The sequence below is a fragment of the Phlebotomus papatasi genome, chromosome 1 (genome assembly GCF_024763615.1).
Source record: "Phlebotomus papatasi isolate M1 chromosome 1, Ppap_2.1, whole genome shotgun sequence".
Classification (NCBI taxonomy): Eukaryota; Metazoa; Arthropoda; class Insecta; order Diptera; family Psychodidae; genus Phlebotomus; species Phlebotomus papatasi.
The window spans coordinates 50412122-50478460 of NC_077222.1; the positions used below are offsets into that span (position 1 = coordinate 50412122).

At 33.0% G+C, this 66339-nt stretch overlaps 3 protein-coding genes across 4 annotated transcripts; all 3 read right to left on the reverse strand.

Moving 5' to 3' along the window:
* Positions 1-33196: 33196 nt before the first annotated feature.
* Positions 33197-39809, reverse strand: LOC129805644 (apolipoprotein D-like). 2 transcript variants are annotated; one of them, XM_055853698.1, is made up of 4 exons: positions 39632-39809; positions 36656-36881; positions 36330-36546; positions 33197-33348 (listed from the first exon to the last, which is right to left on the reverse strand). In XM_055853698.1, exons 2-4 carry the CDS (start codon positions 36798-36800, stop codon positions 33270-33272), a joined length of 441 nt encoding a protein of 146 aa, XP_055709673.1. In that variant the 5' UTR covers positions 36801-36881; positions 39632-39809; the 3' UTR covers positions 33197-33269. The 2 variants fall into 2 exon arrangements, with proteins under 2 accessions (XP_055709673.1, XP_055709667.1); XM_055853692.1 differs by having other exon boundaries at positions 39423-39634.
* A 601-nt stretch (positions 39810-40410) lies between these two features.
* On the reverse strand, positions 40411-43236 carry LOC129805669 (lopap-like). The gene is made up of 4 exons (XM_055853717.1): positions 41883-43236; positions 41501-41822; positions 41322-41437; positions 40411-40517 (listed from the first exon to the last, which is right to left on the reverse strand). The coding sequence occupies exons 1-4, from the start codon at positions 41988-41990 to the stop codon at positions 40464-40466; spliced, it is 600 nt and encodes a 199-aa protein (XP_055709692.1). The 5' UTR covers positions 41991-43236; the 3' UTR covers positions 40411-40463.
* A 1847-nt stretch (positions 43237-45083) lies between these two features.
* LOC129805663 (apolipoprotein D-like) lies at positions 45084-46202 on the reverse strand. Its single transcript, XM_055853708.1, has 3 exons — positions 46005-46202; positions 45703-45928; positions 45084-45635 (listed from the first exon to the last, which is right to left on the reverse strand). Exons 1-3 carry the CDS (start codon positions 46137-46139, stop codon positions 45364-45366), a joined length of 633 nt encoding a protein of 210 aa, XP_055709683.1. The 5' UTR covers positions 46140-46202; the 3' UTR covers positions 45084-45363.
* Positions 46203-66339: the final 20137 nt, after the last annotated feature.

The window sequence follows — 66339 nt, forward strand, 5'->3', positions numbered from 1 at the left end:
CCACTTTATTACTCATTTATCCCACAATTGAAAATTCCATCAATGCAACATGCTCAATTGTGCTGAAAAAAATAGTGTTGAGAAATTAATTTTCGAGTTGTCGTCTTTCAATTAGTGTTGTGAAATGTGTGAGTGCAATTTGAGTGAAGGAAGGTTCCATCAAGGGACGGGATGTGGGCTGAAATTTCTATATAGTGTACTCGTAACAATTATGGACGGTAATTACGAGGGAAAATAAAATGGACTACATAAAAAGTGACTCTCCCGACGGGAAAAGCACTTATCGCTTATAATTGTTTCATAGCATCGAACCTATAACCTTTTATTGTTACCATCCTCTCTAGTTCGCACAGAAAATTTCTCGCTAAACCCACCCACCCGGCGTCTCCATCTGGCATTAAAGCGTAAAAGTCATACCACACCCATTTTTGCTAGCCCCTCCATTGAATACATTGCGATAAAAGCATTTCATAAGTTTCCACTATATGCTGTAGCTTGAAAGTAGTTAATAATGGCTTTCCATGGGTTATTTTACTTGGGACCTTTTTCCTTGTCTGATAAAAGTTCCAATTTCCCATACACGGGATCATCATGTGAAAATGCAATTATATGATGCACTTTGAAAATATATTAAAGTATTAACGGGTAGACTGAAAGATTATACATTCTTAATTGCAAGAACTCTTATTTGTAAATATTTTCAGTATCTCTTTAATATTTTTAGGGGGAATTGGAGCACCTTTGAATATGGGGCAGCCTTAAAATTTGACTTTTTCTCCTATTTTTAAATGGTACTGGACCTTTCCACGATATAATCTAGCACCTTAAACCAATTGTAAAGCTAAATTACATTATAATAAACCTCAATTCTTTTAAGAATAGGAGAAAAAAAGTATAATTTCAAAAGTAGCCCAATTAAACTGGCACAGTTCCCTCTAACTGGAACTATATTTTACCTAAGTAATAAGTATTTATTCAGATACAAGTTTAAGAATTATTTTATAAAGCCAATGATTTAAAAGTCGCTGCTCCAATTGAAGGGTGGTATGGATTAAGGCTCCTGGGATGAAATAAAATTATAATTTATCAGAAAAATGGATAAAAGTAACTTCAATTTTTTTTTACAACAACATCCTTTGGCAGTTTTCTACAAGATTTCTGTATTAAATTTACCATAAATTTTATTCCACATCTCCAAATATTTGCAAAAATGAGAATATTTCTACGAAATTGCGCAAAAACGTTTCCAAATAGATCTATCTTTACAAACCAAAAATTGGGGAAATTTCTAATAAAGAATTTTTTTAACGTGTTTTAAAATCAAATTTTAATTTAATATTGATAAACTTGGAGAATTTTGTACAAAAAGCGTGTTAAAAGAAAAACCGTTTAAAAACATGACGATTATACTGATAAATTAATGCTATGAAAAATTAGTTTTTCTAAAGTCTTGAAAGGTTTTCTTCAAAGTTTGTTTCAAAAAAAATTTTTTTTGTGTGATTATTTTAGACAGATTTAGAAACTTCGAGAAGTTTCTTAAGATTTCTTCTGATATTGTAAATGTTTTTGAATTAGAATTTAATTGAATTTATTGGTTAATGCCGAGGTTACATAATTAACATTTAGGACTATACAATTGCATGTTTTTAAAAGAAAAGTTGATCGAGAGCTTTCGAAAATTGTTCAGAAAAATAAATTTGAAGTTTTTGATATTATATTTTATGGGATCCTTTTTTTAATTAATTTTAAGGCAGATGAGACTATTTTGAGACGAGGGTTTACATTGACTTACGATTTTTTTCGTATTTGGGAGCTGTGTTGGAGGTTTCAACATTTTTTTAAATATAAATTTAAGCTAGTTATTGGAGAAGTAAGCTCTTCAAAACGATTTGATTGAAAAGTTTTTCGGATATACGTGTCTAATGGCCTTTACAGACTAAAATTGCCCAAAATATTTGAGTAGGTGGCGAGAAGTGGTTTTTTTGAATTTTTAATAAAAATATATTTTTTTAAATAATCCACCGCTAAATTGAGGGACCATTAGTTTGATATATCTATAGATAACATATCTTAGTAACTTTGTGTCAAGTTTAAATTACTTTATAATAAGGGTTTAAAAATTATAATTAAATTAATTTCAGTTTTTCCTAAAAGTGGTAATAAGTCCACTCCACCCTAATTTAGTATCACTCCTAATGTGGATCTACACCAAGCTTTATTTCCATCTAGAAATTCTTTCTTATCTTTCAAGGGGATTGAAGTTAGTATGTCGATGCGTTTTTCAAAAAGAAGAAACTTAACTTCGTGCAATGAATAAGTTCTTTAAAAATTTAAAATTTTAAAGGCAGTTAAAATTAATTCCAAAATGGTAAAAATACTAGGGACATCTCGTCTTTTAAAATCAATTGTTTGCAGTTGGTCATTTCAGTTCCAAGGTGGTCGGCAAGCCCTAAAAGTGATCTATGCAGTCAAAGTCCAAAATGCGCATCAACCCAATAATCATTGAAAAAATCCATGATATTGTCTCTGTAGACTCAATTATGACTACGCTTTAAATTGTTCATACTATAGACATCTCAAATCAATGAGTACGATACATTTTGCAAAAAAAATTGTAATGAAAAATCTGATTAAAAAAGTGGTGCCACTTACGTAAAAATTTTTACAAAAACTTGCTTCAACACTAATTCTAAATTCGAATATTGGATGTACGAATTGTTTGATCATCCGTCATTATTAACTGGATTTTACCTCCAACGACATCTACCTATCGGGAATCGGGAAACGTAAATAAATTTCTCTGTATGCAACACTTTAAGCCGAATAAAGAAGCAATAGCAGTCGTGGAAGCATATTTTGTTCAAGAAACACGCTTATGCTATGGTTTAGAATTATTGGAGGGCCATTAGGTTAAGTACGTCAAAGTTGTGGGAGATTATTGAGAAAAAAAGGTCTTGGAATTATGTATTCCCTTTTTCCTGTCCGCTCTCAGAATTTTTCACCCGACAAAGTGGAAATAAGGTGTTTCCAAATCAAATACAAATTGCATCTTCACTTGGATAATCTAGAATGTAACGTAAATAGTTTCAGAACATAAGAGACTTTTCTAAAATAGACGAATTTCGTATCACTATCACTAACACCAAAGTGTTTTGAGTCGAAAAATAAACAAAGTTTTGTATAACTATTTTCGGAACGAGAAAATTTGAGTCAAAATTTCGTCACGTTTTATTATATTAAATATCTACTCAAATTCTAAAATATTTTTATCTCTTTGTGAGAATTGTGTTTCAATCTTAACGCAATAATATTTCATGTACTAAATATCATATTTCTATCTGGCTAACACTTATTTAGAATGCTATATTCATAAGCAGATTTAGGTATGTAACATAGTGATATCGTTACAAAAATTTCCCTTGATAATTTCACGGCTTTCAATGTTCTATTGATACATTTATTCTGGTTATTGCTTTATAGTGATTAAATTTGATTTGCTATTGAACAAATTTAATCAAATGCGTACCATTTAGTTAGAGGCCATTTCAAAATACTTTGTAAAAAAATCAGTCAAATAAATTCGCATGAAATCGAATACAAATATTACAGTGCATAACTATACGTTGTTAATCGAGATGGATTCTATTAATTTGTGCAATTCAAATATCATTAGTCAGTTTGTTTATAGGGAAATACCCACAATTTGAAGTAATGGAATTTTCTGCAAGCCATACAAATATACAACCTGAAAGTCCATTGTTTATGAATATTAAGTAAATTGTAATTTTGCATAATTGATAATATATTTTCCAATTTGTGCAGTGAAATTTTGATTTACGTGCGTATGGTTATGGTGTCAGACCAGAAAAAATATTTGCTAAACCATATGCAAAATTCCAAATTAAATCATGTTTTTTCCTTGTTCATTTTTTTTAATATCTATTTGCAAATGAAATTGGAATATTTTTTTATATCACATCTATGTTACATATAATTTTGTTTTTTCCTATTCTGTCTTTTGAGTTCATAAAACGCTGCAATTTTTATTATTACCATGCTTTATGTTGAAATTGAAATTGAAATTTATAGTGGATATTCAAGTGTTATAGAGCTTTTGCTGGAAAAAAGCTTTCAGATTTTTATGTTTATATTTATTTTCTGTCTAAAAGCTCAGATTTTAACTTTCGTTTAAAGCGGCATAAAGTTAGTAAACGTAGGATCAGTTTTTTCCTCTTTTCGAAGCAATTATTTTGGTTCTCTACAGCATGCTATTTAATCTTTAAATACAAAAACTATTAAAATAGCTTTTTTTTTACTTCAAAAAATGAAAGTGTGGTGCTTCATGGAATGTTTTTGCTTTGCTAATTCCACTCAATGACATTTTGAGATATTTTTTCATTGGACGACATGTGAAAAACAATTTTTTTTGGTAGATTTGGTAAAAGTTTTTAACAGTAGCTCGTGTAAATAGAAAAATTCCCTTATATTTCTCAAGACTTTTTACCTTTAAGTTAAAAGATGACACAATCTGTGCTAAAAAAAACTTCTTCGACAGAGCCATATATAAAACTTTTGTCACTCTTCATAAATTACAATTTAAACTTTTGCAGAGGGTGAATTTTTATTATTTTTCTTCGTCCTTTTGGCTGGTGTTTCTGCCACCAAAAGGAGATTGTGCGAGAAAAGTGGAAATAAAATCAGAAAAATTCTCTTTCCACTTATATTGCCTTTCTATATGCAAAAAACTTTAAAAAAAAAACGGCAAAAACGCAAGAAATGTATTACGAAGAGCAAGTTTTCAGTTGTTGATTAGTACATGGAAGGATTTTGTGTGGATAGAGGGTAAATGTACATAGTGTTGTGAACTTTTTAGCATTCAACAGTCTTTTGCACTTTAACCAGTTCGATAAAAGAACAAATAAATAAATAAAATGGAAATATTTCATCAGCAAATATGATGGATGGTCATTTAATGAATGAGGGTGGAAGGGGATTTGTTTGCTATGGAATATAGGATATGCATAAAACTCTCTGGATGATAATTGGACGTGATGGATTTTACATTTTGCATATATTAATTGGCTTGATTAATGTGTTGTCCTGGAATTTAATCAAACTAGTTTGAGGTCATGTCAGAAAATGATGATAAATAGCCATTCCCATTCCTAAAACGGCTATCTTTCTCATATATCGCCACAAAATACGTGCTTATGGTAGTGCAATCAGGTCAATGAGATTCTATTGTCAAGGGTGCATGAATACATATCATGGAGAATTCCTGTTTAACCAACGTCCACTGGCCATCTCCTTCCCCTCTGCATGGTAGTCCCTTCATCGGGAAAGTTTCAAATTTAGGCATGGCTATAAATGTTTACTATTGGAATTTAATATGGAAATTCTGATGGTCATTAACACTGTCAAAGCCATTCCCTTTGATTAACTGCTTGATTTGATAACTTGAAAAAAGTTTCAATAAATACACCACGTTTTCTTTAAAGTCCGCCAATTAGTATTCTTAATGCAAATACAGAGAAATTCATGAACTTTGTTAAACTAAAAAAAAACTTTTTCGAAATATTTGCAAAAGCGAATAAAATTTTCTTTCTAATTTACTCTGAAGGTTTTATTTATTTTTTTCATTATAGGGGATACTGGGGCACCACTAAACATGGGGTAGCACCAACAACTAATTTTTATTTCTAAACTACTTGGACTATCTCGACCATTTCTCCAGTGGACAAGCATCTCTATAATGCCTATAAATTTCTGTAAGTCTTGTGCTCTGAAGTCGAATACCTGATTAAAAAATTGCAGTGTTTGGTGGTACCCCGTGTTTGATGGTGCCCCAGTTTCCCTTAAAAGTAATGTTTTGCAATAATTGTCAACCTTACATGGAATAAAATGGAACAATTAGAAAAATATTTTTGAATTCACATTTTCACATTGAATTCACAAATTTGGAATTCACAAAACTCCTGGTGCTTGCATCTCGAAATACGTAAAAAAAATCAAATGCAAATACAAAAAATGCTCGACAAGTGATCATGTTAAGAACAATGTTTGCGAAAAAAGTACAAACGAACATGTTTGTGGGTTATACGATTCACGAGCATTTTGTAATTCCCCCATAGGAATTCACAAACATTTACGAACATTTTTACAAAATATTTTTTTTCTGTGTATTCTTAAATAAAATTGAGTTTTATCGTGATATAATTTAGATGCACAAACAGATTAAGATTAAGGAGTTAAATTACATTATGATAAGGCTCAGTTTCACTTAAACATAAGAGAAATATCCCAATTTCAAAGGTTCCCCACTTCCAAACTCGCTACACTTCCCCTATATGGGAAAGGCTTATAGTTTTGTCCAGTTTCTTATTTTAGACACTTTGAGGATAAAATTGGACACTAAAAATAAATTGATTAAAATTATGGATTTTTATTCCAATATTTGATGAATAATGAATTCTATCTAAATATTTGTTCCTTTTGGAAGACTTTAACACTAAATACGTTAAATTTTGAATATGATTTGAGTTGAAATTGCTTTGAGGAAATTCAGTGTGAGCAATTGCTTACGAGAAATATGACAGAACTTTGTGTTTACTTCAGTCTTATTTAGCTGTGATGAAGTACTAACAATGTTTCTTCGCTCTTTGGAGTAATATTATTAAAAATATTCATTGAAAATTGTGTTGATTCACGTTAGTGGTGATTTGTACATTTGACCTGAAGTGATATTTGCCTTGTGAATTAGATTTTTCGTGTGAAAAATGGGAATTTTTTTAAGACATTTACAAGTGAGGTGATGGTTCTTATTTTGGACAGGTGTTTTTCTCCGAAAATTTCGTGAAGTTTTAGCTTTTGTGATGACTAGGTTGGACAAATGCCTGGAGAAACAAAGGAGCATCATCTCTACGAACGAGATGTAGTAAGAAAAGCTTTAAAAGGCTCCCGTAAAGGCCAGGGAATGAGCGAATCCGCACGTACTTGGAGTACCGAAGTCAACTCACTTTAATGAATGATATGGAAAGTTTCCGGGCTTCTTGTGACATTCTACGTTAACTTTACATGAACAGGAAGAGGACTTGGTAAGATTGGTTCATGAAATGAAGAACAATGGGCATTCTGTTGAAGCGGATTAGCTGTCCAAATTTACAGCCAAGTTGTTCAAATTAATAACCAAGATGTCCAAAATTAGAGTCAAATTCACCTCTATATATCAATTCATTTTTAAACGTATTAAAACTAATTTTAGTAAAAATAAGACGATAAATAGCTTGACAAGTTTCTAAACAACTCTTCTGAAAAGAGAGTAACAAAAAAAGTCAATTAGTATTGAAAGTATCGTACTTCAAACTTGGAACATCGATGTTTATAAGCAGACTGGACCAAATTATGAGCCCTTACCCTATTTACTAAAAGAATTAAAATCGGTTGCGACTTGTCACGGATTCCAGAAGCTTTTCAGCGGGTGCAAATTCTTGTTTTTTTTTCTTTTTAGAAAAATTTCTTTATTTAGAGTGTTGCCTAAAAAGAACAATAACATCACATAAATCATTTTACTTGTGTAAAATTGAACAATTTACTACAAAATGTTCTGCTTTGCATAATTGCCAAACAATTCTGCGTCGCTTCTACACGAAATACTGGAAAACTTTGGCAATTTTTCATAATATACCATCCCGTCTGGAATCACGTGAAATTGTGGCAAAGAACTTTTAGGGGTATTTTAATTGAAATGCGTACAAAATTTATAATATTGTGGTACTAAATGTGAAAAACCGAGCCCATTCAGTCAATTTATGACGATAGGTGACGGTAGCTACAAATCAAATGAAATGTCATGTTTTTCACCCGCTCCTTTTTTCCTGTAAACCTATGCCCGAAATCATGTTCCTCGTGTAGCATTTAATACCATCGCGGAGAATGTTGATTTCACAGGGAGTTACACACGTGAGTTGATGTATGACGACCTAATAAATGTCAACCCTCTTTTGTCATTAGTTTTCTTATGTGAACGGGGCACTGGGTAGATGGGTTTTGGGGTAGAGGGGGATGATTCAAACGCTGCACGGAGGGTTGTCTTTCACTAGGAGGCAGAGAGTCAGCACGCAAATGCTCAAAGGCGTGCTGCGGTGTGCCACTTTATAAGCTGAAGAGGTAGAATGTACCAGAGGGAGATCCACAAGAGCTCTTCATTTCCGTCGAAACACCGTGTTATTCCATTTGGCGCCAAGTTACACTAACCCAATGGTGCGGTAGATGCGAGGATGCCACAACCTCAATTCAATATGGGAGCCAAATATACTGGAATCAAGTGAATATTGTGTGAGGGTTGGTGGTGGAGGAATGTCAATGGCTCTGGGATATAAGGCGACTATTGAAATTTGCATTAAGGGGGATCATGGCAAATGTTGCCCGATGGGGATGGATGTAAACGGAGATTCCTCTTTGTTAGTCCTCCTTGTGACTTCCCGATGAGACACCATCACTCTTGACAGCCTCTAATCAGGTGACTCTTTCAATGAAAATTGTAGTGATACAACTCTTGTCTCATTTAACATAGTGTTGTGGCAGTATTGCAAACATCATGCTATACAAAGACGTATTCTCTAAAGTTTGTCTTATCGGATGGCAAAGACACATCCTCGATGATTGAAATGACTCATCCTTAGACAGTATGAGGGGACTTTAAAGTGAAAATTGAGGGATGAATGACATACAACAACTTTTAATTACTACATGTTGCAAATGATATTAGATACAGTTTCTCTACCACAATATCATCTTCTGCTATTGAGAATCATAAGGTCTTTGCACATTGCATCGTGAGAAAGCTTCGTACAAAATGTTAAATTTTGAAGTTGATTTTCGGAATAATGCAAGATAAAGCCTTCTCCAAGAAGGTTATTACTGTGTACATTTTGAACACTTTGAAGTACATAAGAGGCCATCCACGGAGTATCAGGCAGGGGGGAAATTCATAGTCTCAAATGTTTTTATACTTTACATATTTTAAAATACATGAAAAAATAATATACATGTTTTTTTGGTTAGAAAAAAATCCTAACCTGAGGTGCACAGCGTCAAAGATGGCCTGACGCCCTTCATTGCTCACTTTCACATTTTGACAAAAATTTCAAAGTGCTTTATCTCGGAAACGGGTTAAGATTTTTTCTTGATCTCTTTGTTATCCGAAAGGTAATTTTATTCTTTTTAAGACTTGATTTTCAATTATGTCTTGATTTTTTTTTCAAAACATCGTTTTGATTTTTTTGTTGTCTAAATGTTTTCTAAAGATTTTTGTAAATGATTTGTAGACCTGATGAAGAGGACATTCATCCTCGAAACGTCGTAAAGAATAAAATTGCGAAAGTCAAGAAAGGTCTAGTGTTTCCGTCAATACTTGCTACACCCCATCGGACCGAAATTCTTCACGTTTTGATTTTTTTATGAAATGAAAAATTTATTTCTCGAAATAGCCAATATGAAAAATTCGGATCTTTTGCTGATGATCAAAAAAAGAACTTCCACTTTTGAGTTTAATTACTTATTTTTTTATTTTTCAACTTTTTTTTTACCAAACAGTAAGATACAGCGACTTGGGACCTTCACGGGACCCCCCCCCCACCCTTGAGCAATAAAAAACTAATATCGAACTTTCTAATAACTACAATATCTGGAATAAGGATAATTGAAAAAAAAACAGTCATTTTCTCGGATGAATCTGCCGTTTTTCTATTGTTTTAATGAGCCTGAATGGCATCACTCATACCTATTCATGAATGATTCTCTGACATTTTCATTTTGCTGGTCAAACTCCACAGAAAGAGCAGTGTAATCCCTTAATTTTTTCACCTTCTAACTTTCATCTTTCACCCCCCAGGGATCACTTTTCTCAATAAATCTCAATTGCGTTTCAGCCGATCTCTGAAAAATGATTTCACATCGTCCGTCTGATCCTCCCGGCTGCCTGCAGCTCTAGAAGTCAAACGGTTAGAGATAGAGGCTTGGGAGCCTCGCGAACCCCCATAAGTCGACCCAAGAATCGTTAACATGCATCGCAATTTTTCAAACAGTAAATCGTTATTATAAATCGTTTCAAAAAAGAAACCGGTACTGAACCGGTTATGAATTGGTAAGTAATTTTCACCCGAAATTCAATTCTATTACTCTAAAGATTATTTTGGGATCTTTTGAGTGATTTATGTATCGGTTTAAATCGGTTGAGAACTGTTAAACAGTATAGATGATGCGAAAATACTTTTGAGGTGTAGCATCTAATGGTGTTCACACACTATAGTAGAAATTTCTTTAAAAAATGCCTTTTTTAAAAAATTCTGACGTTTCTGCCTACAAGAATAGAGGAAATTTTCTTTAAAAAGGTATTTTTTAAAGAAATTTCTACTAGTGTGTAGAGGCCATAAGTCACGAATTCGAGCACTTGACAAAGCCTGGGACGCTTTGCTATCTCTTCTTCTGTTGAAATTTTATTCAACAATTTTGAACGTTTCCATTTGACTTAGAATAATGGATAGATAGGGTTGATCGTAAAATTGTCGCTTATTAAGTTTGTGAACAAATCTATGGACCTTAAATTCATTTTAATAAATAAAAGAGAAATAATAATTGATGTTTTTCGAAAATGCATTTAATATTCCTTCATTACCCTTTATCAATGTACAGTGAGTGTCAATAGTTTGTTGCCTAATGGATGTTTGAGAAATCAAGTGAAAAAAATGATAGAAAAAAATACTTTTCCAAATTTTTATTTTTGCAGATGAGTTCCTTGTAATCCGTAGATATTATTTATAATTTTCAAAAAAAATAATTAATTTTATTTCATATCAAAAATAATTGTTTTCCAAAAGTTGGTCATTTTTGAAAAATCAAAAGTTTGTTGCCTCATTAAAAAAACTAATTCAAAATGGTGAAAACGTGCAACCAACTTTATGTAAACCGGTTACATTTTGAGCTTATGTCATTTGATAGGCAAATGGTGGATTTGTACATTTTTAAGGCTGTCAATGGTAAATATATAGGTGTAAAAGTGATGATAAATAACAAGAAATAATCAGTTTTTTGATAATTCATAATTTAGGTTATAATGGCAAATTACAAAATGTTGAAAGGTGGGATATTGTCCAGAGATACTGCTGGAAGGAATTGGTGTTGCTTAATTGCCAAATTTTATGGAAATTCATGAAAAGTTATACATAAAATGGTCAAATATTATAGTTATGAGGCACGAGTACATCTGAAAAACGCTACTGGTAGACCCAGGGTTTCGACTCAGAAAGTCGATAACCGCATTCTAGGTATCTCTGATAGTAACCCCATGATGTTTGCTTCAAAAATTCAAAGTCGGCTGCTTACAGAAGGAATGCAGGCTTCAAAACCAACCGCAATTTAATGAAAGTGGTAAGAATAATTACTTGGTTTGCTGGTTTCCATTGGTAAACAAAACCAATCTGGTTAAAAGGTCGTAAATTCACTTGGAGCATGCTAAAAACGTAAAAATACAACCTCTTACGCAGTTTGGTTTTGCTTACCAATGGAATCTTGCGAGCCAAGTACCTATTCTTATATTTTCTTTCATTTTGAGTTTGATTTTCGAAGCATTTGAAACCTGTATGCCTTCTGTAACCAGCCGACTTTGAATTTTTGAAGCAAACATCATGGGGTTACTATCAGAGATACCTAGAATGCGGTTATCGACTTTCTGAGTCGAAACCCTGGGTCTACCAGTAGCGTTTTTCAGATGTACTCGTGCCTCATAACTATAATATTTGACCATTTTATGTATAACTTTTCATGAATTTCCATAAAATTTGGCAATTAAGCGACGCCGATTCCTTCCAGCAGTATCTCTGGACAATATCCCACCTTTCAACTTTTTGTAATTTGCCATTATAACCTAAATTATGAATTATCAAAAAACTGATTATTTCTTGTTATTTATCATCACTCTTACACCTATATATTTAACATTGACAGCCTTAAAAATGTACAAATCCACCATTTGCCTATCAAATGACATAAGCTCAAAATGTAACCGGTTTACATAAAGTTGGTTGCACGTTTTCACCATTTTGAATTAGTTTTTTTAATGAGGCAACAAACTTTTGATTTTTCAAAAATGACCAACTTTTGGAAAACAATTATTTTTGATATGAAATAAAATTAATTATTTTTTTTGAAAACTATAAATAATATCTACGGATTACAAGGAACTCATCTGCAAAAAGAAAAATTTGGAAAAGTATTTTTTTCTATCATTTTTTTCACTTGATTTCTCAAACATCCATTAGGCAACAAACTATTGACACTCACTGTACGTCTACAATTATACAGATGTGGCAGTAATCCAGTACTAAGATGGAAGATTGAATTGTGCCAATTTATCCTCCTGTAATTTTACTACTCACAGATGATTGAAAGAACGGAAGCATAGGGGAGACTGGGTCATAATTTGTCATAACGAAAATTTCAATATTCAGTATTTTCTAAAATAAAAGAGACTGAGGCTTGAAATTTTTATTATAGATAGCCTTCATGAACCTTCTTAAATTTACAAAGTTTCAAGGAATTCGAGGAAGGATTATGTAAAATGAAAAATAATGAAATTTTGAGCTCTATTTTTGGAATATTTGGCTTACAGAAAATATCAATACTGATTAGCTCAATTTAAGCACATTTCTGGTTAATGGTGTCTACACACTAGAAGCAATTTTCGTCAAAAATGGCCTTTTTTTTAAAGAAAATTCCGACGTTTCTAACTACAAGGATACGGGAAATTTTCTTTAAAAAGCCATTTCTTAAAGAAATTTCTACTAGTGTGTAAAGGCCATAAGAGAGAGAAAAATTATCTTCGACAAAGTTGTAGAGGAATAAATTTCCTATAAAAATATGTCTATTTGATATATTTTACGTTTATACGTTTGCGGGAGTAAAACGACACAAATTATCCGAAGACTGACAAAATTTGCCCCAGCAATTTTGAGAATCTCCATAAAATCGACTTTTAGAAAATGATTCGAAAATCACATTTCTTTCGAGATAGAGGAAAATAGTCTTCTGCAATGTTGTAGAGCAGTAAATTTCCTGTAAGAATATGCTCATTATAAAACGTTTAAGTTGTCTCAGAGCTCGTGAAAGAATTTAATATGCGTTTTGACAAGTTTTGCCCCAGTTTCCCCTATTTGGAATTCTGGGAAATTTATTAACTTCTTGTATTATAGTTGTAATTGAATGGTGAATGTAGGAAATTGAGATGGACATTCAGGATGAAAATGGATTCTGCAGGAGATTATCTAGGACTTCATGTAAATCACCTTCTACATAATTAATAAATTGATTTGGGTCAGGATGAGATACAATCCCTAAGAATTCTGATGTGATTCAGTTGGTGAAATTACTACAGAGGAATTTGAGAGCAGTTTTCCTTACTTGCGGGATGTTCAGTAAATTATTTGTATTGGGTTCCCTATACTAAAAGCCAGCTGGTCAGATATAAGGGCTGATATTGGAAGATGTTATGGCTCTCTGGTGTCCCTAATATTCCAAGATTAGGGATCAAAACAATTTCTTGCAGTCAATTATTAACGATGTGTCTTAAATGGATGGTAAATCGTTCATGATAATTGCACCATTTCATCCCGTGGCAACATAAGTGCTATAAAATAATTCCCGATGAGATAAAATATGTTAACAGAGAGAATAAATTAAATATTTTCGTGTCTCTCAAAGTCTCAGTGTTCTTTGCACTGGATGCTGTTCTATTGCCTCATTTGCTGAAGCTTCCATAGTACTGGAATTCCTCTAAAATGAATTGCCGCCATTTATTCATTCCATGTTATACCCTCTTTACGTGTTCACGAGGGACACTCTCACGTTGAATATTGACGAGTTTCCGTCTCAATTTTACTGGCTTAACAATTGAATTCACTGGTGTGATGAAAGATATCCTATGGCTAAAACGTATCTCGTCAATTTCATTGATACCTTTCAATTAAAGAGGCGTGAAAAAGCGTCGTTTGAGCACAAAACTTCGATATATTCTCGCCATAGGTTGAATGAATCTTTTGTGAAGGTGCGACGCACGTTAAACGCAAAGAAACAGCCCAATTTTCCTCAAGAGCTATAAATGGCATTTACATTTTCATCCCTCACACCAACTAGCCCTTTCAGTCTGTCTCTAGAGATTCACCCTCCACAAAGCTTTATACCTGTAGTCACACTCCAATATTACCCAGTGACTTTGGCAATATCATAAAACAAAAAGCGAAATGATCTCTAAGCAGATAACAAAATATTTATGGGCGATTGAATGTCTCCCAATCGCTAGTATGCATTAGCTTGGAGAAAGGGCGCCAAAGATTGGCAAGAAAGAGAGTGGTTTAACTATGTATTTTCCTACACTTTTTCCTGCTCTTTTAAAAGATATTTTCAAATAAAATTAATGACACTTTTAGGAGATTTTCTTCACCGAGAATCTCTCCATGGTGCTTGATTTTTATGCTATGATCATATAAGGTTATTCAAAGGCGTCTTATTACCGCCCTTACTTTCCTACAACATCATCCTGTTATTTTTATTTTACAATAAAATTCTCAGTTTATGGTATATGGAATGGAGTCTATGGGAGAGTCTCAGTTTCCCGACAATCCTAAGTAAAATAGTCATTAGGCTATTATTAAATTGCTTTTGGAAAATAGGTTATTTTTTTTTAATTCAACCCAGCTTTTCAGTATCTTCTAATAACACAATCAATATACACTTTATATAAATTGTGTTTTAAAAGATTAATATTGCTTTTCCATTTATTACAACGCTGATTACATATACTTATTTAATTGTCAGAAAAAGTCTATTCTTGGACGCGTATCGTTTGTTCGTTGTAGCATAAATAATTTATGTAAATGAATTTCCTGTACTTTATTTCTCTTGATTGGTCGATAAATTATTTCAATTTCAATTTGCAAAGTATAGAATTGTTTTACCATTAATATAAAAATACATTTTAATAAAATGTAATGATCAATTAGCGATACAATTTAGTAAAAAGTAGCATTAAAAAAACTTTTGAAAAAAGCTCAGCACATATATAGACAAAATGCATAATTTGAATAACCATTTGGATTGGATTGCATGAACAATGCAAAAAAGGTAATGCGCTAGAGTGATAAAGAGAAGATATTTACAAATGAAAATTCGCGGGTTGCTCGATGGCGCAAAAAACATATTGTGAATTTTCCTATTGCATTATAAGTTGATTTTTAGAAGGGGTTTAGATTGGTTTAGAAAACCAAAGAAAGGGTTTCTTCATGAATTTATTTTTTAACTTAAAATTGGAAAAAAACTTTAATGGATAATACTATCAAAAAGGCCCAGTAAATCGTTTATTTTTGTATCTTCAAAATTTTGCTCTGAAGCAAAATAATTACTTTCGTTATTCAGAAGAATTCCAAAAAGTTTTCAGGGATCATAAACACAATTTTTTTTTTGATTTTTGATTTAGCAATCAAAATTTTTTAGAAAATTTTTGGAATAAAATTTGGGTTTAACAATATTTTTGTACATTAAAGTTATAGAAGTACTCACGTATAGGGGAAAGTGGTCTGTCTTTGAATGCGGCAGCCTTTGAATCTTTCAATTTTTTTCTTGTTTCTTATATTAGAAAAAATTCTATTTTGTGAATACTAGTTAATATACTAGCTAATACTAGAAAGTTAACACTAGAAACTATTTTCTATAAACTTCGATTAACAAAATGGAATTCTAGCTTTGGGAAATAGGAGAAAAATTGAAACATTCAAAGGCAGCCCACTTTCCCCAAGTAATTTATATTCATTTTAATGCTCTAGTTTATAATTGAAAGTTTTGTAATTAAAAAACGATTTGACTTTTTTAAAACCTGTTCCATTTAATTGGTAAATTTTTAATTGCCTTGCAAATCATAAACCAATTAAATATAACGATTGTCACTAACTATCTCTTATTAGACTTCAAATCAACTCACAGAACTCACAGAATATATAGACAAAGTTTTAGTTCTGTCTTTTATCTTTTCGTAAAACAATTAAAAATCCAATTTGCTATTATACCTGAAATTTCCTAGCGTCAGTCGCAATAAAATTTTTGTTAGTGTAAATTTTAAGATTTAATTTTTAATACTGTTAAAATTGCATTTTATTATCTATTAAAATTTGTTCATATTTTTAGACCGTTAAGTCAAATCTAATTTTATCAAAATATTTAGAGAAATGTAATTGACTTAACCTGAGCAGATCTTTTAGAAAATCATCTTAACATGATTTAGGATAATTCCTCCTGTGACATTCATTCATTCATTCATTTCCTTCCAATCGTTTATCCCTATTGACATTGTAGAGGTATTTGCGTATACGAGTTGTTTGTTTATATCATTGCTTAACGTTTTTTTTTCTGGGAGAAATAACACATTATTATCTTTAGCATTCGATATGATTAGCTTCTGATCGCACCTAGATTTAAAAGCTAGTGATAACCCTACATTCACAAATCAGCTTATTGTAGGTAATATTCTTAACACTAAACCCACCAAGACCCGGTAAAAGTGACCGGTTTAAACGGTACAATGTCACTATCAAACTTTACGAATTTCTTAAAATATGCATGCAATTATATTTTTCAGTATTTATTTTTTAATGTTTTGCAATTTTCCAAGACAAATTTGTTAAGAATCCTACCCTACAGCGGTTTGTCATTTGACCGAAAAACAACCAAAAACGGTCGGTAGGTTTAGTATTAACGAGAGCAAACTCTGATTGCATACAAAATCGATTTGGAACTTAAGATGAGAGATATTATACAGCAAATTTGGAATCAAATTTCTGAAAAATTGTAAACATTTTATTTAAATCAAAATATCCAAGATGTAAATGAACTGACAGAAAGATGATAGTGGAATATAGACCAGAATCTCCTCTATAATTTTGCCCCAAAACTGGATATAATATATAATTTAATTTTTCTTTGGAACACGTTATTTGATCACACATCGGGCCTTTTTTCGATGTGACGAACCACGACAATATCAATGAATGATTGAATTTGTATCATATTGTATGTATGACAATGATTGAATTTTGTAAAAATTTTCTTTTAAGTTTTTATTTTAAATAACGTAGTCGAGTAAAAGCGGTCATATTAGCACTTGCGTATTATAAAATATTAATATTTTAATTATTTATTTTAATAAATCGGGTGAAAATCAGGCACTTTGATCTAGAGTAATTCAAGATTTCGTTTTCAAATTAAATTAAATTTATTTTATTTTATTTTAAATTTATATTTTAAAACCGGTAAAAGGTGTCTAAGGACGAAATGTTTAGCTGGACTAACTACAAAACATATCCGAAATTCATTGAAAAAGCTTGAGCTAATTTTGAGAAAAAAAGAGAAACCCTCATTTTTGGCTTGTTTAAGGGGGGTAGCATACGAATGATAGGGGAGGAAGTGATATGAAAGAGATTGGTTTCGCATTTTAAGAGATGTCATCGAAGACAGGAAGTCGATATCTCTTACCGTTTGGAATTCGAAGCCAAGATTGTGAAAAATTGAAAAAAAAGGTTTGTGGAGACTTTGTGGAAACTGCTCTCTGTGGAGTTCGAGCAGTTAAAAATCTTAAAAATTTAAGTATTATTTCTTGTTATTTTATTTCCATGTTTCCTAAAAAAAAACTTTATACGATTAGTTATTACTACATTGCTAATATGTGTAATTTTTGATGAAAATTTTGTTGACATCTTACATAATATAATCTGTTCAAAATGATAAATTTGCCAAATGGATAGGAATGAGCTGTTAGTTAGGAAGCTAACAAACTACAGGCAAATAGACAAGTTGTAGTTTGATAAGAAAATTGAAACATTAATCCAGTTTGATATAATATTAATAAAAATTCGAAAATTTCATAATTTTAAACCATTCCGAAATAGATTAATTTGCCTTTAATTCAGTATTCGTTGCTAGACGTACAGTGTCTGAACTTTTCAAACTTGTCAATTAAATTTTTTTTGCAATGTTTAATCTTAATGTGATTGTTGGACTACACTATGAATGTTCATCAAAAATCAAAGAATTATACATAGCTCTTTCATTGAATACGAGCAATATAATTGAATTAATTCATTTGGGTGTTTCCTCAAAGCAATTTGTGTGAACAAATGAACTTTGCAAAATGTAGCACAAAAACAGTAAAAATATAAAACGCTGGAGGCGAGAATAATTCAAAATTAATTAGAATGTTTTCACTGTTTTTTTTAGCTTCATTCCTCTCTCATGAATAAATTTATTAAAAAAATCGTATCTAGAGGTATTTCCGCTGAAGGAAAAAGAAATTCATTGAAGAGCGTACTTCTCTTATCAGTCATGATGTTTCCTTCCACTTTCTTGAGCGTACTCTATTAAAATTGCAGTGAAAAGATAGAGAATTGAATTAACTTTCCCATCCTGGCTTAATAATTAATAAGTTACCATCATACTAAGGAAATTGTGTTAATTTTTCTCAGTCATTGTAGAAAAAAAAACTTTGTTAGAAAATTCGTATTGAGTCTTTTTCCCTACGTACAACGTGTATCTTTTACTCGAGCCTAATTAATGACATGGGGGAATTACAGAACATTTTCCACGGAAAATCTCCGGTTTACCAATTACGAGGGACTCTAAGAACTTTCCTGTGACTTGGAAAAATTTACCCAAAAAACAATTAAATTATGATCCTCATCAGATGATTAGAGTAATCATTTCTGAAGGACCTTAACTTTCGCCATCGCAGGAAAAATATACCAGAGAATTTTACTCATAATTTCCCACGAATATTCTACTCAGAGGACGCCTCCTCCTCTCAGTACCATAAGGATGGGGTGAGTACTTCACATTTCAAGAGTTGCTGTATGTGTAAATTTCTCAATTTTACAGTGAGGTTTTGGTGGTTAATCCTTCAGTGAGAGCTTCTGCACCCACATAAATTAATAAAATGCTTTTAGCGCAAAAACACGCTTTTGCAAAATTACTCAAAACTCTTCATGGTTTTCTGTAAAATCAAAAGCTCTGAATCGACATGATTCATTTCTTCCACAACTTATGAGCTCTTCCAAGCAGTTATAATTTCCATATCAAATTCTTAGCATATGTTTCTTTATGTTGTTATACTCTTAGCCCTCGAAATTTAATTACAACGAAACTCCAAAAAAATATTACAGTACTCTGTTGTAGTACAACTCAGTGCCTTCAAGGTTCTATAACCGTAAGAGTAAGCATTTTAATTTTTTATTAATTAACAGTAGATTCGCGCTTTCCATTCCGTCTAAATTTCTACCACAATTCTCAGTTAAATTCCCACTTACTTAAGAGTAACCGTACCGTAATTTAGTCAGCCTGCAATTTCGGACACTTCATTTATTTTCTCAAATTTCTATAATTTTTTAGTTTTTTTTATATTCCGGAGATTATACAATGTGAAAAAAACAAACAATATCACTTCTATGAAAGAGATTATGTGAAGCAGACTTTTAAAGAATTCCGGAAGGACAGAGAACTATGATAAATCAAGGTGACCGAAATACTCAAAGCTATGTCTATATTTTTATTCATTTTAAAACGTATTTAGAATGATTTTAGAGAAAACTAATAGGATAAACTATCTACAAGGTTCCAAGCAAAACTTTTTAAAAATAAGAAAGAAAAAATTCAATTTGTATTAAAAATATTACATTTCAAACTTAAACATTTTGACCCTTGCAAGCAACTATGCCGGAATTGGGTACATGGGTTCAGTTACTCTATGTAATTTTCCTATTACAATGCCAAGATCTTTGATGAAGAAATAAAAAAATTAAAGAAATAGTAGAGATCAAATTTAAGTTTCTTAGAAATTGCAGTTTCTAAAATTAAAAAAGTAGAAATGAAAAAAAAAGAAAATGTTTATAAATTGTAAATGCTTAAAATCAGTGAAATCTTCTAGACACTGACATTTGTGGTTTGATTTATATGATCTTGATTTTATGATCATTTTTTCATTTTTACTGGCCAAAATCGATTTTTACTGACCGTTTTGAATTCTTTGCTTTGTTTTGAAAGCTTTGCTTTCTTCTACAAAATAAACTTTAAAAAAACTACTTAAGGTGAGTATTGCATGAATTTTGAAATTATAGAAGCAAATCTTTTATATTTGAGTTTTATTAAATTAAAACAGGAATTTCTGCCACTAGATTCGGGCGATGTAAACTTCATTTTTAAAATTTCTCAAAATTTATTTCATTGATTTCGTTGACTTTAACAAAATGTTTTTAGACCGTGCTATCCAGATTAACCAGAGAATTTTTGTTTTTATCGATCAGATTAGATGAAGATTTATATATTTTAAAATTCAAAATATGGAGTAAATCGCACAATAATTTTTACTTCTATATACAGAACTTTGTCAAAAATTAAAATTTCTATTTTTATAAAACTTCTCACATTTTCAATTAAATAATTATCTTAGACTTTTAATAAGCTTACTGTGCTTTCGAATTAATGAATTATATTTACTAACAAATACAGAAAACAATATCAAGTGTAGGACTTGCAAGGTTGAATTTTTATACTTGTCATTATTGAATATTTTTAAAATTTTAAATTCTAAACTAAACCACAATGTTTTTCGTACTCATTATTTATAATTTTAAAGAAAATTATTAAATTCACTTTACGACTCTTAATTTTTAAGGAGTTATAAGCTTATCATATAGCCATTAAGAAAGATAATCCTTAGATCCTAATTACTTTCGAAACGGTTTCAGGTATTAAAAACTAGTTACAGTGTAATTAGTAGCAAATGATCCTTAAAAATCCTTAACACTTAGAAATCGATTTGTTTATTTTTAATGACCCTTTCACACTTGTGACCTGTGTGTAAGGATCAGCCAGGGTATAAAAGCCAGGTTTCCTTGAGTCTAGATTTTAGTTGTTTTCGACTATTCGCAAAGTGAAGAAGTCAGACTACAATGTGTACCAAAAGTGAGTGTATCAAGTTTCACAATAAAATGGACATTATGTCCAAACCTGCTGTGAAGAAGGCCCGTCAACCCGAATTCATTGGATCTGATCCGGAGACATCCCTGTATTTCCGGGGAAAAAGGGTCTACATTAAAGTGCACCGAGACAAGTTGCCGAAAAACCGCCACTTCAGTAAACCGACCTTAATTTTGTCCCGAGACGTGAAATTGGAGTTTTTTACGGAGATTCTCCGGTTCCTGTACGTGAAGAAGATTGAGGCAGACAGGACAAACTACTTGGAGATCCTGAATTTGGCTACGGTATACGATGTGCACGAAGTCGAGAGGGAACTCTTGTTCAACATCAACAGCTACCTGAACTACCACGATATTCTGGACTTTGGGGATCTGCGACTTTTGACGGTCTTCAAGAAAAAACTGATGGTGTGCTTCATCGAATCTTTGCGGTACCTGATGGTGCAGTCAAACCGGAAGCTTCGGGAATCTCTTGGAGATTATAGCGTCTATTTCGCCGTATATGGGGAGGAATGTGAGTGCCATGGATCGAAAGTGTGCCATTACCTGCCAACAGCACCTGGACTTCAGTATCTACCTCCGGAAGGCATTCGATGCCTTGCTAAGATTGAGTGTTCATCCGAACGGGAGGTTCCCCTCGTTCAAATCAGCTTTACAATCCAGGACATCTACGGGCATGCAAAAGCAAGGATTCATGTCATTGAGGACTACTGTTCCTTAGCGCAGACTGTGGAATGTGTGCCATGTGGCATGAGCCTAGTCCCCTATGGACAAGTTATGGTGGCAAATTTTACTGATTTTGTACTTGCTGCTGGGGTTAGTTATAAGTTTGTAATTGAGTTGGAAGGAAGTATTTTTGTTGATAATACCCCTGATCACGCAAAGATTACCATAAGTATGAGGGGATATCGTATGCTCAAGTATCATTTTTGTTCTCTACCCCTACGTAAAGTTAGTAGAATTGATTTTTCTCACATGTCTCAAAACATAAGTAAATGAGTGTAATTTTAAATTTTGAATAAAAGCATTTGTATATCAGCAGAAAAAACGTATTTATCTTTACATCTGATAATTCAGCACTTTTCACTTTTGGCGAGGAAATTGTGTTTGGCTGTTCTGAGTGCTCATCCCTTGGCTACAAAAATTATCCATCTCTTGTGTTGGTGTTTACTAAGAGCGGTGATCCACAAAGTTCATCGTTTAAAATTTAGGATTGAATGATAATTACTGTGGAGGGAAAGTTTTCAACAAACATGGAGCACCTAATTAAATCACTAATTTTCCAGTATCCACTGGTCTGTGCATTTCTACCATGAAAATACGTTGAAAGTGTAATGTATATTTTCTATGAGAGATGAGAAATTTTGTGTAACTTTTCAGCAAAATCTCTTTAGTAAGCCTTTGGAAACTTTGCAAACTCACCCGCATACTCCCGGACCAGAAATTTCTCAATCCCCTTTCTTGGGTATCCCAGCTATTGCATGAAAATTTCTCAAAGTGACCCATATAGGGATCACCGAGAAAAATGTGGATGGTAAAATTTACCATCCTCCATACAAAATTCTAATGGCCGGATAGTAAAAAAGTCACCCAGCAAACGCGATATTAAATTGGACTGTCAAAAATTGTAGAATCTATTGCATGGATAGTAAATTCTAATAGCCGGATGGTAAATTCTAATATCCCCGGATATTAGATTTTACTATCCGGATGGTAAATTTTACTGGCAGGATAGTAAATTTTACTAGCCGGATATTAGAATGAAAAATGTCCGAAAAATTTATTTTTCCTTATTTTAATTAATTTTTGGCCATTGTTTGAGGGCTTGGGGCCCTTCCTGGATGACATTCTCTGTATTTCAAGCCATTTTGATGCGTGAAAATCTTTTTCCAACATTGACGACTCAGCCGAGATTTGAACACGCGACCTTTGTGATGACAGTCCAGCATCTTCCAGCTGCGCCACGAATTGCTATAATGTATTCAAAGCATATCGGGAACCGTTGCATCGGCACACACGATATTCCAAAATGACATTCTAACAGTAGGATGGCAAATTTTATTGGCTTGGATAGTAATTTCAATCCAAATTACTATCCTCCGTTAAAATTTACTGTCTTCCAGTTAAATTTTAACATCAAATATGCGGCCAGTAAAATTTACTTCCCGGATATTAGAATCTAAGAGAGGTCAATGTAAAATCTAAAGGAGGATAGTAGATTTTACCATCCGGCTGTTAGAATTTACTATCCATAGGATACTAAATTTTAAAATGTCAAGATGGTAGATTCTAAAGGAAAGTATCTATGGAGGATGGTATTTTCTACTATCTTTTGAGGCAGTAGAATTTAAAGACACGATTTGTAGAAAATACCATCCAAATTTTTCTCGGTGATACCAGGGCTATATAGAGGTCAAAGTTCATTTTGAGAAATTCAAAATTAACTCAAACTCCACGAGAGAGCAATTTCCACAATGCATTTTTTTCAACTTTTCACCATACAGGCTTTCAAATAGTAAGAGATATTAGCTTCCGGTCTTCGATGACCCTCCCACGAATTATCATTCTCTAGCGAACTTACTTACCCAAATACCCCTCTTCTGACCCCTTCAAAAACTTGTTTTTTTTTACTTATCTCAAAATTGGCCCTGACTATTTTGTTCATTTTTGGATATGTTTTGGAGGTAGTATAGCTGAACATTTTGTCATTCGACAACTTTCACCGGTTAATTCGCCATCTTGAATTATTCAAAGTCAAAGTTCAACCACCCTGGAGGGAATAATTTGGACCGATTTGGTTACATTTGGATTTTTGCAAAAGGTATTGTAATTCTAAACCCGACCAATGGGTCACAATCGGTGATGAATCGGTAAAATAACGGTAATACCTATATTTTAAAACTGCTATTTTTCGCATTTTTTCAATCTGCTGACCCATATAAAATTCAAACAGATAACAGGTAAGAAATAACAACTTGCGGTCTTCGATAATCCTCTTAAAACGACATCGAAACTAATCTCTTTCATTTTCTCCCTCCCCCTTAATGCGTTCCCTATTTACGTAAATATGTCAAAAACGAGGTTTATCTATTTTGTCTCAAAATTGGCCCTTGCGATTTCATTCATATTTGAATATGTTTTGAAGGTAGTCCAGCTGAACATGTCGACGTCGACAACTACTGCCAGAAAAATCGGTATTTTGAATTATTCAATGTCAAAATACCTGATTTTCACCCGGTTTGGTCAATCAACTAATTAAAAGGTTAATGATTCTGTAAGGTACCCTCTTCTTACACAATACTTAGACATTTAGGAATTATACTTATTTTCAGCTTTAATACAAAATTTTGTTATAGAAGAATACTAAAGACTAAAACATCTAATGTCGATTTTTTATATTGGTATGAAAGGACGTTATGTTCTAAATATTTCTCCCTCTGTCCCAAAATAAGTCGTACGTTTGAGAAAAATTCTTTTCTCAAAAAAAGTCGCACGTTTGGAAGAAAATCACCAGGACGAGGACGAGACGGTGTAAAGTAAAAATGTTGTGTTTTATAAATATCTTGTATACTATCCTACATCTTCAGTGGTAATATGGAGGTCCACCCACGATGGTAAGATAAGAAAACGATGTCTTAAAAACACCTTTCTTTTGAATATTTTAAGTAAGATTTAAGTGCCAAAGGGTTAAAGATGGAGACTTAGGACTTTTGCCCCCCCCCTCGTAAGTCGACTATGGGACCATTAACATGCCTCTCATTTCCCCCTTTTAATTATATATTAATAATAATTAAATAATTATAATTATTTCCACCACTGTAGCTCTTAAGGATGGTTTTCACTCATCCTTTCTACCATGACCGGTCGATGAAGACTATCCTCGAATGCTAGAATTAAAGAAATACTTACGACCAGCTGTATGAGAAAGTCATCCCCGTAGGCCAAAATTAGGGTAAGTATGCCAATCGGCATAGTTGCATGTAAGCACCGAAGTCCTAAGCAATATTTTCAATTCATATTGATATTTTTTGTTACTTCCTTTTCGGGAGGATTGTGTGGAACCTTCAAGACCCAGTTTATCATTTTTGTTTTCTTTAAATCACTTCCTAAAATATTGAAAAATTAATAAAAATATGGACATTGCTTTGGGTAGTATTTCGGCAACTTTGTGTGAAATTTCGGCCACCTTTTTTCTGACCACATTTTGTGACGCAACGGATAGAAAATTTCAAAACGTGAAACGGAACGAGTTTAATACTTAATTTAATACGTTTATATGACTCACAAGCCCAGAGATCTTCCGTGTAATTTATCCTAAACACCTGAAGAGTAGCATCTCAAATTTACGCGCAGATTCCCGTAGCAATTTGCACTTCCTGAACTCTTCCAATGACTTTTTCACATCATCTTTTTCATAGAAGCGATGGTTTTTTTCTTCGGACATTGTAGAATTCAGAAATTGAAAAAAAAATTTAATGAATAAGAAATTTAGGAAAGCAAAAGATGTTGCCGGAATATCCAGCAGTACCTCACCGGAGAGACGCTCACAAAGTATATACTTTTTTACGCGAAATACAGGATCCAGCTGGGAAATTTCACCCGAAATTTAAAGATTGATTCACTATTAACATAAACAGAAACAATCTTTAATGAAAACTAATCAATTTTCATGAAAAACATCGAAGGAAAACCTTCTGCACTGCTAGAGACACAATCGATCTGTCACATTTTTTGTAAGACTCTTTCCAGACTAAGTTTTTACAACGCAATTTAAATTCAAATTATACCTAAAATTTAACTGTCTTTGTGTTAATATATCCTAAAATGAATAAATATTTGAAAGCAAAATGAATTCATTGACTATTCGATGATTACATTCATAATTTTTATTAATTTATTTGCATGGCCGAAATTACACTCAAAGTGGCCGAAATTAGAAGCTGGCCGAAATTTGGCACACTTACCCTACCCGTATTTACACGGTATATTAATATTTTTTGTTGTCTTGCCTTCTGTCATATAGGGTAAGTGTGTCAAATTTCGGCATAGTTGCATGCAAGCGTCAAAGTCTTAAGTTTGAAATGTAATATTTTAAATTCAAATTGATTTTTTATTCTTTCTTCTGAAAGAGTGTTGTTGGAAACCTTGTAAAGAGTTTACCGTCTTGATTTACTCTAAAATCATTCTTAATACATTTTCAAATGAATAAAAATATAGACATAGCTTTGGTGCCCTATTTCGGCCACCTTCATTCTCATGGTTCCTTGCCCTTCGGGAATTATTCCAATATCTTTTTCACGTCATCTCGTTTGTCGAAGATCCATTTTTTGTTATTTTTTGCATTGTATAATCTCTAGAGTACGTAAAATTTTAAATTTCATGGAAATTCGAGGAACAAAAAAGGTGGCCGAAATTGCAAGCTGGCTGGAATTTGGCACACTTACCCTACTCTCACTCAAAAGAAGCCAATGTCAGATGAAGCCCTACTTTTCCCTATTGAGAGCTTTCCAAGAAGTTCTACTTTGAAGAGTCGTTCAGAATTTGCAAGGGATGCAAGTACGGAGAAGAAGTGCTTATTGATATTGTTTTCATGCATCAAAATTTCTAACGTCAGATTCTAATTCTAATAGAGACCACTTCCTTTCATGTTTGGTGCACAAATTCACAAAATGTGTATGTTCTCTTCACTTTACTTAAACTTTATTGTTATATAGTGGTGCTAATTACTGCCATATGCATTATTCTCCATCTCCACCCATTTAAACGACAAATGCAAGATAAAAACCGCGATAAGATAATAATATAATGTTCAAATGTTTACATAATTTTTAATTAAATTGTAGCTGAGACTGCTACGTTGGCTCAAAAAGGTGAATAACTAGCAGTAGTGTGAAAGGTTGAACAAAAATAATCTTAAAAAATAATTTTGTAGAATTATTTTGCATTTGAAATTTTTATCCACAAATACTTTTGTATTTTTGTAACTATTTCTAGACATAAAATAAATTTAGAGCTAGAAGAGACTAGAAAAATTATCAATCGCAACCCAATGAACATCCCAAATTCGTTCCCCGAGTCTCTAAAGTGCTTCGTCAAAGATATATGCGATATGGCATTGTTTTGATGGGATAAAACTTCCTTTACATCCGACGATTCTGGTATGCCTTTAAATTATCTAGTTGTTCAATCTAACACTAGGTATTATTGTATTGGGCCTGATTGGTGCAGCTTGTGCAGCTTATAGTAGACGATTCTCTTCCAATCCCACCAAACACACAACCAAACTTTCTTGGGCCATCGTCCTATAGCATGGCCACAGTTTGTATTTCTTTATCGATCTTTGTTCACGATCAAGCACTATCCTATAGCGAATCTGTTTTACTATAGTTAAATTTCTATGGAAGGGGGCTTAACTAGGTCCTAGCGTATTGCATTCAGTATCAATTAATTTTATTATAATTTGAAAACAAAAACATTTCTATACGCAATATTCAGAAAACTGACGGAAATCACTAAATAAGGATCTAGGATCATTTATCAAGAATTTATCACAACTTTTATATAAGAGGTTTCAAAAAGCTGTGTACTGTTAAATGTTTGTCACGCATGAGTGGCCTGAATACTGTATTAATATTAATTTTCATTAAAAAAAAATAATTTTCCCCGCTAAAATAGAGAACAATATGTATAAATCCAATAGAAAATTTTCTATTGAAAGCTCAGCATTTCATCCTCGTTCTACTCCTTAAAAACTTGTTTGCAAGTACTTAATAACCTCTTCTGTTCTACCACAACTCTGGGGTATTTTCCTGTAATTTTCTAATTAATATGTGCATTATTCTCTAATTAGATGCTGTGGGAATCCTTCATCAGACTCTTTGAAGTGGTTCTGAGTGCTGCGAACATGCCATCGGCAGGGTCAATTTTGCGGTTAGTAATAATAAATCCTTTGACGGTTTGCTGCAATCTCCAACTCATTTTAATTCACTGCATTGAGTGTACCATTAAAATTATACTAGAATTTAAAATTCATTGTGTCACCATTCATTTGGTGTTAATGCATTTAAAATGACTAGTCAGTCACTGGTTGAAAGAGCTTCCAGTCATTGGTGGACGAATATGAAAATTGCATTATACCACGAATTTTGGTTTTGGAAACGAGAAAGCTCAGATATCTCTCATGTCCACAAAACCACATTCTGGGGAACATTTTCAGTATCTGGCTTTTATTCTATGGGGGTGGGGGTGGAAAATTTTGTGGGAAAATGGGCGATGTGGCGAAGCATTACAATCTTATGGGGGTACAATTGCGATATTCAACTGATGAAGTAAGTCAATTAAGTGCTTTTTGCCCACCGCGATGCTTTTGAGAAGCCAATTCCTGACTTTCAATCACTTGACCTAAATGGACTTTTTTTTCCTGCATACGAATCGATAGAAAAATCCAATTTACGCTTTGAATCTGGCATGAAGTTAGTTTTCGTTCTGCTCCTTCGACTATACCAGCAATAATCGCTCATAGATCCTTTAACTAAAACCTTCGACGTAATTAACTCTTTCATTGAGGGCAATTCAGGGGTTTCCGCAAGTCCCACAAAATTCTGGATAAATGAAATCAATAATCAATTAGTCCAGCAATTATAGCTTCATCACCGTCTCTCATGAACCTCAGATTGAGTGGATTGGCAAATGAATAAAATATTTATTTGCCATTGTCCACATAAAGAATGGAAATCAAATGAATGATTCATGGATGGGAGTTTTTTTTTGTCCTCTGCAAATTTCCCATTTGATCAATACTATGCAGAGAATTTTCTTCTTGTTACATTGACAAAGAACGTCTCCTCAGGTCCATTTCCACTTACCTTCTCAAGTGGTAATTTATATAAGATACTCGAATACCTCTCCATCTGACTCTGACTTGATGGTAACTCACTCACTTCCATTCTCATCTGCAAATTCAATGAACTGTCCGCACCAAGAATTTACCCATTTGGAATCTCCTGAGACCAGTCGGCAAACCATTGAGAAATCCACCCACTCTAATGTGGTTCACGGATGGAAAATGATGACAATGCTGTCATCCCACTTCTTAAACATACCCCAGAAAATGAAGTGGATTGTGGAGCAATTAGGAGAATGAGGTGGAAGATGTGGCTTTCATTTTGAAAATCTCAACGAATCTCCAACGTATGGGAAAACCACTGGAGATGATAAATTACACCAAGTGCCATTCTATTTCAGTGGCATGCTAGAAAAGTGCTCTACTTGGGGAAGACATGCGTTAAATTTAGGAAATTTCTATGTCATCTATATATTCTAAATCTTTCCCTCAACAGACACTTCATTGAATCTCCGTGAGAAACTATCAGAAGAAAATGCAAATATGCATTTTGCAGACAATGCCAAGACAGCAAAATAAATTCATACAATAGTATAGTACAGCTACAGTAATATGAAAGATCAAAGTTTAAGGAGAGAATCTAAATATTTTGCGACACCGCTATTTTTACACAAAGTGGGAGATAGGGGCAGTTTCAGCCTGAAACTTTCAGGTTTTTCTAATTTTGGTCTGAGTTTTTTTTTGTGAAATTAACATGAACTGTCTGAAAATCTAAAATCACAATTCTTAGAAATAGATGTTGTGAAGGCATGAAACTGCCCCTAATAATATCAATAATAATAATAATAATAATAATAATAATAAATTTATTCAAACTCTCATTTCCCCCCTTACCATGCATCTGCCGCCGTCTTAGCGTTGTAGACCAGCCTCCGAAGCCAAACGGCAGAAATGCTTCTTCATTGGATGTGTAATCTTTGAAAAAATTACTTTTACAAAGTTGACATGGCAAATTTTATGGCAGAAACCACCATGCCGCTAATATTAAATTATCTCAGATAATTATTCTTTGATAATATGGATTTGTGGAATTTTTTCAAGGACACTGCTTAAATTTACTAAAAATATTGCACAGTTCAGCATCGAGATTTAAAAAAAGCTCTGGAAATTTCCCGAAAAAAATTTCGCAAAGCGTCCCAGGATTTGTGAAATATTCGAACTTGTGACTTAGACGCTATACCTCAAAAGTACTTTCTCATAATCTACCGGTTCTAGATTTATTAAACAGATTGAATCATTCAAAATATCGTTCAAAATACCTTGGGACTTGGGAGTATACAACTTATTTTCCGATATAAATTACTAATCGGTTACGAATCGGTTCATTACCGCTCAGTCTTGTTAGAAATTCCAAAACCTTTGTAACGAGCCAAAATATGGCACAATTCGGTTAAGAAATACGCTTTCTAGAGCCTTTTTGACGTCGATCTTGAAAAACCATTATTATAAATGATTCAATGGTATTTTTGTATTACCCACCAAGACAATTTCTAAGATATATTAAAAATTAAAAAAATACAAGACATGTTTTCGAGCAATCCTTAAAAACATGGTTTTCGAGGAGTAGCGGAGGTGTGAGGGAAAATGAGGGGCATGTAAACGATCCTTGGTTCGACTGATTAGGGAGTACCCCGAAGGTTCTATCTCTATTCTATCAAAGTTTCTATCTCTAACCGTTTGGGCTCTAAGAGTGGTAACGGCCAGACGAACGGTTAGACAAACAAAGTGGCGCCAAAAAAATTCGAAACTTCAGATTTCTAAAATTTTTCCAAAATACGACTCCTTGGGGGATAGGACGTAGAAATGATATATCTTCAGATCAAATTAACCCTCTAACGGGTAAGACCGCCTCCAGGCGGTCTTCACAGAAATCACATTTACAGCGACAATAAAGGTTTTATTTATTTAAAAGTGCTATAGTGTCCTCGGTAATAATCTTATAAACATCTCTTGAAAGTTTGAACTCATTTTGACTCTTCGTTTTGTTGCTATTCCCAGTTTTGTGTGACAGATCAGAGAAAAAGCAACAAAAAATATTAGTTCAAAAAACCTCATTTCCAATTTCCATAAAAATACAGATTTAAAGTTATCTGACTAAAATGAATTTATTTTTTACTGAAAGATATGTCATTTTACTTTGTATATTTTATTTAAAAAATTTGAAAAAACTAAAAATGTGAATTTTAGAAGCAAAAAGAGTTTCAAAAATTTTTTATATTTTCTCACCTAGCGCCCAAACTAAAAAAGATAATGAAGAATGGGTGGTTTTTTCGACATTATTGGATCATAATTATCCTAGAAAACATTGTTTTAAAACTTTTTTTTCGCATATTAAAAAAAAAACACCGTTAGAGGGTTTCATACTGCTCTCTCTGTGGAGTTCAAGTAGTAATTAATGTTATGGCTCCAAATATGCAGAATTTTCAAGAGTCTATTTCTTGGAACATATTCTGTTGATCGGTTCATCATCGATTAGAACTGATCTGCATTTAATGTCAGTGGAACTAGTTTAAACCTCTCAGGGACTTCAAGGCCTTGACAGACCTGAGGATTAGCCAAGAGACGGCTTAGAGTAATTATATTCGACATAATGGTTAAACTTCATTTCAATCATTTTCCTCTAAGTCGTCTCTCGGCTTAAGTCTTAAGTATGTCTAGGATATAAACGCACCCAAATCACTTAAGGTTACATGGTTCAAGAAGTTTCAAAAAACTGGATATTTTCTTGAATATATCAGCATAATAAAAAATTATTTATCTCAAGCTTTTAAGTACACTTAAGTAATATCTTTAAAACCTATGCTTAATTGATACGTCAATAAGAATCGTTTAAAATAATCTAAACCAGTAAATATTGTTACAGGCTTTATAAAGACATATAATAATATACATTTACATTTAAAAGATTTTATACTATAATTTCCTCGTATATGATTCAGAGAAATGATAGTGCATAAAATCATACTCATTCTTATGATTATACCAGGCTCTTTCTTCGTAAATGCAGATTTGGTCTAGATTGAGTAATTACATTTGCATTTCGATTATCCCTAAATCGGTCTTGCTTTGCAATATGGTAATTTTTTAAAGATGGAAATTCTGACCATCTCTGGGATTCTCTGAAATTGTTCTAAGGGATGTATGGTATGATGAAAGTGTAATGATTGCAATAATAGCAGAGGAAGTTACAAGTGTTAGAGGATAGCAAAGGGAGGACGATTGTGGCATACCAAATTTTCCATAGATATATTAACAAACCCTTTTGTGTGTCGTACACAACAAGAGTTTCCTACAGTAGAGCATCTAACAGGGTTGGCAATCTAATTCTCTGTACCATATAGTATTTTTTTTGTTTTAGGTATGGGACTGGTATTATTGTGTGGAAAAAGAAAATCAATCATGAGAAAAAAAAGGTTAACAAACATCCCTTTGGTGAGATGGGGTTGAATGAGCAAGGGGAAGAGAAAGAACGGAAGTGGCAAAAAGCAAAGCTTTCGTAGAATTTAAGTAGAACTTTATAGACAACCCTGAGCTTGAAGTTAAACATACCATCCCATTCTCTTCAGAGATATACAAATGTAACATGCTATATACTGCAGATATTCATCGCTGGACTACTCCTAAGCTCAACCGAAATCAACCATTTGACCATAGGCTATACAAGTCGCTTCCAATGGTTTCCGCAAACATTTTACTAAGGGGTGTGAGAAACACCACAAACCCGGAATTACAGAACCCTTTCACCATTTCCTCTTATTCCAATGCGGATACATTTCACTATCCCCACACGCAAAGTCTAGCACTGCACATTAAATTCACTTTGTTCTTAGCCATTCGCATTCATGATTTCGGATATTCTCTGCTCCAATTAATGCTGAACTGACTTAAATGTATTTTTGAGTTAGTTGGCATGTCAATTAAATGTCAGAAAATTATGGAGCATCGAGGAATTCTACTATATACCTACTCCAGATCATTCTCTATTGATGGGAATCGAGATTGAAACCCTTTTCCTTCCGCAAACTTATAAATGTCCACCAATATATCCAGGGTAAAATGATACAAGTCTCCCTTCCAGCATTCAGTATCCACTCCAAAAATGAGGCATACAAATGGACTATACGGGAATTGGTTGAGGTAAATTTCACAATTAATTAGTTTCCTAATTTATTCAAAGTTTAATTACACAGAGTTCCGCCCATGTTGTTTTAGTATACAAACTACAAAATAGATATTGGGTTTTATTTTCATAGCTATGCAAATAGCAAATTTGTGATAACAAGCACCAGCAAACTTTTCCCTCATCGCAGAAATAGTATTGTGAGCAAAGCCATTAGGAGTATGATACTTGCCAATGCCATTTTATGTGAAGAACTACATCTGAAAGTTCAAAAGAAATATTTTGAAATTTATTGTTAAAAGTAAAATTATATTATTGTGCTAAAAGTTAACCGTTTTCCCAATTAGAATTTCTTTTCATCAACAGCAAATAAAGTGGAAAATAAGTTAAATATTTATTCTTATACCGTTCACAAAGAAATTCTAGCAGAAGAGGGTGATGAAGTTTCACTCGCGTCAACTTTGGCTATAACTTTTTTTCTTTAAATTAATGCGAACTGTATTGAAAATATAAGAGATGGCAAAGCGTCTCAGGCTTTGCGAAGTGCTCGAACCCGTGGTTTAGATGCTATACGTCAAAAGTATTTTTGCGTCATTTATCATTTACCGGTTCTCAATAGATTTATAAATTACTTAAATGCTAGTCCAAGATAGCTTAAGAGTAATAAAATTGATTTTCGCATAAAAATTAGATAACGGTTATGATGAGCCGATTCATTACCAGTTATAACCGATTGGAATCAGTTCAGGCTTGTCAAAAATTCCAAGACCCTTCCGACGAGCCCAATCATGATACCATTCGGTTAAGAAACTCTTTATAGAATCCTTTAAACGTTCGACCTTGAAAATCCGTTATTACGAATGATTCAAAGGTATTTTCATATATGGACGAAATGTACGTCTGGGTAATCTCTAAAACATATCCAAAAATAAAATCGCACATCGCGTAAAAATTAAAAAAAAAGTACATTACTGCTCTTCCGGTGTTCGACAAAGAATTCGTTCATTTCAAATTAAAAGACTTCGAATTTTTGTCAAAGCTTTCGATCTTTGGTGCGGGTCTTCTTCGGTGGGTCAATTCAAGCCGTTTTCCTATTTGAAATCTAGTCTTTCGCCTGACTATTTTACCTTTTACTTTGATTTGGGATTTTTGCATTAATTTTTAAATTAAGCATTTTACCTATTTAAAAAATGTATTCCTTATTGGTGTCCTCTTCTTTAATCGATCTTTGTTGAACTTTACTATTCGTTTATTCGAAATATTATTTTTTCTGATTTATTCTACAATTATCAGGCGAGTAAGAATATCATGTATTTTTTGGGAATTAAAAACCTCAATTTAGATTGCGTTGAATTAATAAAGAAAAATCTGGTTTATATAAATTGTATTTCAGTCACGTCAGTTTTTCGAAAGTTTTCCTTTAATGCTCACATAAATTATATACCAGAATTATTTTTATCTTTTTCAATTATTGCTTAAAGTCTTACAGAATTTATCTTATTAACTTTCTTTCTAGAGTTCGCTTCATGTATTCGATATCTCCATAAAAATAATTCCCAAATTTTCGATAAAAGTTTTTTAGTTATCATATTTGTGATTTATATTCAGCAAAACTTAATGGGCTTACAAAATTTAATCATTCATTAAATTTGTTAAAGTTTGTTACACGGATACTAGGGACGCTCTGTTAAAAAAAGAAAATAAACGAGTCCAAAAACAAGTAAATTGAATTGTTTATGCTTCAAAGCAATTAATCAGATCAAGTTCTTCGGCAAAATTGTAGAGGTGATTTAGATCGATATTTCACACATAAATCGTTTTTTGTCAATTTATTTGAAACCTAGATAAGCTTCACATGCCAAACATACATTTATTTCAGGAATTTGATTTAAAATCAATGCATAACATCTCGCAACTTCAGCTCCAAATCGAATTTGCATGCAATCTTGCCTGCTGGACAGACTTACGACTTAACGTAATTAAAATCAAAATATTAATTGAACTAAATTCCCATCGGTTTCCCTCTAATTAGTTTTTCAGTTTAAGCCGAGAGACGGATTCGTTCCGTTCAGTAATAACTTTTCGAAGAGACAAAGCCACTTCAAACCAAGCCAAACCTATTCGAAAATCTACCAGAAGCCTAAAGTGCAAGTTAATATATCGGCCGCTTTAACGCTGATTGTTCTGCCATGTCGAATTTCGATATTCTTGACACTTAGGGTGTCTACACATTGTAAGCAGTTTTCGTCAAAAATTGTTCTTTTGAAGGAAATCGTCCGCACTGTTGTAGGTAGAAACGTCAAAATTCTGTCAAAAATGCGATTTTTGACGAAAATTGCTCCCAATGTGTAGAGCCTTTTATCGGTAAGAATGTCAACAGCAGCGTGCCAACGTTTGCTGCAAAAAGCGAATTTTTATGTACTTTTGTGGAATTTCAGGATGGCAGAACGATTGAATTGCAATTTTATTAAGATACTTATGCCCTAGGCACACTTACGACTTAAGCCGAGAGACGGCTTTTAGTGGAAAATGATAGAAATGCGGTTTAACCATTATTTCGAATACAATTACGCTAAGTCGTCTCTCGGCTAATCCGTAAGTCTGTCAAGGCCCTTAAATGTCAATTTCATGTTCACTTTTGTGTAACTCGTCGGTTTAAACGTTCGAAGTTCCAATGGGTTTTTAGGTAAGTTCTCTCTCATATACCTTCGAAAAGGTAAAGGAAAAACCAAAACCGGAGAGAGCTCTCAAATCGGGAAGGTTATTACTGAACGAGAGAATAAGAGATAAACTGATTGCAATGTAATCTAATTATTATATTTATTATAATTACGTTAAGATGACTCTCGGCTTAAATCGTATGTGTATTCAGCACATTATTTACGTTAAGAATTTCACCTACAATTAGGTGACCTAGGCATATCAATAGTTCTTCCTTTGTAAACAAGTTATTGCACCACAATATAATAATTTGGCGGTGGAATAACATATATTTAGTGAATGTATTATTGTTGAATTCGGATTTATATTTCTTTTTTAGGTTATTTATGTAAAACGTTGTAAAAAAAATTCTACGTCCAATTAAATTTGTATTGCAATATGCACCAGTAAAATAATTAGGTCAAAGGTGTGATACTTACATAATCACACCTATTTTAAAAAATACCATCAAATTATGTTCTGTGTAGATTTTCATTTACGTAATTAATAGAAGACTTATTGGTAATATCCTGATACTCACACTCTCGTATCTTGATTGGTGTGCCGGAAATAGGCTGGATTCCAGTGTTGCGTAGCCTGATTGACAACCGTAAGGGCGCTGGGTGGAAGAGTTCTACCCCTGGACATAACCCATGCAGATTCAGCATAGTGAGTGTTATTGACATTTTCGCAAGATGTTGCTATGAGATACCCATGGTAATCCGTATGGGTAATGTAGTAGTCAAATATGCTTGCAGCTAAAATTCAAAGAAATTTCCACGAAAAAGAAGCGTGTGAATGGCAGCAGATGAATGGTTTGCAATTTAATATGCCAGGAATATTTCATGTGATTGAATATGCACATACTTGGGTCTGTTTCATTATATATCATCACTAGACGTCCAGTTGGATCTATATATCTTGCATATCCACGTTTCTCGATGGTCCTCGGTGAATTCTCCAATATCTGCATTCGCTGGCGCACGTTCACCGTACTTCCGTCCACATTCATGGCGTAATTGACGTGGACGCAATCTGCATTCAATAGCTCATCAAGCTCCAGTCGCTGTATTTCGTACCATTCACCTAAAAACTGTTCAATATTGCCCAAATCATTTCAGACGTTCCAAAACCCAACTCATTGCTTCGAGCTTTTGCAGCTTTCAGCTTCTTTTTTTGTTCTAACGCAAAATCATTGCAAACTTTAAGACTGGGAGCTTCTAACTTTGGTGGTATTAATACGAAAAATTGAAGCGACAGGGTAGGTGCTCTATACGCTGTCTGAATTAATAATTTCCCAATTGCGGGAAAATGCTGTTTTGCTATAGAACTAAGTTATTGTCACAGTAAAGTTAAGTTTAACAAATGCTGATACTTTAACTTTTCAGAACACAGAAAAAGTAACTAAGCCTTTTAAAACTTTAAGGTTCTTTTTTCCTCATGTTTGGTTTCACAAGCGGCATTCAGCATTAATATTATATCATAAAATAATTAAAAAAAAATAAATGTTTTATCTAAACATTTTCTTTTAACAAAAATAACATTTTACTTATGATTCTAAGATTACAAAACCAGAAACAGATTCAATTTTGCAATTTAATGCTATGAATAAAGTACTAAGAAAATGTTATTGATGCGAAATTCGACTTCTTTTCGGAATCTCGAAAACCAAGTCTCTATCTCTAACTGCTTGTCTTCTAACTATGCAGACATAGCTGAATAAACAACATGTAGTTATTTTTTTTTAAATACTATAGTTCGTCTAAAAAAAGCCAGAGATTCAGAAAACCTAGCCCAAACCGTAAAAAGATAGAAAATCAAATTTGTTTTTTTTTTCATGAAAAGGACCAAAACTTAAGATTCTTCTAAAAATTCATGTCCGTTTTAGGACTTTTGGAAAATCTTTCCTCTAGAAATTGTTTTATTGAATGGTCTTTCTTTGATTGATATTTATTCTTCTTTAAATCGCCTTTTCTAACTGTACTGAGCTATGGAAAAGACTTTTCAACCACTTATTGGTAAATGATTTAAAATGCAAATTTTTCGCGTTTTTCGTTATAAGTTATAGAGAAAAATATTCTAATTTTTTGCTAAGTTGCTGGACTGATAAATTTCCCATTAATTTTTTAAAATGGATATTGCATTTACAGGGGAAGTTAAGATGTATAATAATAAAAATGTTCATCTGCTCCAGGAAAACACACTTCATTCTCTGATAGGTGTTTATTCGTTCCACGCTCTTTCTCAACTCCACTACATCATTCTTTACAAAAGAGTTTTATTTGGGGACTTAGTGCAAGCTTACATAGACTGAGGTGCATGCACTTATTTTGGAAATTGCTCATTGCAAATTTAGCAATTTGCCTGAAAAGTTAACCCTTTAGCTCATAAGGGGGGTATTCTATTCATACTTCAAAGGAGTTACATGGGTCAATAATACTGGAAAACGCCATTTTTTCTGTATTTTCGACATAAAAAATTTTAATTTAAGTTCCTAAACATATAAAAGTACATTTAAACTATTTTCTGAAATTGTCATTTAATCTGATTTACGGAATGAATATACTCTGAGAAATCTTATCCACGGCAAAGTGAGTTTTTTTTGGATGAAGAACTGGCGTAATGTGTATTAATAGGGGACTCTCCGGTGGTGGCCAGTGGATTTGAAGTCACTTCACAAAGAAAAAACACTTCATCAATTATTCCTAGAGCTTTCGGTCCTGGATGTGGACCTTCTTCAGTGGTCGTCTAAACTATGTTTTTTTGTACTTTATGAGGATCGTTATTTTGTGTGGGATTGCACAATATCAATTCTCAATTATTATCAATTATTCCAATTAATAAAAGGGTAATTTTGGAATATTTGACTCAGAATATCAACACTGATTAGCTCAATTTAAGCATATTTCTCGTTAAGATAAATTAAAATTATCTTCGACAAAGTTGTTGAGGAATAAATTTCCTATAAAAATATGTCTATTTGATATTTTTGACGTTTGCGAGAATAAAACGACACAAATTTTCCGAAGTGTGACAAAATTTGCCCCAGTAATTTTGAGAATCTCCACAAAATCGACTTTTAGAAAATGATTCTACAATCACATTTCTTTCGAGATAGAGGAAAATAGTCTTCTGCAATGTTGTAGAGCAGTAAATTTCCTATAAGAATATGCTCATTATAAAACGTTTAAGTTTTCTCAGAGCTCGTGAAAGGATTTAATATGCGTTTTGACAAGTTTTGCCCCAGTCTTCCCTACCTGAGTCATTTAAAATAATATGATAATCTCACTATTTCAGGCCTTTTAAATCCTTCGTTTTTTCCTTAGAAATTGTCATTTTTAAACAATACAATTTATTACTATTGGTGTCCCACGACGTCCTCGAGTATGAAATTTCCAAACGGAATAATCACAAAAATATAGAAAAAAGAACTGTCTGTTGTAGGCAAATTGCTTTAGTCTATATGCAATTTTATTTTTCAATAATAATAAGATGTTCGCTGTATAATCGAATCCGTTTACTTTTGACTTTTAAATGCGTTTTTTAATGGTAAACAGCAATTAATATTTCAGCATTTCCACAGTAAAGTTTTTGCGTTTGTTAAGCCACAATCACTGCATATTAAATTGATTACCTGGGAACGATTGAAATTTGGTACTGGAATGTAATTAGGACATCGTCCTTCCATGTGCACAGTCCCTAATGCAACTGGGACAATCACAAGAACCGCACCAATCACGGAAATTGACAACATTTTGAGGATTATCGCTGAATTTCACATAAACTAAAAATAACTGAAGCACGGTTTTTCACTCACTGAAATCCTGAATAAAAATGACTTACCCACTTGTTGCTTCACCTTCTTATATATCAACCCAAAAATATTGCACCGATAACCACCTTCAGTTGCCGGTACATTCCCACTAATGGCTCTCCATTATGCTTCATGACTCCATCCAAATAAATATTAACAGTACGATTATATTGCCCTAATATATTGAAGTAAATCAGGCCTTACCACTCGCAGACAATGTACTATCTTATCAATTTAAATAAAAAAGAAACATTATTTGAACATTGAATCACTTTTGAGGAATATCACGAAAATTACACAAATACCACAACATAACACATCTTTATTGATTTGTCATTTTCATACTGGTTTATTTAGAACTTCTCCTTCTCCAAATTTCACCCAAAAGTTAATAATGTGTATCTGTTTCGATACAAATAGAATTCACATACCATTGTAATTTAATTATGTCAATCAAATGGGATAAAATTAATATTTTGTTCCACTCTACAATATGATTCATTGGGGATCATCAAGCTACGCATTAAGTTCATTTATTTCATGCAATAAATTTATTTTATATGACGTAATTGCAAATCATTGTCTTTTATTGATGCTATTACACAAATTTTGATAAGATTTGATTCAGCATAAATGTGTTTTAGGGCGTGTGCCAGGTGGAATTACGATTTATTGCCATTCTAAGAAACCAAATTGAGGAGGAACGATCGGATTTTTCAAAAGAGATATTCGCCGAAATCAAGGCAAAAGATGATTTTGTAATTCAACCGGTGATGCTTTTTCGCAGTGTATATTGAAATCAAGTAGAATTAAATAAAAATATTTATTTTCTCAGCAAAAATGTCCAAAACTATCTTGTTCTTATTTGACACCCAAAGCAGCAGCTCCTGGAATGCCGGTGCAGTTTTCCCATCCCTAAAAATTAAAAGATGAATAAATAATTAGTCATGTTCTTTGAAATAATGTTTTTATGTATATCTTCTTTAAGAAAATAATTTTTTTCTTTGTATAAAATATTAGTTTGGAACTTAATTAATTTATTGGTGTGTCGCCGAAAACCTGAAATTTATATCTCAGATAGTTTAGCTTTAAAGGTACAATCGGCGAATTTGAAACTGACTAACGCCGAAGCATTTTTTTCAAAACCAATAATTCGTAAAATTTTACAAAGATGTTATCCACTGCGATATAATGAGTCGGTGTATATATTAAATTTTAAATTAGAATAATAAAAAAAGTAGAATTTTACTAGAATTTAAGAGTAGTTTGATATTTAAGTGGAATTTTTATAAAATTTTCAATTCAATTGTTGCAGTAAAAGATTATTGTATATATTACCATACAAGAGAACTATCTATCAAAACACAAATCTGAAGGACATTCCCATCTAAGAGCAATTAATTACAAGAACGTGATTACCCTAATCACCTTTGCAGTTCAACAAAGCATCAACTTGCAATCTTGAGGTGCAATCTCAACCCCTTAAGCTCCCATATCGTTCAATTGAGTCTCATCAAATAAGTAGAAATTTCGGACTAGATTTCAGATAAGACTATATATATCTCGTATGATGAATTCTCTCAGATAATGTGAGGGAAATGAGCGATGAAGAGTTAGGCGACAGGGATCTTATCAAATTCGATAATGGGTTAAAATCCCAAGAGCGCCATTGAATTTTGTCAAGTGTTGATCGAAATTTGTTTAAGATAAGGTCCTCACCTGAACTGTGCCACGGAGGTGGTCTCTGTCGAGGTATTCATCAATAGCTTCACCAACAACCTGTTCGAACTCCTCTGGATCGGGATGTGGCACCTTGGACAAAACCCAGGCATCCTCTGCAAAGAAATATGGAATGTTGTAAATTTGTTGATGTTTTAACTTAAGGAGGTGTGACTTACCGTTGGATTGACCATTTCCGAGATTGTGGCAGCTCCAGACGAGAGAGAAGGATTCATAATCGGTGGCAAGGATATGGTAATTGATGGTTCGGCCTGGCTCATCGTCGAATACAGCTTCGAAACGAGCATCACTACCAGCACCAGCAACACGATTGGCAGTTCCGTAGCGGTAGAGCTCTTCAAAATCATTCTCGATGTAGACCCAACGGAAAACGAGGTCAAAGCTATCATCCCCAGTGGAGTAGTACTCAAAGGTAGCGCAGTCACTTCCGTATTGTTCAGATGTCTCATATCGGTACACTTCATACCAAACTCCTTGGTACTGCACAGTAAAATCCCAAATTAACAGTCTAGTCGCCTTAAAAAGATGCTGCTATCTCACCTCTTCGGTACTGAAGTTCTCCACAACAGAATGATTGGGACACTCCCGGTCCATAATGAGACCCAGAGAAGAGCCCACAAGAGCCAATACAAGAAGCGTAACCTTCATTTTACCACTATGGCCACTGACAAATGATTCGGAATAAATGTTACAGCATCTATTTATATCAACTGACCTACCGGCCCTTATCAGTTTCGATACGTTTGAGATACTGTAATAATCTCTGGGGAAAATATTGACGTATCGAAAAGTCAAAATGATTTATTGGGTTAGTAGGATTGGTACAAAAAAGTAAGACTTAACTTTATTGTGGGAATTTCTTTCAACATCTTTATCTGCAGATGGTTTTATCAGTACCCACCAAAATATTCTCTTCTGTAGCACGGGTTGCAAGCTGAAACTTATTGGGCTTGTATATATTCACCAATCGTATGTCTTGACCTGCAAAGACCTCTGATGTGCACGTGAATTTGTCAAAAGCTATTTGTATCTTATCAGACCATATTTATGAATATCTCTACAGAAAACTGCCCTCGTGGAATTGTACTACAAAGCAGTTACGATATCATACACTAATGAGCTGATAAGTGTTTATTGTGAGGTGTATTTACGTGGCGCTAAGGCACCGAACAATTGCATAAAACCTGTATTCTGAATGCACAATTTGTCTCTTTTTGAACTTTTCAAGAAAATCACGTTCTTCCAAGTGCCCTAGCAAATGTACCAAGAGAGCGTCCTGGCAAAAGCAGTTGCATCGTAGAATGGTGGGTGAAACTCTCAAAGAAAATGAATTTAATTGAATCCCTTATGGGGCCATAGTAAAAGACTTTAAAGAGATTGCATAACGAAGCCTTCCAGGCACTTTAAGTGAAAATACACCATCGATTGTCTTCATTTGGAATATCAATTTGAAGCTCTTTGCCGAAAGTTTATTGCAATTAAAAGGAGAATTCGCATCTTCCATTTCAAATGTCCTTTTTCTCCTGGTTTTCTTTGAAAGATGGGCTAAGGGGGAAGCAAAACTTTCTTGGCGATAGCCCTCATGCAACAATAAGTTATATAGTGGAAGTGCAGACAAAGGAGAATACTCGTTATAAGCACTCAGAGAAATTTCTTTTAAAACTGTATAGTATCGTAATTAAAAAAAAACTTTCATATTTTGCAGGACAATACTTTGGTATATTCTGTATAAGCTCCACAAAAAATAATTTTACACTTAATCAAAAGACTGCGGAAAGGACACTGTCGTGAAAAGCCTATGACACTTATCACATTTACTGCTTGAACTCCACAGAGAGAGCAGCATAAAATTTTGGAAATCAGAAGTTTCGAGTTTTTGACGTTACGCTGGCTGTTTTTTTGTGCGGCCGTTACCACATCTAGAGCCCAAACGGTTAGAGATAGAGACTTGGGCCTTTCGGGGGACCCCCTCGTAAGTCGACCTTGGGACCATTAACATGCCCCTTATTTTCTTCCCATTCCTCCCCTTCTCCCCAAAACCATGTTCATTTGGAACGATCGAAAACACGTCGTACGATTTTCTATTATTTTTGGATATGTCTTAGAGATTACTTAGGCGGACATTTCGTCCTTATATGACAATTCCGTTGAATTGTTCCTAATAACGGTTTTTCAAGATCAATTGTAAAAAAAAAACCTATAGAAAGCGCATTTATAAACCGAATAGGGTTATGTTTGGTTTCGTTTCAAAGGTAGTGGAGTTTCTCAATAAAACTGAATTGGTAATGAACCGGTTCATAACCAAAGGTATATTTTTATTCGGAATTTAATAATATTATTTCTAAACTATTTTGGGTAATGTTTAGAGTGATTTATAAATGGATTCGCGGTTGTGAACCGGTAAACTTAAGAAGAAATTGACCAGTGAATGCGAAAACTCTGCCAAATCTTCAAACTTGTAAATACTGCTCATATTCTCATGAATTGCACCAATAAAGAACTTTAATCAACTTTAATAGTAGTTAAATACTGCGAAAGTACTTGTGAGATATAGCACCTAAGCGACGAGTTCAAGCAATTTGCAAAGCTTGGAAAACTTTTCCACCCATTTTTAATTGATCACTTGGAATAAAATTTATATCCATTTTTGTGAAACCCTCCAAAAATAGAGAACACTGGTAGTTTTTTTGGGAAAAACATTTTAATTGCTCGAATTCTACGAGAGAGCAGTTTCCATAATCCAAATTTTTTTTCAACTTCTCACCATCGTAAATTCCAAACTGTAAAGATATTGACTTTTGATCTTCGGTGACCCTCTTCCACAAGTCAACATTCTTTAACGAACTAACTAACCCGAATTACCTAAATTCCCCCCAGCCCTTCCACTTCCATCCCTTCCCTGCCAATCCCTAAAAAAACATCATTTTTTTAACTTAAAATTTAACTCAAAATTGGCCGAGACGATTTCGTCCATTTTTGATGTGTTTCGGAGATAGTAGGGGAAAGTACTCTCCCTTTGAACGTTCAGAGATCGGTCTTTGAACGTTCAGAGAAAATTCACATTATTCGAAAGCATGATCCTTCGAAGGGAGAGTACCTTCCCCTACAGATATATATTTCGTCCGTAACTACCTTTCACCGGAAAAATACTCATCTTGAATTATTCATGGTCAAAGGTCAACCATCTTGATTGTGAGCTTATTTTTCAACGGATTTGGTCAAATTTGGTTCCAAATGATTTAATTCCAAATCCGACTGTATCGGTCACACTCGGTTTATATATAAGGCAGAACTCCTTCTCGGGAGTTCAAGCAGCTGGCAAAGCCTCTGACTCTTTGCCACTACTTTTTTTTTAAATTATGAATATATTTGTAAATCATTAAACGCAAAAATAAAAATATAGTACGAGAACCCAAACATAAAATCATTATTACCTAGTAACCGATAGTATAAGTTCATTGGAATAAGGAAAAAATAAGCAGAAATATGACTTTAATTTGAGTATTCGAGATTTAGTGGATCCATAAAGTTTTAAGTCATTAGGAAAATTTGTTTTATTTGGGAAAACCCCACATGCCACAGATTAATATTATTAGTAACGTTTTTGTTTCAATTAACCTCAAACTAGCACTAAAAGCTAAAGAAACAAGATTGCGAAATATATAATAAAATTATGATATCTTTTGCGTGTATTTCCAAATCTCTCTCAGTGGAAGTAAAGATGAAGTCAAAACATGTAGATTGAATAATTTCTATCAATTTATTGTACATTCAGAATAGATTAGAGTCTTCCTGAAAATTCTCTTATCGCATATATGCTGGGGACTACATAGAGTAGCGCACTGTACCCAGACGAAATTCTGAGAGATGGCAATCTATTGATTTTGATGTGATTCCCTTGTAAAGCACATTTGCAATTCATAAGATATTTACATACATAATTCCTTTGATTGTAGCAATAGTAATGCAGAATAGTATGATCATTGAATTTTAAGTATGGATGACATAAATTGACACAATTTTAATCACCTTGAGGTGAGTCTGTTTGGCTGCTATCCGGGGTATAGTTACACTCTCCGCCTTGCTTTTGCTTAAAGAGATATTCGGTTTTGTAGTATCTGTGGAGGAGTTTATCGATTCTGGCTCTTGATTCTGCATCCGGAGTGGGCTTCCTAGTGTAGATGAAGAAGTCATCAAAGGCAGTACTTGGACTTGCTGCGCGACAGTAATAAGTCACAGAATAATTCTCATAGTCAGTCTCCAAAATCCAGTGATTGGCAAAGAATGGATCATCTGCAAAAGATGATAGGGACGAGATTATAAGGGGATAAGTATATCTAAGGGGATTTTGTGATATTACTCCATCTGTACGAAATGTTCCACCTTCCCTCGAGGGGATATTGCTCTGGCTCAGTAAATACCGCAAATGTCTCATCCACTTCATAGCCCAAATTCTCAGGAAACTGCCTGAATGTCCGAATTCCTATGGAACCATTGGGGTGTGCAGTGTACAAAACTGTATTGCAGTCCCCCAAGAAAGCGTAATTGTCATCTGGCCTGAGATATTCATACCAGAGTCCGGCATACTTGAAATAAACAAGGGAAATACCGAAATGACAATTTAAACAAGAGATTTTGCACAACGTTGGAAATTCTTCATACCTTGGTGATGTTGAAGTTCTTCTGAATGGGTCGATCTGTAGGACATTGGCCAGGAACCACCCATATACCCCATACTGTACTTAATGAACATAACACAATTAAAGTTCTCACGAAACTTTTGGCCGTCTCTTCCATTTTGTCAAGACAAACTGAAGCTGCTCAACTCTTGTCACTCTGTGACTCTCCACTGATGTGACTAATAATATGTATACCAAACATGACGCAGTCCCACAAGGTTAGCAGGAAGGTTATCGTCTCTTTTGTTAGTTAATTCAATTGAATTGATTCAATATTGAGCTCTAGCTGGACTATATAAAGTTGTCCAATTTGATATGGAAAGCTCAGTGGATGGAAAAGCTCAGTGAGCATTAACTTATCAATTGGCACAGCATCTCAAAAGGCAAATGAACGACCATAATTGTGTGCTTAATTCAATTCTTCGTATAAATTTTAAAGTTACTTCACTTTGAATTAGCAATTGTTATCAATCTCATAGTATGAATCTAAATATCACCACTGAATTCTTCTAATTTTAACAAAAAATATTTTATGGGGAAGTGGGGCAGTTTTGAAATTGGACTTTTTCTCCTATTTTCAATTAAAATTGGACATTATTATGACATAATTTAGCTCAGCAAACCAATTGTTACATCATAATAACGCTCAATTCCATTTAAAAATAGAAGAAAAAAAGCTGAACTTCAAAGTTGCCTTACTTTTCAAAGGTGTTTTACTACCCCTCAATAATACCCCTCAAAAAAGCAATTTTTGACAAAAATTTCTCCCAATGTGTAGAGGCCATTAAGGAAAACTAAAAGAAAATTCACATTATTCGAAGGCATGAACGTTCGAAGGGAGAGTACTTTCCCCTAGTCCCTAATTTCACAGAACTCCGATGTAGACACTAATTGAACAATAAATAAAATAAAAAAAATATTTGTGACTTTTTATTTCAATCTGTGCTATTAAAATAAATAGAAAATGGAATAAAATTTTGGAAAATGTTTCTAATGGTGCTGTCACACCTTTTCAATTGAGTGAAATTCAAATGATCAATCGATTGAAATTTGACCGCTTACTCTTTCAAATTGAAATCTGATGTAGCGGTTTCTTTCTGTCAAATGAAATTTAAAATTGAAATTTAAAGCGAAATTGAAATTTCAATTTTCATTTGACAGAAAGAGACAAACATATACTAGTTTAGTTTGAAAGAGTAGGAAGTAAAATTTCAATCGATTGAATTTCACTCAATTGAAAAGGCGTGCCAGCTCCATTATGTTGTTCGTTTGAAAATTCATTAAATTTTCTATCATAAATAAATGGTTCAATGGTTCTTATTTTTAATTTAAAAATTTTGTAGAGTACAAATACAAAAATAGAACCAAGTATTTTAATAGAATACAATAGAGTATAGTGAAATTTTGGATTAGATCTAAATTAGAATTTTGAGATACCGTTAGAGTTTCAGATAGGCCAACAGCAAAAAGAATATCATGAAGTGGTACAAGCCCAAGACTTTTGGGACTTCATGACTTCATGGTTTTTCCTCTGGTTCGTCTAAAACAGCAAGGAAAGTACAAAATTGCAATCAAGGTCCGATTTAAAATTACCCCAAACATCTACATAATTTTTAAAAATTCAATATATTGGAATAGTATTAAAGCAGGAAGTGTGACGAATATTTTAAAACCTTTAGTGAGAGATCGTTAGCCTTCAAATAGCGTCATTTTGTAAATATTGCAAGTAGTAGTAAGGGGACAGCAGCGTGATGTAAATGTCCTCGGACATTCCATGGACATGTCGTAGGAAGGGGACACCAGCGTGGGAATCAGGCCGATTCCCCCGCCCCCCCGCACCCCCGCTACCCTCCCCCTGAACCATGAATCTGATTTTTTGGTTAATAATTTTAATTGAATATGGAGCACGATGATGTTATGGAGAGCACAATGGTGTATATAATATACCATAAGTCTGCCGAGGAGCACAATGATGTATATAATATACCATAAGTCTGCCGAGGAGCACAATGATGTATATACCACAAGTCTGCCGTGGAGCACAGTGATGTTGGTACTACATTTGCTGATGAAAACTCTCCGTGGAGCACAGTGATGTACATACTACATTTGCTGATGAAAACTCTCCGTGGAGCACAATGATGTTATTTTTTTTAAATGCAATGCACTAGACGGCCATCTTGAACTTTTTGATATTGCGCACTTTTTGATGGTCATTTTGAATTAACGGAAATTACTTTGGTGGACTTTTTCTCATGTATTTTTTTTTCCCCTATACAAATGTATGTGAAAAGATCTGCCGTCCATGGGAATTGATCACCAGACCTCTCGGTTGCGAGTCCAGCACCTTATCCATTATGCCACTCGTGCCATGATAGAAGGTTTGCCAGAAGTCTTTCCTATGCAGTAAGCGGGATTCTCTCTAGTCTCTGGCTTATGCACTGTCCAAGTGTGGAAAAATGCAAATGCAATTTGAGACCTTTTCGCGCGCTCGAGACCATATGGGAGAGACTATTTATATGAGTCTTTGCGCGACAATTTGATTCCTTCAGAGGAATGAAGCAACATGGAAAAATGTCTTGCAGTGCGCAATATAATTGTAAAATTGAGCGGAATTTCGCAATATTCACTAATTTTACTGACGATAAGAACTATCAATAATTTTCATTGGTTAACAGCATGATGTTGATGCCGTCATGCAATTTAAACCATTTTCATTGGATATTGATCAATAGATATTGAAACGTCATTGAGTTGAGATTTGCATGTAAACAGTTTTTTTTCAAAGCATGCAACTTTTGAGCTTGCGTATTTCAATATTGTTTGCAATATTTGTCTTTTTTATTTAAATTGTAACATAAATTACCGAAAAATATCATACTTTTGCACTTACTTGATTATATCTGACATCATTCACATCTCTTGATGATACGATCAAACGATCTTTATGCAATTTGTCTAAAAAATATTTTTCATTCAGTTATTTCAGATAAGAAGTGATAAATTTCGTGAAAATTTATTGAATTTCTGCTTATATCAGATGATGACTGCAATGAAATTTCAAGAATCTGGGTTTAAGATCCCCAATTTTCAAATAAACAAACTGATGATCAAAGATGTTGCTATGCATATCTATACAATTGTGGGATTATTCGAAAATGATCTCTTGTATCATGCATCAAATAAAAGAATTAAAAGATGAATGAAAAAAATGTCAATGAGGGCAAAATTTCTTGTCTTGTGTATGAATCATTTAACTCTCTTGATCGCAAGTGGGAAAATATGGAAAAAGTGTTAGATTTCTCATAACTTTGTATTACAATGTTCTTTTTCTCTGACATTAGAGAATTTTTACAACATTACAGAACAAAATTATTCAAAGTGAATTATTGATTTGTGTTTTCTCTTATTATAATTTAGCAAAATGAAAAATATCTTTAAATATATGTACAATATTTACCTAAGAATTTGATTATGTGGAGAAATGGCAGCAGAGTGAAATAAAATAGGAACCGACTTTTCATATAAAATTGATTTTTATGAATGAAATGTTGTATACACTTCTATAATTCGGTACCTGGGATGCTGAATTAACTTATGCATTTTTCATTGATGACTCATTATCAAATTTATGTCTATTTCTGTGGCACATATCACAAAATCGAAGATGAAATCCTCTTTCTTTAGTAGAAGATCAATTTTTTTAAGATGACTCTCAGTAGAATAGGCATAAAAAATAAAATTCAAGCGATACTCACTAAAATAAAGTCAAACATTTGCGTTCTTACACTGATAAAAGAAATTTAGCTTTGCACTCACTAGCACTTCATCACTGAATACTATTAATTTTAGTTCTTGACCGTAAAGCTTCATCCTCCCCTGAATAAATCTTAACAAAATTTTATTTATTATATTGAAAAACAATTTAAAAAAAAGTAACTTCACTTGTTATTTAGAAAAATGTTCTATTTGCCCCTCGCATCCTACCTCTAGACTTTATTCTGAGATATGAACATGACATGACATGTCCAAACATGTTTCATCGTGTATGAAACAAACATTTTGCATACGTTTGCATAATTTTCTCGGGAAATTTCGTCAGTACGATCAAAAGATCCTAAAATATTTTATAGGAATTTGAACATTGGAAAAAAGTCTCATTTGTATCCCTGATTTATTGATGAGTGGAAGACATTTTCTTAGTGAAAAGTGATAAATCACAAAATAACTTATCTGAAAATATGGAGACAAAAGAAAGATCACATCAAGTTCCAAATGTAATGAAGGCAAAGCAGCACTTCAACAAATATAATCCTGATCCTGCTGAGGAACTTCGAAAGGATGAGGAACAATATGCAAGAAATCGACAACAAAATACAACTCCTGAACTACTGAATGCATACACCTATTTTCTAAATCGAACATGTACATTGTTTATCACGATCGGGTTTTCTCCAGAGAATTTTTCACCAGTTGCTAAAATATGTGCCTTAAGCTACTGGGATGGAATTGACGCTGTAGAATTCACCCAAAATACATGGACAACGTTCTGTGCCAATGAACAAACTTTAAGGAAATTATTGGGAGAGGATGCTGGAAAGGATGATGCCAACATGAAACTGGAGTTGCTGAATATTCAACTTGACAACTGCGTGAACATTCGTAGTTACTGCGCTGTGGAAAATTCTGAACTACTTATTCTCAGCCAAAATAATGGAATTGATCGTTTATCTCTAAATATTGCAGAATTTGAAAAATTAATGTTACTTTCTGAATTTATAAATGCAACTTTGATTTACAATAGTTCTGTACAGTGGTATGTACAAGAATATTTTGAGAGATACAGCAATGTTTGTAAATCTTTAGGTGTGCAAAGATTGGAAAATTCTAATTTTTCAAACAGCAATACTTTTGATCCACCAGTCAATTATTTTCGCCTGTTTCATGAAATTCCTTTTGTAGCAAGTAAATCAAATATTTCTTAAAATGTAACATGTGTATAAAAATCAAATGATGTCAAATAAAAAGATGAGAAAACGTAAATGTAAATTGTTTTAATCTTGTATATTTGCAATCTGAATCCTCTTAAGATAAGAAGAATGAAGAAAAAAATGAAACTTCAATTGCACGCAGGGTTATGCATTATGCCAATATTTATCTATACCAACATTCCCTTTTCATCTCAACATATTAGGTGTGATTCCTTCATAATCACACCTATTTGCTATGTGAGCAAGATTAAAGTCAATGAAATAAAATTATTTGTGAGAATTTTGTCTTGTTGTGAAAAGAAATTGTTTTACAATCAATTATTTCAACATCACACAATGTTTCATCTATGCATCAAGAAAAACACGACATGTTTCATTGATGCATCATGAAAAAAAAATCAATATGAAAATGCACTGAAAAATTTTACCAACATAAAAAAATCTGCAGAGAGATATCATATTTTTTATCATCTTGCATTTTTTCTGCATCAAAATATTTTCTTCACGTGAAAAAAAATCTTCAAAGTGGCGTCTGTCATTTTTTCTCAACGTAATCTGATTTTTTCTTTGCAGCATTAGCAGGACTGTTTTAATTACATTTTATAGCACAATCAAAATGATTGTATCGAACTTCTTTGACAAAATCTACTCGATTGCATGCAACTACTTTTAAACAATTCACATGATTCCTCATGTTGATGGCAACATAAAAACAAAAAAAAATAATGATACTTTGATCAGATGCGAAAGAAAACTCATTTCATTGTTTTACAATCAATTTTATTTATAACTTAGTCGGTTGTAGTTTTTCATTACACAAAAAAATGTTGACTTCATTTTTGTTTTCTTCACGAGAAATATATTCTTGTAGTCTCAACGTATGGCTCTCGGCATATAGGGCAATGTCTTGTTTTTGAAGCACATCCTTGACAAGCAGCAACGTGTCCACAAGGTAGGAAAGCGGTATCGTATTCATTGTTGTAGCATATTTTGCAGATTTTATGTGATTGCTGTACAATATCGTATTCTGCTTCTACATTATCACAATCCAAAATTTGATCGCCAAAGAATATCTCGAACAAATTATCAATTGTATTTTCATCATTAGTGTTAAAGAATTGTACCATCAATTGTTTTTTCTCCAAAATAGTCATGCTTTTTCCATTTTTCATTTTTCTTGAAATTTTTTCCACTACACCGCGACGTAAAATCTCATTTTTGTTTTCATAAAGTAGGCCGATCATTTGCGCTATTGTCTTTTTATGTAAAATAAATTGCACCAAATCAGACTCTGATTTTTCTTTTGCCAAAGCTTCTGCTAATTGTCTCAAGCTGTGCGTACTCATTGCGATATAGATTTTTTCTGAGTGATTTTTTAAGATACACCATGTTAAATAATTGTGAAAAATGTTTGTAATGAACAATTTTCAACGAAAGAAAGAAAGGGGAGAGGGATTTTTGGGTTAAAAACGCTCTAAATTTATACTTTTAACTTTTTATTGCAAATGATATAGAAAATTATACATCACTACTAGAATTTTCAGATGAATATACATGATCTGAAGCAGGTTTCCTAGAATAATATAACGTTTGTTCCTCAAAATCAGATAAAAAATCTTCCGCAGGTACTTGATCTCCTTCTGAATCAGTCACATATTCTACAAGGTAAAGATTTTTCTCCTGTTTTTCAAAGTATTTTTCTGTGAGCTTATCTTTTCTTTTACACATGAGTTGATCTTTAACTTCTTTGTTAGACTCCTCTACCTCACTCCTTTGAATTTTGTGTAACTTCTCAGAAGCTATGTCACGTTCCATTTTATTTAAAATTTCTTCTATCCAAGATGGCGGGTCATCGGAATGTGGTCTTTTTCGTGTAAATCTTTCCAAAATTTTCTCAGCGTCTTCTTTCGTAGGATTATGATTTATCAAAAACTGCAAAACAGTTTCGTCAAATATAATTTTTATGAATTTCTTTATTCAAAAATATGGAACTCACCATGTTATTGTGTATCCGAAATATGTATTCTCCGTGAATTAGGTTGGCCTATCTTTCGTAAAACAAACTTATTGGTTTGACTGTCGATTATAGAATAACAACAATTTTACACACTTGGTTGAAATATCCAGTTCAAGTTATGCATCACTTAAAAAATTATCCAATATTGCGAAATTCAAATATTATTTTTCACACATGCAATGAAAAATGTCTCATAAAAGTTTCAAAATTGTACGATATTTTACTGGAAAAACACCATACGTGATAAAAAGATGAAATTTGAGATTTTCCTTCTTTGTATGCACTAGGACATGTTTCGAACAAGACTTGATGACCCTAGTAAAATACACTTACACGATCGCAACTTTTCTTTGAAAACATCCATTCCCAGTTGAAATATGATCCTCTGCACACGTGCAATTAGGATTTTTTTAATAAAAATACTAAATTCCGGAATGATTTCCTGGAAAAGCATCATTTGCAACAAAAAAATGAAATTGGAGATTTTCCTTTTGCATGGACATGTTCCAAACCTCTCCTGTAGAATCCACGAAAATCGTTTTTTTAGCGCACATATTCTTGATTTATGAGTGTCAAAAACGTGTAGATCCAAAATTTGGGCCCGACCTGATGAGGTCGCATTTCATCTCGGACAAAATGCACATACACCAATTGTACTGGGCACCCCCCCCCCCCCTCCCATACCTCTATATTCCCCCCCCCCCCAACCCCTTCTCAGAATCCGATGACGTCATATTTAACTTTTGCATTAAAATTTACACATTGCACTCATTTTTTAACGTTATTTTCCCACTTGACTTGGATTTCGCAATGAGTACGCACAGCTTGAGACAATTAGCAGAAGCTTTGGCAAAAGAAAAATCAGAGTCTGATTTGGTGCAATTTATTTTACATAAAAAGACAATAGCACAAATGATCGACCTACTTTATGAAAACAAAAATGAGATTTTACGTCGCGGTGTAGTGGAAAAAATTTCAAGAAAAATGAAAAATGGAAAAAGCATGACTATTTTGGAGAAAAAACAATTGATAGTACAATTCTTTAACACTAATGATGAAAATACAATTGATAATTTGTTCGAGATATTCTTTGGCGATCAAATTTTGGATTGTAATAATGTAGAAGCAGAATACGATATTGTACAGCAATCACATAAAATCTGCAAAATATGCTACAACAATGAATACGATACCGCTTTCCTACCTTGTGGACACGTTGCTGCTTGTCAAGGATGTGCTTCAAAAACAAGACATTGCCCTATATGCCGAGAGCCATACGTTGAGACTACAAGAATATATTTCTCGTGAAGAAACCAAAAAATGAAGTCAAGATTTTTTTGTGTAATGAAAAACTACAACCGACTAAGTTATAAATAAAATTGATTGTAAAACAATGAAATGAGTTTTCTTTCGCATCTGATCAAAGTATCATTATTTTTTTGTTTTTTATGTTGCCATCAACATGAGGAATCATGTGAATTGTTTAAAAGTAGTTGCATGCAATCGAGTAGATTTTGTCAAAGAAGTTCTATACAATCATTTTTGATTGTGCTATAAAATGTAATTAAAACAATCCTGCTAATGCTGCAAAGAAAAAATCAGATTACGTTGAGAAAAAATGTCAGACGCCACTTTGAAGATTTTTTTTTCACGTGAAGAAAATATTTTGATGCAGAAAAAATGCAAGATGATAAAAAATATGATATCTCTCTGCAGATTTTTTTTTATGTTGGTAAAATTTTTCAGTGCATTTTCATATTGATTTTTTTCATGATGCATCAATAAAACATGTCGTGTTTTTCTTGATGCACAGATGAAACATTGTGTGATGTTGAAATAATTGATTGTAAAACAATTTCTTTTCACAACAAGACAAAATTCTCACAAATAATTTTATTTCATTGACTTTAATCTTGCTCACATAGCAAATATGTTGAGATGAAAAGGGAATGTTGGTATAGATAAATATTGGCATAATGCATAACCCTGTGCAATTGAAGTTCATTTTTTTTCTTCATTCTTCTTATCTTAAGAGGATTCAGATTGCAAATATACAAGATTAAAACAATTTACATTTACGTTTTCTCATCTTTTTATTTGACATCATTTGATTTTTATACACATGTTACATTTTAAGAAATATTTGATTTACTTGCTACAAAAGGAATTTCATGAAACAGGCGAAAATAATTGACTGGTGGATCAAAAGTATTGCTGTTTGAAAAATTAGAATTTTCCAATCTTTGCACACCTAAAGATTTACAAACATTGCTGTATCTCTCAAAATATTCTTGTACATACCACTGTACAGAAGTATTGTAAATCAAAGTTCCATTTATAAATTCAGAAAGTAACATTAATTTGTCAAATTCTGAAATATTTAGGGATAGACGATCATTTCCATCATTTTGACTGAGAATAAGTAGTTCGGAATTTTCCACGGCATAGTAACTACTAATGTTCATGCAGTTTTCAAGTTGAATATTCAGCAGCTCAAGTTCCATATTAGCATCATCCTTTCCAGCATCCTCTCCCAACAATTTTCTTAAAGTTTGCTTGCTGGCACAGAACGTTGTCCATGTATTTTGGGTGAATTCTACAGCATCAATTCCATTCCAGTAGTTTACGGCACATATCTTAGCAACTGGTGAAAAATTCTCTGGAGAAAACCCGATCGTGATAAACAATGTACATGTTCGATTTAGAAAGTAGGTGTATGAATTCAGTAGTTCAGGAGTTGTATTTTGTTGTCGATTTCTTGCATATTGTTCCTCATCCTTTCGAAGTTCCTCAGCAGGATCAGGATTATATTTGTTGAAGTGCTGCTTCGCCTTCATTACATTTGGAACTTGATGTGATCTTTCTTTTGTCTCCATATTTTCAGATAAGTTATTTTGTGATTTATCACTTTTCACTAAGAAAATGCCTTCCACTCACCAATAAATCAGGGATACAAATGAGACTTTTTTTTCCAATGTTCAAATTCCTATAAAATATTTTAGGATCTTTTGATCGTACAGACGAAATTTCCCGAGAAAATTATGCAAACGTATGCAAATGGTTTGTTTCATACACGTTGAAACATGTTTGGACATGTCATGTTCATTATTTTCAGAATAAAGTCTAGAGGTAGGATGCGAGGGGCAAATAGAACATTTTTCTAAATAACAAGTGAAGTTACTTTTTTAAAAAATTGTTTTTTTCTAATGTAATAAATTAAATTTTGTTAACATTTATTCAGGGGAGGATGAAGCTTTACGGTCAAAAACTAAAATTAATAGTATTCAGTGATGAAGTGCTAGTGAGTGCAAGGCTAAATTTCTTTATCAGAGTGTAAGAACGCAAATCTTTGACTTTATTTTAGTGAGTATCGCTTGAATTTTATTTTTTATGCCTATTCTACTGAGAGTCATCTTAAAAAAAAATTGATCTTCTACTAAAGAAAGAGGATTTCATCTTCTATTTTGTGATATGTGTCACAGAAATATACATAAATTTGATAATGAGTCATCAATGAAAAATGCATAAGTTAATTCAGCATCCCAGGTACCGAATTATAGAAGTGTATACAACATTTCATTCATAAAAATCAATTTTGTATGAAAAGTTGGTTCCTATTTTATTTTACTCTGCTGCCATTTCTCCACATAATCAAATTCTTAGGTAAATATTGTACATATATTTACAGATTTTTTCATATTTGCTAAATTATAATAAGAGAAAACACAAATCAATAATTCACTTTGAATAATTTTGTTCTCTAATGTTGTAAAAATTCTCTAATGTCAGAGAAAAAGAACATTGTAATACAAAGTTATGAGAAATCTAACACTTTTTACATACTTTCCCACTTGCGATCAAGAGAGTTAAATGATTCATACACAAGACAAGAAATTTTGCCCACATTGACATTTTTTCATTCATCTTTTAATTCTTTTATTTTATGCATGATACAGGAGTGCAAATTTCGAATAATCCCGCACAACTGCATAAAACTGCATACCAACATCTTTGATCATCAGTTTGTTTATTTGAAAATTGAGGATCTGAAACTAAGATTCTTGAAATTTCATGGCAGTCACCATCTGCAATAAGCAGAAATTCAATAAATTTCACGAAATTTATCACTTCTAATCTGAAATCACTGAACGAAAAATATTTTTTTAGACAAATTGCATAAAAATCGTTTGATCATATCATCAAGAGATGTGAATGATGTGAGATACAATCATGTAAGTGGAAAAGTATGATATTTTTCGGTAATTTATGTTACAATTTAAATAAAAAAGACAAATATTGCAAACAATATTGAAATACGCAAGCTCAAAAGTTGCATGCTTTGAAAAAAACTGTTTACATGCAAATTTCAACTCAATGACGTTTCAATATCTATTGATCAATATCCAATGAAAATGGTTTAAATTGCATGACGGCATCAACATCATGCTGTTCAATAACCAATGAAAATTATTGATAGTTCTTATCGCCAGTAAAATTAGTGAATATTGCGAAATTCCACTCAATTTGACAATTATCTTGCGCACTGCAAGACATTTTTTCCATTTTGCTTCATTCATCTGAAGGAATCAAATTGTCGCGCAAAGACTCATACAAATAGTCTCTCCCATATGGTCTCGAGCGCGCGAAAGGTCTCATATTGCATTTGCATCTTTCCACACTTGGACAGTGCATATAGGCCAGAGACTATAGAGAATCCCGCTTAATGCATAGGAAAGACTTCTGGCAAACCTTCTATCATGCCACGAGTAGCATAATGGATAAGGTATTGGACTCGCAACCGAGAGGTCCGGAGATCAATTCTTAGGCATGGCAGATCTTTTCCCATATAAATTGTATAGGAGAAAAAAAATACATGAGAAAGAGTCCACCATCGGGCCAAAAAATTTTCATGTCGCGAAAAAATTACGGAAATAGTTAATAATAGGAATAACAGAGGGCGCGCGCATAGAAAATAAGAGCAGCGGTCGGTAAAAATGGCGGACAAAAATAAAATAGCGGTCGGAAATTAAAAATGGCGAACAAAAATAGGAGCAGCGTTCGGTAATAAAAAAAAATGGCGGATAAAAATAAAAATGGCGGATGGGAACTCAAAATGGTGGACACGAATTCAAAATGGCGGCCAAAATTCAAAATGGCGGATGGGAATTCAAAATGGCGGACACGAATTCAAAATGGCGGCCAAAATTCAAAATGGCGGTCAACAGTACTCTGCTGGATAGCCAATAAGAATCAACAGTACTCTGCTGGATAGCCAATAGGAACCCTTAACCAACAAGAAGAAGTGGGGTGGTGGGGCGCGGGAGTTGGGTAAGGGGGGCGGAGCTTGGCCTGAAGGTAGCCCATCGACCAGCATTACTGCACCGTGACGTCACAAAACAGTACTCTGCTGGATAACACAGGTGACGTCACAACAGTACGCTGCTGGATTATTACTACTCTTAAGGTTTTTTTTGTTTGATAGGTATAATCAACGGCTACAACATACTAAATTTCCAGCCCGATGCACAATGGAATTTTTGAGTTATTTAACTTTTAAGATTTAAAAAATTTTCTTTTTAAAAAAAGCGCCCCTAGCGGTGGTTTTATGAACTTGTGATGTTAGAAGGGGAAGTGGCATTTCACGAGAGCTTTTCAAAAAGCTTTCACTTTTTAAATTCTGACAATTATAACCGGAGTTATGGCCATTTTAAGAAATTTTTTTTGGACCCTTATAGCTCGGGTCAGGGGGGTCGGGGGACCTTAAGTTTGGTATTGATGGAAAGCTCTAAGGCCCAGCTATAACATACTAAAATTTGAGTCCGCTGAATGCCATAGGGGCGGAGCTATTGAGAAAACAAAAAAAGGGGGGTCTTCAAAATGGCGGAAGGAGGGGGTGGGGGGTGGGGGGGTCTATGCACTAAGTTGCAATTTTCACCCGATATATAACCTTTGCCGAAAACCGCAAGTCGATATCTTTTTTAGTTTAGGAGCTATTAAGCTCCAAAGAGCGGCCGGCCGGCCGGCCGGCCGGGAACGTAACTTAGCCACATATATATTCGGAATCAGGAAGTGGCGAAACACATTTTGGCCAAATTTGAGGTCGATCGGACGACATGAAATTTTGTTAGGATTATAGTAGGTGAGATTGTTAAGAATCTCACCTAATAACATTAAGGTTTTTATTTTCTTGCTACTTTCCTTTTGGACCGAAATATTGAGAAATTAGGGTTCTTAGAGCAGATTTTCGATTTAGGGGAGACGGGGGAGGTTTGGATTGGGGCAGGGGCATGTGGGACGAGGCGATTTTTTCATTAATTATTAAAATAAATGGGATTTAACCACTACTTAATCGTAGGCAACATTAAGATGTATATTAACTAAAAGAATTGATAACCTGTTTTATGGTATATAAATTATATAAACATTTTTTAAAAATTGATAAAAAGAAAAAGAAAAAGAAATTGATTGAGCCAATTTCTAAAAGGTAAGTTTGTGACTATTCTCATAATGTTGGGGCAAATAGTACCAGACATTGGGGTATTATCATATTTTGATTCGCTTCATTACTGGCTTCCGTAAATTTAAGTAAAATACCTAGAGGATATATTTTCATAGAAAATTAATTCATCTACACCTTTGTAAAACATCGCTTTCTCTGCGAGAAAAGTGAGAAAACGAGAAAAGCGCTTTTCAAGCTATTTTAGAAAAAAAAACACACACAAGAGACTGTAAATCGTTTGACCAATGCAAACATCAAGGCGAGACATGATAATGACGTTTCTTTTCGCCGTGAGACATCAGAAATTGCTTCGCTTTTTTGTTTTTTTTTTAGCTCTATACCTTTTGTTACTTTTTACCCGAAATGGCAATTTTTAATAAAAGGATTTCTGGAGAAAAGAACTTTTGTGAAATTCTAAAATAGATAGTGGTTTCGTATTAAAAAAATCCAAATTATTTCGAAAATATTCATCAGTGCATCACTTTTGGAAAATAACTAGGTAATAATTGTTATCTTCTGCGAAGAAAATATTTTAAAAATAGGGCTAAAAATTTCGATATTCTTTATTTTCTGAATTTCTTGTTCGAATTCTAAGAAACTTACGACATTGAAGAAGGTCTATGGAGGCAATCTATAGAAAAAAATTTGAGCCGCTATCTTTTTTACCTTGGAAGATATTGAATTTTGAATTTTTCGATTTGTGACTTTTTACCCCTATTAAATAAAATTAAAATACCTACTATTAAAGCATTTTATACTTGCAATTAGTTCTGTATTGTAAACTACTGTTTTTTATTACAGATTTTATTTTAAATAAAAATTATTAGGCTTTTTTTTGTAATACTATTTGATTTTATTTGCAATAATATTTGGTGACATTTTTATAAACCTCTTAGCTGAACCTAAACCTCTTACTCTAGCTGAATTTAATTTCCTTCAAGTGAGCTAAAATTTTAGAAAAATCCTTGTCGCAACTCCCTCATGAATATTTGATACCTAGGTAGGGAAAGGCTTTAAGGCTTAGCAGTTACTTTAGCTTCGAACACATTATTTTTTCTGTATTCTTTTAATGTATCTGATCTATATTTTTCAGAAAATGTGTGACAGTTGTTAAAATATGTATATTGCGATAGGCCAGATTCATTAAAGGAATATGGGAAAAATGTGAAGTGTCCGAAGCCAGAGTGTGTGCTAAGCCGGAAAGCTTTCCCTTACTAATCTTTCCTTTTCCTGAAAAGGACTATGTGTGAACAAATTCATTGTGAACATTAAAATAATCAATCAGTACAAAATTACAGTCATATGAAGTTTCAAAGCTTTCCCTTAACGCTAAAAAAAAAACCTTTCTCGATTGCATCGAGTCAGCAACAAATGTCCAGTTCGCAGATTAGAATGTTATTAATCCGATAGAGTCTTTAAGAGTGCAATATAGGATCCAGCACTTTGAAGAATCTGCAAAAGGAAAATGTTTCTCATATCTTTAAAATCCATCTTAATTAACTCTTGAACATGCCGTTGTTAATGTTGGTAGCGTTAGCTGGAACAGGCCCATTTGGAATGTGAATCCTTTCCTTGCTCGCATCATGCAGAGAATTAGAAACTTCCTCTGACTAGGAGATCCAACATACCATTCAGAATCGTAGATTCCTTCAATAAGATCTTGACTTCTGGTCGTTACAACCTCGCCACTGAAGGTCAGGATGAAGATCTGCGCAATTGCTGCGCAAGAAATTCCAATGAAGGCAGTTGTAACAATCCAGTTGGGCATCTATAAAAATAATCTCGTAAATCGGTAAGCTTTCCTGCTTCACATTACTAATTCTATTACAAGAGCACAGCTCTAGCCACATAAAAATATAGCTAGACTTGTACCCATGTAGCTCCTATGAACAAGATTAGGTATCTATTAACTTACTGAAAGAAGAGTGTATAAACAGAAGCATACGACAAAACAGTCAAAAAGGATAAAAGGTAGGATTGCTGATCGAATTAGATCTTCAAAAATTGTACAAGCATTAAGAATTTCGTTGTGATACTCAATTACTGAACTAAGTTGTCTAAGAACTTCTCCGTCTTCCTTCCGTTCTAAAGAGAACTTAATCCGTTGATACCTCTGGTAGATAATTTTAAAATGTCCAGCGAGATAAAAGCAACTCTCCAAGAAATAAGAATCAAAAGCACAACCTCCGATTATAGTGGAAACCGTTAACATGTAGTAAACTAACATCGATATCTCATATGCAGGAGTATACTTGATAAAATCTATGTAAGTTATGTTGTATGCGGTTTGCCAAGTTGCATTTCCAACTGTGTACTTCTCATATAAGGACATGGCTGGTGGCAGAAATACCCACCTGAGAGAAGGAAACGTATTAGAAATTTACTTAAATCCTTGAATCAAATAATACCAGGATATTCCTGCCATCAAGCTTATGAAGTTGACCAAAGACACGATATTTGTAAAGGGTTTGTGTTCCATCAGAATAGCTTTTTCGTCCTTTTCCGCTGCAAATAAAATATTTTCTTGATTTGTAAGTGACTGTAAGAAGCTCAAACTTACGAATTTTCCAATATTCAATTAGTCGTCGATAGAAGTCTCCCATACGTCCGATCTTCAAGTAAATTGTGATGATTTTAAAGGTGTTTACGGTGAAACCTATGGCAACAGTTGAGCAGGTAATCATTATTACTATATCCGGATATTTATCGTAACCATTGTAGATTAGAGACAACTTCGCGATTTCATGTAAGAAAATACAAAGAGTCGACCAGAATTTTAGTAAAAAATTATTTTCGTTCAAGCTAAATCCATTAAATTTTAAGAGCAATTTGGCGTAGAAGAAAAAATTGGGGTCTTCCATCTTAACAACTTCGTTTCCTAATCCGATGAAAAACTTCGAACCGTTGTATAAGTATTCTTAATTTGAGATAGTAATATATTTATTACAATATTACATATAATGAGGACAGTCGGAAAGCTTTACGGAAAACTGAATACGTTTTCAACTGTCAAATTTTCAATAAAGGTTAGTAATTTCCATAGTCATATTTTTCTCGGTATGATGTACAGTGGGTGTCAATATCTTGTTGTCTAATACATGTTTGAGAAATCAAGTGAAAAAAATGATAGAAAAAATCACTTTTTTAAATTTTTTTTTTGCAAATGAGTTCCGTGTAATCCAAAGATATTATTTATATTTGAAAAAAAAATTATTTCATATCAAAGATAATTGTTTTCCAAAAGTTGATCAATCTGAGGAGTCAAAAGTTTGTTGACAAATTAAAAAAAAACTAATTCAAAATGGTCAAACATGCAACCAACTTAATGTAAACCGGTTACATTTTGAGTTTATGTCATTTGAGAGGCAAATAGTGGATTTGTACATTTTTAACGTTGTCAATGGTAAATATATATGTGTAAGAGTGATGATAAATAATAAGAAATATTCTGTTTTTTTGATAATTTATAATTTAGGTTAAAAATGGCAAATTACAAAAAGTTAAAAGGAGGGAAATCGTCCAGAGATATTGTTGGAATGAATGAATGGGGGGTCACCGAAAACCGGTGGTCAATATCTCTTACCGTTTGTCAGCCATGATGGTGAGAAATAAAAAAAAAATTGGATTGTGAATCTCATGGAGTTCGAGGAGTTAAAAATGCCATTTTCGACGTAATTTCACAATGGCTCCGATCAGTAATAACCTTTCGAAGAGACAAAGCCACTCCAAAGCCAAGCCAAACCTATTCGAAAGGGAATCTACCGGGAGCCTAAAGTGCAAGTTCACGTACTCGCCGCTTTAGCACTAATTGTTCTGCCATTTCGAATTTCGATATTTTTGACACTTCAATCGTCAACAATGTCAACAACAGTGTGCAAAGTTTGTTGCAAAAAGTGAATTTTTGTGGAATTTCAAGATGGCAGAACGTCTTAATTGGACTTTCACTCAAAGAGATGTCCTTTTTAGGAACTTGCTCATTTTTGTGTAACTCGTCGGTTTAAACGTTCGAACTTCCAACGGGTTTTTTGGGAAAGTTCTCTCTGATATACCTTTGAATCGGTAAAGGAAAAACCTCTACCGGAGAGAGTTCTCAAATCGGGAAGGTTATTACTGAACGAGAGGAATGATGATCAAGAATGAGATGAAATAAATTCAATTCAATTCAAATTCAAATAGATAGCGGATTCGTATTCAAAGAATATCCAGATAATTTGGGAAATATTCACCAGCGCATCAAATTTAATATAAGTAGTTAATAATTGACATCTTCTGCACGGAAAATATTTAAAAAATAGGGCTAAAAATTTCGATATTTTTATTTTCTAAATTCCTTGTTTAAATTCTAACAAACTTACGACATTGAAGAAGACCTATGGAGGCTATCTATGGAAAAAATTTAAGCCGCTATCTTATTTATCTTGGAAGATATTGAATTTTAAAATTTTCGATTTGTGACTTTTTGCCCTAGTCTCCTTTATGTCTAAAACTAGGATAGGGATTCTGTAAGTGAAGTGATCGGTTAACTTGCATTTTAAATTCATAAATTTCGAGATTTTACGACGAAAAATAAAAAAAAAATTCGTATAAATAACACATCATCATGCTTTTGCCAATGTGATGAATCGTTCATTTTCTTGGTGAATCATTCACAAATGCTAGATAAATATTACAATATTTTCTGACAAAAAGGTTAAGGAAATATTTTTTCTTGCACAGTAACATAAGACTAGACTTTCCCAAAAAGAATTTGAGTAAATCAAGTATATAATTAACACCTTCTTTCTTGTATACACCCATTTATTTTCACCTTAATCACTACGTACCTTCAATTGTAGCATAATATCATATTTTACGACATTTTAATAAGCGGCTGGTGAAACATGAATGGATTGAATAAAGCAATTCGTCTTCCAAATCGATAGCATTTATTCCAAGGTCGTGTGTAATTCACTTAAAGAAGAATTTAATGCACTTTTATTTCCTTGTTTATTTTCAATTGAATCAAATAAGATGAGCTCTTAAATCTTACTGCTTCTAACTATCATACTTTCAAATATTTGTTATGAGCATTTGAGTATTAAAAGAGATTGAAGCACAATTTATTATTAAATATTTATTTTTTTGATTTTTCTTAAAGAAATTAAATTTAAATTCCTAAACCTATTTAAATTAATTACACATTTATAATGTGAAAAATATGTTTTATCAGTAAATTAGTAATAATGGTTAGTAAAGAAAATATATATTTTATTTTATGCTAAACTGTAGTTTAGCTGTATGGCATAAACCTCAATCTCAGTTCAACCTCTCGCTTGCTAAATTCCAAATTCTTAAAAAAAAATTCAATGGACATACCATTAGAATTCCAAATGAGGGAAATGCTAATTTGTAGTACCCCAACTAAAATTTATAGGGTGATAACTTATGCTACATTCGCATTTCTTTTTAAACAAAAATAAACATCAGGCACAGTTGTTATTAAGAATTTTATATGCAAAATACCCTGAGCATAAGATGTGAATTTATAAGAATTTATTAATTCTCAATAAATTCTTACAAATTACTTACTGATCAAAAAATTCTTGCAAATTTGCATTTTATGCTTAGCATATTTTACTTTACCTGTAAAATTCTAAGCAATGTTTCCTTCTAACTGAAAAGTTAATATTTTAGATATATTTTAAGAAAATGTTATAAATAACTGTATCAGTCCAAAGATCTCTAGAGAAAAACGGGATATATATTTGAAATGGTGAATTACAATAAAAAAAGGAAAACAAGAATTATTTCACAAATTTATTTTAGTAATAAATTCATAAGTACTAAATTACACAATACCTTTTATTTGTTTTTTTTTTATTATGTCTTTCTGTTTTTAGCAGAAATTCTAAGTAAAAACCTTAGTAATACTATACCTATGTTACAAAGCAAAATCGAGGATAGATTACATGAATTTAACGAAAACTAAATCTTTTATGTTATATGAAAATATTTTATTAAATTCTAATAATAAATAACTTACTATGAAATATTTGAATAAAAAATGGTTATAAGAGCTTCAATTAATTAATTTAATTTAAATAAATCGTTTCAGAGAAAATATTGGAGTAATCTGATATAGAATTTTAATACATGGCATTAAAAAATTCATTTTATTTATTTCTTTTGTTTAGAAAAATCTTGAAATTGAGATCAATGTATTTATGGGAAACAGAACTTTCTTAGAACATATTATTTTTCAAGTTACATGAGTATGACATGAAATGCTTACTAAGAAGATAGTGTCTTCAATAGAGCAATATACGATCCCGCAGTTTGAAGAATCTGCAATGATAAATTATTATTTTAATTGAACAATCACTAATCACTATCGAAAAGAAAAAAAAACAGATCAAACCGTTGAAAATGTCAAGAGGGTTAATTGAAAAAATCCCATTTGGAATGTGAATCCTTTTCTTGCACGCATCATGCAGAGAATCAAAAATTTCCTCTGACTAGGAGATGCAGCATACCATTCAGTATCGTAGATTCCTTCAATAAGATCTTGACTCCTGGTCGTTACAACCTGACCACTGTAAGTCAGGATGAAGATCTGTGCAACTACTGCTGACGAAATGCCGCAAAAGGCTATAGTAACGGTCAAGCTAGGCACCTACAAAGGATTACCCATAATTGTTTTTCAAAGAAGGATCATAAGAACTACATAACTTACTGATAGAAGAGTATAGACGCAACTACATATAACCATAGAGTCGAAAAGGATGAAGGGCAGAACTGCTGATTGGACCAAATCTTCAAGAACTGCACAGGC

Excerpts from the sequence above, each read along its gene's own strand:
- LOC129805644 (XM_055853692.1), bottom strand. The coding sequence starts at position 39,542 with ATGTTGTCAATTTCCGTGATTGGTGCGGTTCTTGTGATTGTCCCAGTT. Across the intron at positions 36,882-39,422 it reads CAAATTTCAATCGTTCCCAG|TTTTTAGGTGAATGGTACGA; the intron begins GTAATCAATTTA and ends AATATTGAACAG. Across the intron at positions 36,547-36,655 it reads ATATAATGAAACAGACCCAA|CTGCAAGCATATTTGACTAC; the intron begins GTATGTGCATAT and ends TTTGAATTTTAG.
- LOC129805669 (XM_055853717.1), bottom strand. The coding sequence starts at position 41,990 with ATGAAGGTTACGCTTCTTGTATTGGCTCTTGTGGGCTCTTCTCTGGGT. Across the intron at positions 41,823-41,882 it reads AGAACTTCAGTACCGAAGAG|TACCAAGGAGTTTGGTATGA; the intron begins GTGAGATAGCAG and ends TTTACTGTGCAG. Across the intron at positions 40,518-41,321 it reads ACCTCCGTGGCACAGTTCAG|GGATGGGAAAACTGCACCGG; the intron begins GTGAGGACCTTA and ends TTTAATTTTTAG.
- LOC129805663 (XM_055853708.1), bottom strand. The coding sequence starts at position 46,139 with ATGGAAGAGACGGCCAAAAGTTTCGTGAGAACTTTAATTGTGTTATGT. Across the intron at positions 45,929-46,004 it reads AGAACTTCAACATCACCAAG|TATGCCGGACTCTGGTATGA; the intron begins GTATGAAGAATT and ends GTTTATTTCAAG. Across the intron at positions 45,636-45,702 it reads GAACATTTCGTACAGATGGA|ATGATCCATTCTTTGCCAAT; the intron begins GTAATATCACAA and ends CATCTTTTGCAG.